Here is a 72,089-nt window from a genome sequence, read left to right as displayed (position 1 = left end):
AATGGTATTCATCAACTCTCTATATAGGAAGTAAAAAATGTAAAACAAAAAAAAGTGACTAAGTTTTCATTCATAAATTGCTATTTTTTGTCCAATGATTATAATTTTAGAATAATATTTTATTGTATATTACATTTACTCCTTACAAATATAAAGATATTATATAGAAATGTTCAATAGGAGAAATAAAATTTGAAAATTTATGCAACTTTTTTTCACGTGAGCTAGTGTTTTATGTCCAAATTTTAATGGACGGGTCAAGTATAAATGGGGAACTTTTGAAAGAAGTATAAGAATAATTTAAAATATTTTTAAAAAATATACAATTTTATATTTTTTAGAATAGATTTAAATATAATTAAACCATAACTCTAATAATAATCTATCTATTATATTATAAAAGTATAAATGCGCTAAAATATTTCTTTTATTTTATGATTCGAAAAAAACATCCTTAATTATATTGTGTTTTTTTAACTAATATTTTTACATTTGGTATTTTTATCAATGTTTAGAATTACTATAAATGCATTATGTAGTGTATGAACATACTCTATAGATGTGTATGAAATATAAATAAAAAAATCAAAACTTTGAATTTATAAACCTGATTTTTCATTATATAATAATAATCTATCATGGGAATAACATCTAAATTTTTAATTTAGTACGAAACAATATTCAACATACTTAATATTATATTCAATAAATTATACATTGGAGAATCGTAATTTTCTTTTGTAGTGCTATTTTAATTAGATTGCTTTTAGTTAAAATTATTAGATCATTTTTTAACTATCAATTTGTCTATTTCTCTCAAAAAGGACTAAAAAGTCATAGAAATAGAATAGTTATAATATCGCATGCACATGAATTTAATTGCACAATTTTGCCTTTGTTCTTATATATGTTTTATTTCTTCTTATTACATATAAAATAAAATTTGTACAAAATAAAATTTATGTTGATAGACCGATTTAATATTTTAATAACTTTTTTCATACATCTAGTTTTGTCTTTTAGAAAGAAGTTAAGGAATATAAATATATAATGTTCATACTTCAATAATAGTATGTACAAATGTGTTTATATATGATATGTAATCAATATAGATAAAATATGTTAAATTTAGATTAGATGTAATGAAGAGATGTATTTATAAAATTATTTACATAAACTTAGTAAATTTAGAATTGAATTATACAATTCAATGAACTTTTTTAATAACTTTGTTATAAGATTGTTCTAAGTTCAAAGATATTATCAAAATTAAGTAGATAATAAGAATATTAATTTACACACTTATCACTAAAATTAACATAATCATAAGGATATTTTTGTCCAATCATAAAATGAAAGAAGCTTTTTAGCGTACTCATACTTTTATAATAAAATAATTACACTTAGTTCTCCCTAAAAATATAAAATTATATTTTTTTTTCTGAAAAAACACTTTTAAAATTATGCTTATATTTTTCTTTTAGAAAATTTTCATTTACATCTAATCCCCATCCATTTAGATTCAAACATAAATTGTTGACAGCAATAAAAAAATTACCTAAATTTTTAATTTTGTCCTATTTAAAATTTTAATATAATATTTTTGTACTTAGAACGAATAAATATAATATATATAGAGTCAAAATGATGTAGTTATTATAAAACGTTATTCTCGAAGTATAGCCATTGGACAAAAATAGTCGTTTATGAATGAACAAATTAGTCACTATATTTACATTGTTTACTTCCTATAAAGGGAGTGAGATGAGTACCATTAGTGCATATATTTTTTGAAGACTAAATGAAGTACTTGAACAAGATATTTTTAATAAGTAGATGCAATAACAATGTTAACCCCGCTACGTGTATAAGAAGTAAAAAAATACCAAAAGATGACTAATTTTTTCATTATTTTATGCCTTCTTTCTATTCAATGACAACAATTTGAGAGTAATATTTTATTATAATTACACGACTTACATCATATTGACTTTATACATATTGCATTAGCTCACTTACAAGTATAAAATAACAGAGATGTTGTATGAGGGGTAAAATTTAAAATCTATATATATTTTTTTGCTGATGTCAATATTTTTCATTCAAACGCCAATAGTAAAAAATTGAGATTGAAGAAGTAAATGAGGAAAAGGGCTTACATGCATAAAGTACCCGTTGTGTTTAAAAAAGTCTTCTAAAAATCCCCCTCTGTTTTAAATATAGGCAAACAAAAAAGAATACCCTCTCCATTTTTAAATGTAGCTCAATTCCCCCCTTTCCTTTAAACATAACTAACAGTGTTCCAGCTACGACGATTGCTACTGCCACCAGCCCGCTGATGCCAATGCCGGCACCACCGGCTGCTGGTGCTGCTAACACTGCTTCCCCTTTAGGGAAAAATCGAGGTAAAGAAATTGATATCCATAATACCTTTAATGCACTGATGCTCCCTAATGATGACGCAGAGGAAATATCCCGGGTTCCTAACAAATGCAGTCCCTCTAAGAGTAATCCATGTTGAACGCAGCTGTTTGGAACGTCCAGGGCCTGAACAGGAGGGATCATCAACTAGCTGACACCAAATCTAGTTAAGGAGTTCAGGTTGCAATTTATTGGTCTTTTAGAAACGCGAGTACAAACACAAAATGCGGTATGTATTCAACTCGCTACCCTACCTAGATGGAAATGGTTTAGTGATCATGTGAGTGCTGGTAATCGAATTTGGATTGCTTGGGATGATGACACTCTCTATGTAACTATTTTGAACATTGGTGCTCAATTTATTCATTGTCACGTCCATGTACGGAACCTCCATAATACCTATGCCTTTACTATTGCTTATGGTGCCAATTAGGTGGGTGCTCGACGAGAAATTTGGCAGACGCTCAGTCTACTGGCAAGTCAATGTTCTGAGGAGATGTGGATTGTAGGTGGAGACTTTAACACCGTCCAGGACTTCAGTGAAGTTTGTGGTAACTTGGGGGATATTCGCTTAACCAGTGATGAATTTAATGCCTGCATTATGAAAACTAGTTTACTCCCTATGTTGATGCAAGGAGCGTGGTTTACGTGGCACAATCGTAGTATGGACACACGTAGCTTATGAAAACGGCTGGATCGGATGATGATTAATGATCACTACTTATATGTGTCTAGGCCGAATGCTCCTATATGTGTCTGTCTCCCCGTACATCTGATCATTCTCCCCTTGTGCTGAAGGGGGACACACAACATTACTTTAGATGTATATTCCTATTTGATAACTATCTTACCCTCTTACCTTAGTTTCGAACTACTGTGCAGACTGTTTAGAAACACAGTTTCATGGGTATTCCGATGTATTCCATTACCCGTAAGCTTAAAGCTCTTACACACCAGTGTTTCAGAAGCAGCGGAAAAACAAGGGGGATCTATCACAATATGTCCAATGTGCTAAGGAATTTCTTGATACAGCACAACGGCTTCTAAGCCTTGATAGACATAATATTTTACTTCTAAACCTTGAGCATTGTTGTAGGTTGGTCTATGCAAAAGCGGTGAAACTTAAGCAGGTTATGCTACAATGACGGGCTAAGATGCAGTGGATGAAAGGGGGAGACCAGTGTTCTAGGATATTCTTTCGTAAAATTGAACAGAGACGAACTAAATGATAGATTTTTCAGATTGATCACGAGCAAGGAAACACTCACACGGACCTCAAGTTGTACTCCAAGAGTTCATTGCCTTTTATAGCACTCTATTGGGAGGTGAGACGAGCAGGAGGTTCATTGATATTCCATATCTACGCCCCTAGGCTTGCCACATTCTTACTGATGAGGAGGCTTAGGAGATGGTGCTCGCTATCACAGCAGCTAAGGTAAAACTGGCCCTCTTCGACGTTGCCGAGGATAAAGCCGCTGGTCTTGATGGTTACACCTCAGGCTTCTACAAAGCAGCTTGGCCTATTATGGGTGCTGAAGTCACGCATGCAATCATAGACTTCTTCACTACTGGGAGACTATTGAAATAGGTAAAAGCTACACACTTAGCACTTATACCTAAAGTCTATAATCCTACTCGTGTGGCCGATTTTCGTCCTATTGCATGCTGTAATGTTCTTCATAAAAGTCATTACCACGATCATAGTGCAACGTATGAGTTTTGTGTTGGATAAGATTATTAGCCCATCCCAAATGGCTTTTGTTCCAGGTCACTCTATTAGTGACAATATTCTTCTGGCTCAGGAATTATTTTAAGGCTATAATCAGCAGCGGCTACCACCTCGATGTGCTCTCAAGGTGGATATCCGTAAGGCATATGATACAATTAATGGGGATATCTTTCTTGTAACACTTCAATTGTTTGGATTTTTGAATAAGTTCATAAGCTCGATTGAAGAGTGTGTTACTACACCTTTGTTCTTTATTGGGATAAATGAAACTCCTCATGGATTCTTTGTTGGACCCAGGGGCCTTCGGCAGGGTGATCGAATGTCACCATATTTATTTTTCCTGATTGTCGAAGTTTTGAACCTCATCTTGCAGCAATTGATAGATCAGGACATGAACTTTGCATTTCACTGGAAGTGTGCACCACTTCGCCTAGTTCAGCTTGGATTTGCGGATGGCTTACTATTGGTTTCATGAGTGGAGGTGGATTCTGTTCACTTACTCAAATGAGGACTTGATTATTTTGGAGATATGTCTGGCCTTGGGGTCAGTCCTTGGAAGAGTCACCTGATCCTTTCACATGCAGGCCATGGAATCAGGGATCAACTATAAGATGTACTTCACTTTCCCGAGGGCTTTTTACTGCTTAAATACTTGGGGCTACCACTTATTTCATCTCGCCTTACTTATGCTGATTGTAAGCCGCTCCTTACAAAGTTGAATCACTATATTAGGGGTTGGGGAGAGCATCTCCTTGTCCTATGCTGGGCGTCTTCGGATCATTAAATCCATACTCACAACACTCAGTGTATATTGGGCTTCTATTTTTCTCTTACCGAAAGGTGTTATAAGAGAAGTGGAGAAGAGACTACGGGCATTCTTAAGGCAGGGTACATGTGAACGGGGATATGCTAAGGTAGCTTGGGAGCATGTTTGTCGACCCATTGATGAAAGAGGTTAGGGGCTTCAGAATATTCTTGCAATTAACCGTGCACTCATGGGTCTCAAACTTTGAAAAGTTATATGTGGTGATCGATTATCTATATGGGTAGACATGATATTCCATACACATTTACGAGATATGACGGTATGGATGACTCCCGAACGAAGCGGTTCTTGAGGATGGCGTAAACTTCTTTGTGTACGCCCCCTACTTCAACCTTTTGTTGAGTAGCGAATTGGGGATGGGACTACCTTCTTATTATGGCATAACCCTTGGCATGAATTAGGACCACTTATCTAGCAATTTCCACATGGCCATTACCACATGGGTACTCAATTGACAAATACAGTTGCTGCTGTAATTTAGGATGGGCAATGGAAATGGCCCCATATTACGGATATTCATTGCCCACAGATCCTCCATACCCTCCCACATATCCATGGAGGCATTGATTGTATTTCTTAGCTATCACTGATTGGGCCTTTAACATCGGCTACGCTACTCTAGGTTTTCAAAAATGCGGGTACCAAGGTAGGTTGGTCTTCACTACTCTTGGGCCCCTTCAAGATTCCGCGCCATACGTTTATCCTCTTGCTTGCCATCCTTGGAAAGCTTTCTATAGTTGACAAGCCTTGGCTATCTCATTTGGGTACCATTAGCGTCTTGTGTAATGAAGGGGCTACTAAAACACACAATCACCTCTTCTTTCATTGCCCCTACTCAAGATACTGCTTAAGGGTGATCCGAGACACCCTACGTTTTGACTGGCCTCACCATGACTGGACTACTGTGTTCTATGGGCAGCAAAAAGGTGGCGAGGAAAGCATTGTATCTTGGCTTCTTAACGTGCACTAATGGGTTGTCTTGTATACCACATATGGCGCGAGCGCAATCTTCGACGATTTGATGGAGGAATACACGGGGCACCTTCCGTAGGGAAACTTATTATTGAAGATGTCCAACAACAGATACTTAGTGTTGATCTACCTCCTTCTATTAGTTCAAGCACTTTTTCGTTTATGGCGGATCCCTTGGCCTGTCAAGGTGACTGCCTAACCTTTCATGTTGTATTGTACTAATGTACTCCATTGGCCTGTCGAGGTGACTGCCTAACCTTTCATGTTGTATTGTACTAATGTACTCCATTGGCCTGTCGAGGTGATTGCCTAACCTTTCATGTTGTATTGTACTAATGTACTACCATTTATTTAATGAAATTTATATTTATCAAAAAAAAAGCGTCACTCATCCAATGAATGCATTACTAAGTGCAAGTCTCAGTAGGACTCTCGATGCCTAGTCTCGAGGTTCTCGACTTGGAACAATTCAGACCAACCCTCATAAGTTGGTTTCACAACAGGCATCCAATGCGCAGCCCCACCACATGGGTCATTAAGTGGTCTGTGGGCATCTATTGTGACGTCAAAGTAGTGCTTGACATAGTTTGGTAAGCATAACATATACATGTGTCAAAGATGAATACTTATCATATTCGTCCAAACAACATTGCTTAAGGAAAGATTTTTTGAATAGTTCTCAAAACCGACAATGGCTTTTGGTCACCTATTCCAACAATCTTCCACTTGACCTTAAAGCAAATTATTCAAATTTTCAAATTAATCTGATTATAAGAAATCTGCGATACAGGCTTGGTCTTATGGCTCTACTTTCGTTTCTGTCGATGTCCTGCAGTCCAACCGCATGTTACATCTTCCTATCATCGTTCCAATCAGATTATGGTGTTTAAGATTTTTTCTTGGACCTGTGATGAGTTCTCGGGCCTTTTACCTTGTTCCATAGCCCAGTTGTCATCCTCCAAGGTGACTATTGGCGCGGCAATGCTAGGTATCACACCCAACAATCAGGTGTTATGTTTCGATTCTAACTGTTTTTTAATATAACTTTTAAAGTATGCCATACATTCAATTTTTCATGATAAGGTTCCTTGTGGTATTGCACTTGGAACCTTTCCAATATTACCACATCATCATTAAACCTCGAATGTATGTTCACTTTTTAGATTATATATTATTCATATGATGCTGGAAGCTACTATCGCTATAGCCTTTCAGAATCAACAGTCCATTAATGTTGAATCCTTATTTAAGTATTAAAAATACCCCTACAACAACTGTCTGTTGCCTCATCGGTGCACACTCGATATCCGTTGTTATGCTAAAAAAGCATAAGCAACATTGGGTTTAGTGCACCAAACAACATTCTCTGCTGCTTACAGCAAAGACACATGGGATGTCAAACATCTAAGCTACTCATGACTGAATCTTGGATAGCTTTTCCCTAGATAGGACTTTAATTCCTATTATGGAGAATTTTATTAATAGTGTTCGTGTTTTAGACTTCCAAGTCGTCTTTCTATCATTCCAAATGATTAAGGCGTTCTAGTATCCAAAACACTTGGAACACAATTGAGCTCCCACTGACCTTCCACCTTGTTCTTGACCAAGTTATGTACCTCATGAGCTTGTTAAAATAAGTATGTAGGACATTCAAACCTAGTTTGAACTCCATAGTAGATTCTATGGCTCCAAGCTGTTTATCCGAACGGATGTCCTATATCGCTTCTCCTTGTCCGATTTCAGAAACTCGTACCTTTCAGGTAACTAGAGTATTCTGATCGTCCTTTGGAGAACTCAGATATGGTCAGTTAAGTTTCAATTATAAGTGATGTTTGCATTATTCCATAACAAACTTGTATAAATCAAACTCTGAGTCTAATTTTCCTCCGACTAGTCCTTTGACATATGCAGGACCATTCCTCATACCCAAAACTTTTGTTGGACACAGGTTTGTCAATCTATATCAAATATGGTGGTCGGATTATGATTTTAAGAAAATACCATGTTTTACAACTTGACGGTTTTTCGGAAGTCCACATCCAGACGGGCCAACTAATTCAGTGAAGTACCGATTTGAACCATGTCTAATCAAGATTCGATTTTTTCCTTACCAGAGATAGTGAATTTCACTGAATGAGAGTTCCATTCTAATTTTGAATGTTCAAGAAATCCCACTAAATATGCACCATCTCGATCCCATTGAAGGATTTGTCTCCGTAACCAGTTTGATTCTGCACCTCAAGTCTAATTTCTCCAAACTTTTCAGAAGTTCTTAGATTTGTGAACCCTCTACTGGTATTTGTGTATTTAGTAACTTACAGATGTCTATTTTGGATTCAATCTAATAGATCATTTACGAGCATTCTTTGTCCCACAATGTACTTCATGGCTCTCTTCCTTCTCACTAATGATTCATAAGTTAGTAAATTCAAATCATCTATTGCTAGACTCTTAGAATCTACCAACATACTCATCCTAACTTGAGTGGATATGGCCTAACTCATGTATGTCATTCTCTGTAAGTTATGTTCTTGACCATCCCTTTTAGTCATTTCTTTTGAGCATGCATAATCTAATTATGTAGTACAACAATTTAATAACTCACCAAACTCAAAAGCATCTTTTCTTGATCAAGTTTGTAGTCTAATTTGTCCAATAATTGACTAACGACTTGATCATGCTGGGTTACATATCCATATACTATTTAAACATGAATGCTATTAGCTAAGTTTGTTTAGTCTTATTGCCTTTCCAATAAATGCCTAGCCATTCCTTAGTTTTAAGACTACTAGTCTTAGCGTTCTATTCCTTTTTATTTCTGCAAACCATTTGCAGAAATGCATTTCGAGAGCAAGTGTCCAACCCTTGCATATGAATAGTAATCATGTTTGCTCAACAAATGCCATGGATTGGGTGAAAGGGAATTCACGATACTCCCTTTTGAAATGTCCTTTGGCAATTTTATGCAAACATTATAAGTAAATTTTGACTGCTGAACCATTATTCTATTTTTCCTTTTACCCTCACCCATCAAGGCAACAGGAGCGCTCAAAGCGCTTGAAGCAGATGACTTTGCTTCATCCTTCCTTCTCATTCGGTGTTCGGCACCCTTGCCTTTCGCTCTTGAGATCGAGCCTCCAAATTCAATACCGATGGAGCAGATTCTTCAATCGTTCCCTCGTATTGGTCCAATCAATTTATGAACTCATGAAATGGTCTTCTCAAGCCCATTTAGAGTTTATGATAAATAGGTCAAAGGAGGGATGAAGGGACTTGAAGGGTTACGTCAATGTACATTTCCTTTAAAGATCAACATTGGGGTTTTAGAGCTTCTCCACAAGGGACTGCATTAGCCCAATGTATGTGTTTAGATGACCTTCAGTCAACTGGGCTTCAAAAAATGCTTCTGTCGCGGCATATCCAATATGCCAGTTCGACGCCGCATAAATGAATTTATGTGGAGTATTTATTGAACCAACAATGTCCAGCCTATCATACCGCTTTTGAATGACATAAGCAGGTATGACACTGTAGACCTTGCGATTGTCCTTCATCCTTAATCACGAACGTAAAATGTTTCTTAAGGAAGGACTCCTGTAGCAACAATCCTCAGATTTTCGCAATCAATTTTAATCGATTCTGTTCCATTAAATAAATCTCAAAATAAAAATAAAATATAAAACGGTATCCTAGACATGCATTATAAACGGAAAGCAAGGGTTAAGATTCTATCCCTACTGGAGAAGTTCGAAGACCTTAAAACTGGACTTGACAATGACACGTATATCGACGTGATCCTTCAGTCACTTCCTCTGTCCTAGGACCCATTTATTATTAACTACTATATGAACGGACTTGAGAAGTTCATTTATGAGTTAATTAATATGTTGGTCTAATACGAGGCGACAACCCTCAACTCTACGCTGGCGGCATTGGTTGGAGAGGCTTCCACCTTCAAAGTGAAAGGCAAGAGGGTCGAACGCTGGAAGAGGAAGAAGGGCAAGGAAAAAGCTGTTGCAGCTACTACTAGCGCTCCGAGCACCCCTATTGCACCCATGGGAATGGACAAAGGGAAAGTCAAGGTTGGCGGCTCTTAGCTCTCGAATGCAAATGATGTCTGCATGGATTGCTAAGGAAAGGGACATTGGAAGAGGGAGTGCCCACAACTCCTCTCCAACCCAAGTATGTTTATGATTGAAGTGAATATCATAACTAATTTTGGTTCTTGAGTATTGGATACTGGTTCTGGAGCTCACATCTGCAATAACTTGCAAGTACTGGAAAGAAGCAGATAGCTAAGTAAGGATGAAATGATTCTAAGGCTAGGCGATGTGAAGGTCGTCGTTGCGGTCTCAACTTAGTTATTAGTGATTATATTCAAATAGAATTAAAAGACTGTTATTATGTACGAAGCATGATCAAGAATATTATTTCCATTCCTATTTTAGAGAATGATGGTCATAATTTGCGATCAATAAAAATGGTTTTTGATTGATGAATGATAATTACTCTCATCTGCTTGATACATTAATCGATGGTCTTTATATTCTCCAATGGTCTAGTTGGATTATGGCTGCCTAACACAAACAAAAACTAGATAATCATGAGAACGCACACTTATGGCACACAAGGCTAAGGCCATATCTCCAAAGATAGGGTGAGGAAGTTGGTAGACTTAAAAAGTCTAGAGGTAGATGATTTGGACAACCTACCAACCGGCGAATCCTGCCTGAAAGGATAAATGATCGAGAAGCCTTTTATTGGACAAAGTGCACTTCCTAACGGTCTTTTGAATTTGATCCATACCGACGTATGTGGACCATCAAATACTCCGACTAGAGGCGATACTCGTACTTCATAACCTTTTACCGATGATCACTCATGGTATGGTTATGTTTACCTAATGAGGTACAAGTATGAGGCCTTTTAAAGGCTCAAGGAGTACAAATATGAAGTCAAGAATCAAACTGGCCGTAAAATTAAAACCCTTCGGCCAGACCGAGGCGGAGAGTATTTAAATGATGAATTCATTGATTACTTAAAAGATAATGGAAGTCTCTCTCAATGGACTCCTTCTGGAACACCATAATTTAATGGCGTGGCTAAAAAGACGAATCGAACCCTACTGGACATGGTTCTATCTATGATGAGTTTTATAGAATTGTTCACTTTCTTATGGGGTCACACTCTTGAGACGGCAGCTAAGTTGCTTAACATGGCGCCATCTAAGACGCTGCCCCAGACTTCATATGAGATTTGGCATGACAAGCCTGCGTCCTACAAGTATTTGAGAGTATGGGATAGTCTTGCATAGGTCAAGAGGCTACTAGGAGACAAACTAGACTCAAGGTCTAGTCCGTGCAGGTTTTTCGGATATCCAAAAGAAACTATGGGATACTACTTCTATGATTTGTCTGAGTAAAAGTTTTTATATCAAGAAACACAGTGTTCTTGAAAAAGAGTTTTCCTACGGATAGCCGATGCGATGAGGTGCTACTTGAGGAATCAAGTGAGACACCTTAACATAATGAAGTAACATCACTTGAGCCTGTAGTTTCCACTGACAGTGTTCCAGTCCTCTGCAAGTCAACTAGAGAATCACGACAGCCTGATAGGAACGGATTCTTGGGACTCACTAGTCAATTGGAAAATAATCCAAAGACATACGAAGAAGCGATGCCGGACATCAATTCGGATAAATGGCTTGAGGCCATGAGAACCGAAATGGGCTCGATGGATTCAAATCAAGTTTGGACCCTCGAAGACCCACCTAAAGGTGTTAAACCTATTGGGTGCAAATAGGTCTACAAACGTAAGCTTGGAGCTGACGGGGAGGTTACAGGCTTTAAGGCTAGGCTCGTGGTAAAAGGATACACTCAACGACCCGGGGTTGATTTTGAGGAAACTTATTCGCCCGTATCCTGGCCAAGTCCATTCGGATTCTACTTGCCATAGCAGCATGGTATGACTATGAAATATAGCAGATGGACATGAAAATAATATTTCTCAACGGTTTCGTTGAGAAAGAGATCTACATGGATCAGCTGGAGGGTTTCACTTACGTTGGAGAAGAACAGAAGGTTTGTAGTCTCCAAAGGTCCATTTATGGCCTCAAACAAGCTTTCTGAAGCTGGAACACGCGCTTTGATGAAGTTATACAGGGTTATAATTTCGCCAAAAATGAATACAATCCTTGTGTACACAAGAAGATCAACGGGAGCGCGGTTGCATACCTTGTGCTTTATGTAGACGACATCTTGCTCATTGGAAATGATGCCAATATGTTGGGCGACATATTAAAGGGTGGTTGTCCACACAATTTTTCATGAAGGATATGGCTGAGGTCTCTTACATCCTTGGTATTAAGATCTATAGGGATAGATCTAACAGGATGTTAGGATTGACCCAATCCTTGTATATTGAGAAAGCATTGAAGAGATCCATTGTAGCACCCCCTATCGCTACTAGGGCTATATCTTCCCAAACGTCATACTCATAGTAACCCTTGTATCTATATATATAAATATGCACATAATCATTTAATCATTATGCACACGTAATCCTAACGTTATAACAGGCATAATCAACCCACAACATTATATATATATATCAAACACAACAAGGTGATCAATCACAAGTAATCCCCACGCTGTTACTTCCTCTTTATACCAATAAAATGTAATTTGTATTTAAACTGCCAATGAAGAGAAAACTACGTACTGGTCCGACCTAACAGAATATAGCGTTGGACCAAGTCTTTAACAAGTAGACACCTCAAGGTCTATTCCTAAAAATAAATATCAGTAGAGGAATGAGCCTACAACTCAATAAGTGAATAACAAGCACTATCTACATATGTAAATTAAATATAGCCCCAAACAAGATCAGTACGCAACATACGTAGAATATAGTCAATTTAATCCCAACATAATCAGCTTTATTACACCACATAGCTAACTCGCAATAAAACAATCAATTAAAGTCCTTCTTTTCCTAGTTTGCTTACCAGAAGGTGATATCGTGTTTTTCCCGTCAACTCAATCTCAGCATTATATAAGTTCGAGTGAATCCCCTAGACAGCCAGCTCATCAATCTCATTTCTTATCATAACTTTTTTAATTCGCATCATATTTCTGTTATTTCGCATCATAGCTCTTTGCATATCATATCTTTTTCATATTGCATCAAAGCTCTTTTCATTTCATTTCTTTCTCATACCTCGTCATAGCTCTTTTCATTTCATTTCGCCTTACAGACTTTTCAACAGCTTTTCAACAACATCAAGGGGTATTCAGATCACAAATATATTCAATTTCCACCACTCCCTTATTTCCACATATGACCATTCTTGTAAGCAACTAATAACGTAAAATCATATATCAATATATTCTCTTTTGCAAACACCCACACACATCATACAACAAATATAATATTGCAATATATTTCTCTCATTTCACATACACTATATCGTTAATCAAATTAAATCATCCACCACTTATATATTTCAGATAAACCAGCTTCAACATGAATCACAAATTTATATAACAGTAATACCACAAATAAAAGAAAGATATATAGATAATACTAATTATTTGTTTACCTCGGCCTTGCAACGCTTTTATCTACTCAATAGGATATGGTTCGGTCCTTTCACTTTAACCTCGTATCCTATAATGAGTTACAACGCATACAATTAATATATCAAGCATATCAATAATTTTTTAAATAGAATATTAAATATTATTCCCACCATTTCTAATAATTCTTTACTATTTTATTTCTACCAAAATCTAAATCTTCGCTCTAGTTCTTCTTAATAACAAGACACTCTAGGTTTCATAAAAATACTTATATTTTGTCATTTAATTCATAGGGATTCATTTAAACAAACCCCATATATATTTATAACTATTATTTTTAATAACATCCCTAAATTAGGTTATCATTAAAAACCTCATTTTTTCACTTTAATAACATAATATTTCTTAAATATAATTTTCAAAATATTTCCATGAATTTTCTATCAATTTCATGCTACTACATAATTTAATTAAACAATAATACATAGAATTATGTGTTTGATTAATAATTTCAATGGAATTTTATAAATTAACTATAGTAATATTTAAATCTAACAAATTTAATAATCTAATTAACCAACAATATCATTTTTATATCGGAATGACATTTAATTCGATACTATTTTAAATAACCATACTTATAAAATATTCCGATTAAATATTTAATAAACAAATTAATTAAATAATATAATTATATAAATTAAAATTACGATTTTTGTACCTCTGTTTGTTATTTTTTCCACCCAGAGAATTGCAATTTTTCACTTGTGTGTTGTGTGCGTTGTGTGCTGTGTATGTGTGCATATAAAGAACAAAGAAAAAAAAGGAAAGAGAGTGAGGCGGTGGGGGTTGATGGCCCCACCTCCCGCTCTCAACTCTCTCTCTAGTCTCTTTATATATATATATATATATATATATATATATATATACATATATTATTTACTAACATATATATAATATTATTTTTACTTTATTTATTTAATTAAATTTTTCTTAAAATACTTATTATGTCTTTCCTAATTTTGTTAATAATATTATTTTCTCTCAAATATTATAATGAACTCCAATTTAATTAATTCAATTTTTATTATACTCCAATTATGACCTATAATTTATTTACTAATCAACAGGTTTCATAAAGATTTACTAATTAATCCTGCAGTTATGTATTATAATTTTTGGGGCGTTATATTCAAGATGGAAAACTCAAAATGAGGAGTCCTTCCCATGAGGCATGGGATTAAGATGTCCACGAAGCAGTCTCCCAAGACTGATGAGGAACTTAAAAGGATGTCGAACATCCCCTATGCTTCAGCTATAGGAAGCATTCAGTATGTTGTCCAATGCACCAGGCCCGATGTCGTGTGCGCTTTGAGCATGACAAGCATAGATCAGGCATGCACCAGGGAGGCGCACTAGAGCGGAGTCAAAATCATACTTAAGTACTTGAAAAGAACTAAAGATATCTCAATCAGGTTTTATATTCAAGCTGCATGGTGGTATGGTTGCTTGGAAAAGTTCCAGTCAGGATACCACAGTGGATTCCACCATGGAAGTTGAATACATGGCAGCTTCAAAAGCAGTTAAGGAAGCGGTTTGGATGAAAAACTACATCGAAGAGTTAGGTGTGGTGCCTAACATTGCTGAGTCCATAGTTATCTTTTGCAATAACAATTGCGCGATAGCATAAGTAAAGGAACCAGGATCTCATCACCGCTCCAAACAGATTCTTAGACACTACCAACTGCTTGGATAGATGGTGAGCAGAGGTGACGTCAGGATGGACCAAGTCAGCTCAGCAGAAAACACAGTCGATCCACTTAATAAGCCGATGTTGCAAATTGCCTATACTCGGCATCTAGATAAGATGGGTTTGAGGTTGATGGGTGATTGACTTTAGGTCAAGTGGGAGATTATTAGAATAGGTGACCTGAAAGCCAATTAGATTGGCATTCTTGTAATCTATTCTGACAATAAACACGATCCTATGTAGTATTATTCAGTGAATAAAATTAGTATTCAACTATTGGCATTTAATTTGTTGTGCTCATATATGTTTGCATTTCTTTTAAACATCACAATAAAACCCTCAAACCACTTTAACAACTGTGTAATAGTTGGACTACGCATTGGATGGCGGTCATTAAACCAACTATCAAGGGTTGGGTCTAAAATATTTAAAGTCGAGGACCTCGAGAATGGGCATCGATTGTCCTATGGAGACTTGCATTAAGAGTCGCATTCATTCGATGACTGTCGTGTTTCATCGGCGATAGACGTGGGACGTCTATGCGATCTCAGTGGGTTCATGGGCTAGATGTTGAATCGACTGAACTGACTTAAAGGGATCGTCATATGGAAGCCATGGAGGCTGGATCGATATGACTTGAATCCCCGACTCCGATAGTATAGGAGTAGTCCTCAGACTTGAGGAATCACAACAGTTACTGTAATTTCACCTAGTCTCTAATGCTATGGATCGTTGCTAAACGGCCACCCATGGTGACGGGCTTTCTTGATCAATGGTTGATTGAGAATTAATAATTAAATTAAATTTAATTAATAATAGTATTTGACACTAGCCCAAGTCTAGCTGAAAGCTGAACCTACAGAGTCACACACAAATAACTAGAAAGGACCAAGAAATTAATTGGGAATCGATTCCATAAGTAAACTTATAAATGAGAGGGATCCATTAGATAGAGGAGCCCAATAATAAATTAATAGGATTAATTTATATTGGGTTTGCCCTTACCCTTATTATTTAATAAGTTGGACTTATTAATTAATAAAGGCTTATTAGGGTCATGTATTTAATTGTATCAAATATATGATGGGCTTAATTAGGTAAATTTTAATTAAATTGGATTTAATTAATATTAATTGGTCCTTGTATTTTATTTTAATAAATCGGCCATTGCACCTTTGGAAAGTGGTATGCTAGTCATCCTTTATTTAGAACAAAGAATTTATTACCTTATGGATTGTAGAATGAACGTAGACAAATTCTAATACATTCATACAAGGTATATATATATATATTAGTTATTTGGAATAACTAATAAAAACATTGCACAAAATGAATAATTTCCTACCCTAGAGCTCCAATTCGGCCACCGCTCCTCAAGCACACTTGGTGTGTTCTTTCTCCCTAATTCTTTTCTAGCAAATCAAATTGAGGGATCCCAAATTCGGTGTGGTCAGAATGTGTCTTTAGAGGGCTTCTACGTTGAAGTCTCTCGTGAACGGATCAAATAAAGGAGGTTCGAAGTAAATCAAGCAAAGATGTAATTCTTGATTTACAATTTTGTACCTCTCGTTTTAATTTCACCATTAGCCCCATTTAGTTTTATTATTATTATTATCAACTACATCGAACGACCAGGAACTCCAAGGGTACACACCCTCTGGAATCATGGTATTATTACGTTTTGATTTTAATTCTTAAATTTTTATATTACGGCTTTCGCTTGCGCGTTCCCGGGCCTCGCATTTTTTGTTGTTTTCAAAAATTGCATAAACGTCCAGCGTCTGTTGCCGATGAAACACGACACTTATCCAATGAATGCAATACTTAGTGCAAGTCTCAGTAGGACTCTCGACACCTAGTCTCGAGGTCCTCGACTTGGAACATTTCGGACAAACCCTCAAAAGTTGGTTTTATAGCCGTCATCCAATCCGCAGCCGAACTATATGGGTTATTAAGTAATGTGTGGGCATCTGTTGTGACGTCAAAGCAGTGCTTGACATAATTTGGTAAGCAGAATAGATACATGTGTCAAAGGCGAATGCTTACCATATCTTTCAGGACAATATTGCTTAAATGGTTCTCAAAATTGCCAATGAAATTGACTTTTGGTCACCTATTCCAACAAACGGGGGTCGTTCGTAGGCTAGACTCACTACATCTTGAAGAATTGGACATGGTCGACTTTTGTGTGGGAGTGAGGGCTTGGGAATAGCAAACACAAGATCGGATTACGCTTTGACTGGGGAATGATGAGTGTCGAAGTCACCAAAAATAATTCCTACAACACTTGTGAAAGTGGGAGTAGGGTCGAATCCACAGGGATTGGCTTTAAGTTGATTTCTTTAAGAGAAATAGAAAATAATGGGGGGAGATTTGATGGTAAAAAGAAATAATCAAAAACTAAATAAATAATTAAAAATACCTGACGAAGATACAAGAGAGAGATTTTCCGGTTAAGGCTAGAATCATGCTTGATTCTTGTGAGTTGATCATTGATGCAAGAATAACACATGTGTAAACAAATAAATCAGTTATAGTGTTGGTACGACCTAACAACCTCACCTTTCCTTACCTTTTCGTCAGCCAAGGTACGACCGTTGGCTAGATCCCTAATTAACAGACAACCCTGGGAACGTCCACAAGATTTAATCTATTAACAGCATTAAGAATTAGAAAGGCCTGATTCTAATCAACAAACTCCTACGAGGACAATTCGTTTAAACTAGATCATGCATTCCCCATAACATAATTAAATACTGTGACATAACTAATCATGCTACGTTGCCACTAAGTATTGAACTAAATAAACAATTACACGGATTTATAAAGTCCAATTAGCTAAGCAAACCTTCTTGATAATGAACAACCGGCCGAATCATTCATAAATCAGACGTTTGTAATTAAAGCACAGAGAATAACATGAATATTTGTTTGACAAGTGTAGAACGCAGATTAAATCTCACAACATAATGGGAATCAAGCAATCACCATACCTTAACCAGAAAATAGGGAATTTAGCCGGACATATTAATGGAAGAACACACTATAAAGTGGAACTCCATTAATTCCGGTAGTAAAATAAAATAAAAGAGAAAGAATGAACAGAGAATTCTATAGAGTTCTAAATAATGACTGAATGTCTTCTAATGAAGAGATCCCGCCTATTTATAATAAAAGTCCCCTACGAATCTAGACGTAGTGGGGGAATAGATACGTGATAAACTCTAAAAAGGTAAATAAATTACAAGAGATAAGCTTTAAAGAATCCTTTCTAAATCTAAACACTTGATTCCTTTATCTCTTGGGGAAATCGCTCGAGCTTATCCTTATCCCGAGTTGACTACTCCATTAAGCTTGGACACGCTTTGTCAATTCTGCAGAAACGTCCTTATAATCTTCCTTTTTGCTGAATATGCAATAAAATCACATAATTATGAATATTTTGGCTTAAAAAGGAAGATTAAATTGCTATAAAGTCATTATAATTGCAGAGTTATCAGGGAACTACTCTGGAAAGAGTTAGGAACAGGAACAAAGAGAAGCGAGAATCACTTAAATGGAGGAATCGATTGGAGGCAAACCGAAGGAAAAGGAAAAGGAAGGTGGGTGCTTGTCGAATTCTCTAAATACACGTCATTTTCAATAAAGATTTTATTCAACACACATCCAAGTGAGAAAATAACAAGATCATCCTCTTGTGTTGGAAGAATTTCTACTTTTTTTTGTTCCCACGGTATGAAAGCAATACTCTAACCACTGAGTTAAGTAGGTCATTTATCATACCAAAGGAACCAAATGGAACCCATCCCGTCGATGGATTACAAATATTATAGTCCTTATAAGCAATAACAATCTAAGCAATACCACTAAAAAATTGAGGATGTACAACGGCTTCTTGATACGAAAGCAAAGGCCTGGCCTACTTCAAGAAGCGGATTTTCCTACTCAGAAAGAAGAATGCATTTCAAAAGAGAAAAGAAAGTGGCCTAGTCCTTTTCTCTTATGGAGAGCGAGGGCGGGTAAGTCTCACAAGAATAAAATTCTCCAACTTATTCTTTTTTCGAAGCAGTAAGTAAAGAATTTCTAGTGGGGCATGACGGGGAACCTGAGGATTATTATTTCTTTAGAATTTCATCATTGACCGGGTGAGGCATTCCATACATCTCTTTTGAAAGGATCTCGTGGTACAGCCTGAGAATGGACTAGTGGAAGAGAAAAAGTAAAACGCGGAATAATGAAAATCAAATGCAAGAATTAAACGAATCCAAGAGGTATACCTTTGGAGTTCCTGGCGTTCGATGCATTATAAAATAAAACATAAATGCAGCTAATGAGAATATCACAAAAAATAAAAAATAAAAGGGTGAAAATGATACCTTCATTTTCTATCGTTTGATTGAAATGTTCTTCACTTCAGGCTCCAACGAGAAACCCTCTAATTCATCCATGCCACAGCGGAGTAGGGATCTCAATGTCCTCTTTGCTAGAAGAGAACAAGAGAAAAAAAAAAACACAACAAATATGTAAAGAGACGCAGGGGGGGGGGGGGGGCAGAGCCATTGGAAGAGGGGGGAATTTTTCCTTTTTCTTTTGTGTTGTGCAATTTTGATTATAATTATTTCCCAAATAATTATATTACACATATATACCTTGTTTGATAATTAAGAATGTAATTAAATACATTTTATTATCTACAAGGTATATTTCTCTTTATTCCAAATAAAGAGTTCCCAAAATGGCTAGAGTTGCACTTTCCATAATTATAATTTGCTAGCCATTTATTTTCTTCCATCGAATTTTTTATGGGCTCAAAATAATGGGCTAGTGTTTAACAATATTATTAATTAAATTTAATTTAATTAATAATTCTTGATTAACCCTCAATCAAGAAAGTCTGTTACCATGAGTGGCCGTCCAGCAACTTTCCATGGCACTAGAGACTAGGTGAATTACCATGTGAACATTTAGGCTTTCGAGTCCATATGAGTACAGTCCTTTCATCTACTGTCTCTCGGGCTTAGTCTAGAGCATGGGATTAGGTGTCTTGTTCCTATCCTGGATTAGGCGCCTATGCTTAATACTTGAGATCGCGTTATGTCAAGTTTTTCAACATAGGAACCTCCTTTTCTTATTCGATCAACGACTATGGCCACAGTTTTATGGAGTGTTAATGCATTAATATTTATTAATTTGATTGAATTTGTAACAACTTATCACAATTTTAACCTAATATCACTTGAACACTCAACTTTTAACAATCCTAGATTTAACACTTTATTGTTTAGACCGGCATGTAATTCCCATCCACAATGCATTAATATTTTTCAATATATTAAAGAAAAAAAAAAGACAAGAAGAGAAAGAGAGAGTTTTAAGATGAAGAAGAAAGAATCTTTCCCACAGATTGAACAGTGTGACATCCCTCCCTCCCCCCCACCCCACCCCACACACACACACACCAAGAAAGAGTGAGAAACACAAAAGGTATTACGATTGAGAAAAAAGAATCTTTTTCACAAATAGAATCTCATATAAAAAAATTAGGTAAGCCAATTTTGATTTTTTTTTTTGTCAAAAAGCTTTATTTAAAATTCAAAGGGAAAACTAAAGGAATTGTCTTTCCACTTTCAAGATTGAGCAATTTTTAGTTTTAAGTCAGTACTTCTTATAAAATTTATATTTAGAATAAAAGATCTAAACAAATGAAGAAGAGTGAAGATTACACACATGTAAATATTTTTTTGAAGAAAAAAAAGAAGAAACAAGACGAAAGATAGAAAGAAAGATCTACTGTACCTGTTGGACTCTTGGAGGCACATGTGGTGGTGGTGGGGATGGGGGTGGGGGTTCCGAAAAATTAAAATTCAACGGCTCAGGAAAGAGCACACCATTAACTCTCCAACATCTATAGAAGTTATCTCTCTCAAGTATTGTCTACAAGGTGAAAAATTAACATTGGTTAGAACATATACAAAACTATAACATAAAATTAAAAGTTGAAAGTAGTTGAATAATTGAGAAGATCTACATTACTTTCTTTGTTTGATCCGTGCTCCATCTTTTCTCCTGTGCAGAAAGAGTTCTTTGGAGGATGTGTGTTAGGGGCAGAGACAGAGAGAGAGAGAGTTGGAGGATGTGGGGGGGGGGAGAGAGAGAGAGTTCTTTGGAGGATGTGTGTGTGTGGGAGAGAGAGAGAGACAGAGAGAATGCAATTGACAACGACAAGAAGGTGAATAAGCAACTGATGAGTAATAAATTATGTATGGGTGTGTGTGTGAGTGTTTTTGTGTAAATTTAAAAGGAGTGAATGTAATAGAGACAATTCTCACAATTTTATTTAATGATATCTACACTCACTTATATAAGATATTTTCCTAACAAAACGACAGGATGATGCCACGTTAATACATACATAGCTCTATCATCACTGTTTATTATCAAACACCAAAGGTAGGAAAAAATTTCTTAAATATAATTTCTTATAGGTCCTTGAATAGATGACAAGAGCGAAATTGCTAATTTACAAAAGATTTAAAACCTAAAAAATAAAAAGAAAAATCAACAACAATAGATATGCACGACTTTAATAGGAAATATAAATATATTTATGACACATGAAATTGTGTCCAAATTTAAAATATTTTTAAATAACATAATTTATCTAAATCATAACCAAAGCTACTCACTAACCATATATAATGAATTTACCCAATAAATAGTAAGTATAGTAAATCATATATATCATAAAATGACTTTTCCATAATACCCTGCAAATGTGTAGGCAATTTAAGAGATTTTTAGTAACGTCTAATATTGAGATTATTAATGACACATAATTGAAATTAAATTTTAAGTATGTAGACTGTATTTTCTATTTTCTATTTCTGCTATTATGGAGTGGATTCTAAATTAACTGTGATGCTCTTGCTAGTTCAATAAAAAATTCTAAATTTTACGTGTAATTATTCGAATAAAATTCAATTTAATGTAAAAAGTAGTCGATTATTTTTTGTAAGAAAATGCAGCTACAATTTAGTCGCTTATAGAAACAAATAAATGAATTAATTATTAAATGCATATAGATCATTAATTGGCCGTACGGTCATAGATAATTAGTATGCATTTTTGTTATGTACGAGATTCAGTACGAAAATATATTTTGTGATTTTTTACGAATGTATATAATTAATTCGTGACTAGGTATGAGATATTTATAATATCTGCATAAGAATGTGGAGAAATAAAATAAAAGATGATTTTTCTTGAGTCGTCGTATATATATAAAATTTCCAAAACACAACATACGAGCCACAATTTTAAAATTTTAATTAAGTTAATAATTATCAAATAATAAAATAGAAAATTTCTAAATTAAATAAAGTCCTGCTACTGAGACCTAAGTTCCATCATTTAATGTAATCCATTTTGCAAGTTGCATACATCATTTTTGCGCCTAAATCAACTTTCTAAATACAATATCTTGAAATGGATTGCCAGATTAGATGTTTTTAATTATATACTCTATATGTACTCAAATATTTTACACATAAATAAATAAATAAATGAAAAAATAAAAATATACTATCTAGTATAAGCATAATAATACATGTTATTTATACACACATATAGAGAGAGACAGCCCACGGCCGCGGAATACGGAAGAAATCAAAGCTGTAATTTATTACTATGAAATCTAGATCGTCAAATATATTGAACAAGATTAACGGTTTTTAAATTTACAAAGCACCCATTACGGAAAGGGCAGTTGAGCATCAACATAATTCTAAGACAATCAGAGACCACTTCCAATGGAGATTGAATCAGGCATTCCATAACTCTCTTGCTCCGAGATCAACATGACAGCCATTGAGTTTTCAACATAGAATTACAATATGGAAGAAGGTTGCATGTTATGTTCATGATCAGAGTATTCACCTGCCTTGTCAAATCTGCTCAAAATTTTAGTGATAGTAAGGATGTATATTATGATTTGTAAATGAAATTTTAGAAGTTTGAAGATGCATGAGAGTAAGTGCTCACCAGAGCCTAGTAAATCACACGGTACATGATGAACGTTGCAACGTCGTTCATAGAACGGATGGTTTTGTTGACCTTCTCATGGAAATAAAACTAAGAAGAAAAAAAATTGGTTAGGAAATTAGTGCAAGTAAATTGTATTTCTTGGAACACAAATAATTAGAACTCTTTAAGAAAAAATATATACACTTAAATAAAATAGATAATATTTTAAGAACACAATATTTAGAACATCTAACTTTGACGTCGTTTAAATACTTTATAACTTCACGAAATACTTTTTGAAAATAAATAAAATTTCTCTCTATACACTCATATCATGAATGATGGATTATACGGTGCAGCGTGGCTGAGAGAAGATCATAAATATAATAATTTTATGTCGAAATATATAGCTCGTTACATGATGAAAGCAAACGGTTGGTTACTCTTATAACGTAGAAGTGTTTCCATATTGTTTATAACTATCTACATGTCTATGAAATAGTGTCATGTTGATTTCAATATATCTGTGTCTACTTGACAAAAAGACACGTGTACTTAATTAACTTACATTCTTTCTTTATCCACTAAATCCAGACTACCATAATTATATTAACTAACGTCTATTCTATATCTACTTAAACTAAAATACATGTAGTTAAGAGACATGTATTGTTATATTAACTACCGTATTTTCTGTATCTACTTAACTAAGAGGCAAGTAGTTATATTAACTAGCGTATCTTATGTATCTATTTAACTAACAGACACTTAGTTAAGAGACGGGTGCAGTTATATTAATTAATCTGCATCAACTTAACTAAGAACAGGTGCGGTACATTAATTAATATTCTTTTTATATCGACTTAACTAAGAGATGCATGTTGTTATATTAACTAATGTACCTTTTCAGTTTTGGTGGTTCCGGTGCGTTTTCTAACCTCAACTGTCCATCTCCCCTCTAGTCTCTCCGTCATTGACAGCGAATACTTACTTTTCATCTCGGGATAGACTTCCTCCCGTATTGGGAACACCACCCTCTGCCCAAGCTGGATTTCTTTGGCTTCCATTTTTCTTCTGTTCAAACACTCATATGGTAGTAAAACATAGTATGTTGCCTTCCCTGTTGCATTCTTTGATACAAGAAAAGAAGAATATACATAAGAGAGTCATACTAATTTTTGCTATTTCATACATCTCAAATTTGATCTTATGTAGTTTCTTTTTGGTGTAGCAAAAATGTTAGAAGATGAAATCTTATACTTATCCATATTCAAATTAAATATGCAATATAAGTGTATGGTCATTTGTTATACTAGAATTGCTTCTTTTAAGATTTTCTTATAATAGATATAAATAAAGTGTGAATTCTTAAAGAAAAAAATTAAACCAACCTCTAACATCTCCAAAATATATTCCAACTGTTCCTCGCATCTTAAAAGTCGGAGCAAAATTGCTCTGGATTCCACTATCATAGATGCAGTTAGATCCCGTTTCTTCCTTTGTGAAGATCCTGCATTGTTTGAACGTACTTGCTCCTGCAAGATTGAATTTTAATTATTAGTAGATAAGTAAACGATAAACATAAAATAAAAGGGTGAGAATGATTTGTAATTCATGTGCCTTTTTTTTTTTTTTCCCTTTATGGGTAGTTTGCTAGAGGTTATATATATGTATATATTTTTCGTAACTTACAAAATCATAGAAGGTTAAACGATTAGTAGAATAAGCATATTCAGGTATCAGTTGACGACATAACCACTATGTGCATGTACAAAGTGTTCATCCCTTAATTTGGTTTGACTGGCTATAGATTCCCTCTAATTAAGTTCTACTTCAGTATATGTATTTATGTATGTGTTTACTGTAGAGTATCTTTGTCGGCTTGTTGAATTCTATATCAAGAGTTAATTGAAAACAAGCAGTAAATAAACATAATATTTAATTATATCTAATCTTAAAATAAAAAGTATGTAGTAATTTATGTCATCAAATTTATTAATTTGATTGAATTTGTAACAACTTATCACAATTTTAACCTAATATCACTTGAACACTCAACTTTTAATAATCCTAGATTTAACACTTTATTGTTTGGACTGGCATGTAATTCCCATCCACAATGCATTAATATTTTTCAATATATTAAAGAAAAAAAAAGACAAGAAGAGAAAGAGAGAGTTTTAAGATGAAGAAGAAAGAATCTTTCCCACAGATTGAACAGTGTGACATCCCTCCCTCCCCCTCCACCCCACACACACACACCAAGAAAGAGTGAGAAACACAAAAAGTATTACGATTGAGAAAAAAGAATCTTTTTCACAAATAGAATCTCATATAAAAAAATTAGGTAAGCCAATTTTGATTTTTTTTTTTTGTCCAAAAGCTTTATTTCAAATTCAAAGGGAAAGCTAAAAGAATTGTCTTTCCACTTTCAGAGTTGAGAAATTTTTAGTTTTAAGTCAGTACTTCTTATAAATTTATATTTAGAATAAAAGATCTAAACAAATGAAGAAGAGTGAAGATCATACACATGTATATATTTTTTTGAAGAAAAAAAAAAAGAAACAAAACGAAAGATAAAAAGAAAGATCCACTGTACCTGTTGGACGCTTGGAGGCACCTGTGATGGTGGTGGGGATGGGTGTTCCGGAAAATTAAAATTCAACGGCTCAAGAAAGAGCACACCATTAACTCTCCAACATCCATAGAAGTTATCTCTCTCAAGTATTGTCTACAAGGTGAAAAACGAACATTGGTTAGAGCTAATACAAAACTATAACATAAAATTGAAAGTTGAAAGCAGTTGAATAATTGAGAAGATCTACATTACTTTCTTCGTTTGATCCGTGCTCCATCTTTTCTCCTGTGCAGAAAGAGTTCTTTGGAGGATGTGTCTGAGGGGGAGAGAGAGAGAGAGAGAGGGAGTTCTTTGGAGGATGTGTGTGAGGGGGAGAGAGAGAGAGAGGGAGTTCTTTGGAGGATGTGTGTGAGGGGGTTGGGGGGAGAGAGAGAGAGAGAGAGAGAGAGTAGAGAATGCAAGAGAACGACAAGAGGGTGAATAAGCAGCTGACTATGAAAGAAGTGTATGCGCGCGTGTGTGTGCAGTGTTTTCATGTAAATTTAAAAGAAGTGAATGTAATAGAGACAATTCTCACAATTTTATTTAATGATATCTACACTGACTTATACAAGATATTTTTATAACAAAGTGTCAGGATGATGTCACGTTAATACATTGTATTGACATAGCTCTATCATCACTGTTTATTATCAAACACCGAAGGTAGGCAAATATTTCTTGAACATAATTTCTTACAGGTCCTTGAATAGATGACTATAGTGAAATTCCTAATTTACAAAAGATTTAAAGTCTAAAAAATAAATAGAAAAATCAACAACAAATATGGACGACTTTAATAGGAAATATAAATATATTTATGAGACATGAAATTGTGTCCAAATGTTCCAATAATTTGAATAACATAATTTAACTAAATCACAAAAAAATTACTTTTATATAGAAAAAGGGTCCACCATATAATTTTACAGACCAAAGCTACTCACTTACCATATATAATTAATTTACCCAACAAATAGTAAGTATAGTAAATCATGTATATATCATAAAATGACTTTTCCATAATACCCTGCAAATGTGTAGGCAATTTATGAGATTTTTAGTAAGGTCTAATATTGAGATTATTAATGACACATAATTGAAATTAAATTTTAAGTATGTAGACTGTATTTTCTATTTTCTATTTCTGCTATTATGGTGTGGATTCTAAATTAACTGTGATGCTCTTCTAGTTCAATAGAAAGTTCTAAATTTTATGTGTAATTATTCGAATATTAGTATTCGAATAAAATTCAACTTAAAGTAAAAAGTAGTTATCGATTATTTTTGTAAGCAAATGCAATTACAATTTAGTCGCATATATAAACAAATAAATTATTAAAAGCATATAGATAATTAATTGGCCGTACGATCATAGATAATTAATATGAATTTTTGTTTTGCACGAGATTCAGTACGGAAATATATTTTTACTGTGTACGGATATGTGATCTTTATTATGTACAAATGTATATAATTAATTCATGACTTTGTATGAGATATTTGTAATATCTGCATAAGAATGTGGAGAAATTAAATAAATGATGATTTTTCTTGAGTCGTCGTATATATATAGAATTTTTAAGTCGTCGTATATATATAGAATTTTTAAAACACAGCATACGAACCACTAATTTAAATTTTTAATTAAGTTAACAATTAGTGAATAATAAAAATAGAAAATTTCTAAATTAAATAAAATCCTTTTGCTAAGGCCTAAGTTCCACCATTTAATGTAATCCATTTTTCAAGTTGCATACATCATTTTTGCGCCTAAATCAACTTTCTAAATAGAATATCTTGAAATGAATTGCCAGAATATACTCTATGTGTACACAAACATTTTATACATAAATAAAAAATAAATAAACAACTAATTCAATTAATTTTAATAGCTAATTGAAAATTCTAATTAATCCAATTTTAAGTTATCCACCTAGTGGATTGGTCCAAATAAGTGACCCAATTATTTATTCTCTTCAAAAATTAATTTAATCCAATTACATTAATCTGATTCTTCTAGAATTAATTTCAAATTGATTCCATCACATTATAGTGGTAGGGTGTGACTTTTTAGTTTCACCCTCAATTAGACTTGGACATGTATGACCATCATAATTAATTAAATTCAATATAATTAATTATTTTCGATTATCCCATAATTTAAAAATAGCCTGTTACCATGGGTGACCGTCTAGTATTAGTTTATGGCACTGAAGACTAAGTGAATAGCAACGTGAACATTTAGGCTATGAATGCCTATGAGTACGGTCCTACTGTTAACTGTCTTTCGGCCTTAGTCTAGGGCATGAGTTTGGCATCGATTCCCATCATTGACTCGACAACTATTCTTAATACTCGAGAAATTTTTACTCTACTGATTCGATTTAGGAACATATCCCTAATCGATCAATTGCTTTGGCCAAAGATTTTTAGAGTCTAAACCATCTCAGAGCGCATAGGAGATCTCACTGTCACATACTGACAGGGGACAGATCCTCTCTTAGAATCAAACCGTCCTCTCTTCATACTTTGATTGCACTGGATAAGGTTATGATGACCATGCCTCACGACATAGTCATTGCTCACCATATCTAAGATACATACTTTGTATGTACGTGACGCCATAATTCCTCAGGTTTGAGGACTAATCTACTATCGAAATCGGGAATCTCAATCATACCGATCAAGCCTTAAGAGGCTTCCTTATGACGATCCTACGAGTTTGTTCAGTCAGTCAATTACCTTTCCAACTAACCTACTAAAACTGTATAGACGACCTACGTCTCCTGCCAACAAAACATAATTGCAGTACTTAATGCAAGTCTCTACAGGACCCTCAATGCCCTATCTCAAAGTCCTTGACTTGGAACATTTCAGACTGACTCTAAAGTGTTGGTTTCATAGCTGCCAAACTTATGCGCGGCCCAACTCCACGGGTTTAATATTTCGGTTTGTGGGTATTTCGTTCTGGTATTGAGACCCCATTCAATATTAGTGGTAAGTACAACGCAGCATACTGCCATTTGATGAATTCTTACCATATTCATCAATATTATTTCATAAAAATTGGTGAATGGCAAACAACCAATCTAATTAGCTTTTGGTCGCTCATTCCAATAATTTTCTTATTAGGTTTTATTCTTAATGTTTTAAATTACATATTTAGAATTAATGTATTCGAAACTATTTTTGCAAATGTGCTTTTTAGTGAATAACTTTTAAATATAGAAGAAAATTTATATCTCACTTGAAATTTATGTTGATATAATTTGCAATACCATTTTAATTTATTTTTCTAATATAATTGGATAAAGTGATTTTTTATTTTAATATGTTTCTTCAAAAATATAGAAAACTAATTTTTCTGATAATATAAATTAAAATGAATAAATATGCCTCACTAAAATAATGATAACAAGTGATCCCAAATTAAGTTCAGATAACTTTACTGGATTCAGATTTTTATAAAAATATGAGAAGAGAAAAATATATCTCATTTCAAATTTAAGTTGACATTTACAATATTTTTTAAATTTAAGTTTTTGGTGTAATTTGAATAAGAGAACATTTTTTTTTATTTTCGATTTTCTCAAAAAAACATAAAAAATAGTTTTTTTGATAATATAAAATAAATTTAATGATGACTGAAATTAATTTCATGCCAAAAAAAATTTGTCACGTGCAACGCACGGGGCAAATGCTAGTAAATTAAGGATATACATCAGAAACAAGTATATAACGACTCCACAATCCAAATGTACGGCCCAACCCAACCAAATACAAATCGTATCCGCTACTAAGCTGGAAGATGGCAGCCTTTGCCTTCTCCTTGGCTGCAACAGCATCCACTCCCGCACCCACACCCACACCCACAGGAATCAGCTTCGGCAGAGACGAAGTATTCGTTGCAGCAGTGCCATTGAGAGCCACTCCACTACCCCCTGCCAACTTCCTCATCTCCACTGCTTACTCTTTAGATTTCTGGAATTTCCAGCATTTCATGGTCATCATCAAACCCTCTTCTCCACCTCCACGCTCTCAACATCAGGTCACTTTTCTTCATTTACTTTTTCAACCTCAATTTCTTCACCATTATATATATATGTATATTCTTGGTTTATTTGACGATTTTCTTGTCTCTTTTTCCTTCTGTTGTTGTAGGCTTTGGTTTATGATTTCCAGCCTGAGGATCCTCAAAACATATGGGTTGCAGTTGCAGCCTTGTCCGGCAGAAAAGTCCCTGGTTAGACCCTTCTGATTTTTTCCATCTGTTTTTCCTAATCTGGACTACATTAATTACTTTACAAACAGTACAACTCAATTAATTAATTATTAGACTATATATTGCTAAAAATCTGTTCTTGTTCCCATCCTCAAGTGGGAAACATTCCTAAGAGCAAATAGTTCATAGTTAAGCCCATTTCGCTTGACAAGTTCATGTAAAGTTTTATTACATATTTTCTTGTTTTTGGGTGAGATAAGGAGGTAGCATAAACAATCTTCATTTGTTTACCATCAATTCACTACAAAGGGGGTGGGGGGGGGGGGGGAACGGACAAGTTACAATAGCAAAGTTGCGACGGATAAGAATTCTGACAGTTAAGAGGAATTCAGAAAACCCCTCGTCTCAAATTATTTACCAAGGAAAATTCAGGCCATTGCAAATATTTGAGACTGGGATGGTCGTTGCTAATTGGCAATGACATTGCAACAACTACTTTTGGGTTTGTCAACAATTTCGTGACCAAAGGTTTGTGTAGTACCGTCTCAAATTTGCAACAAAAGTTTCAATGAATTTTGGTACTTTGAGTTGTTACAACTAATTTATTTATTATTATAATGTATAGAAGAAAGTTTCTAACGACATACAAAATTTTGCAACAAACATTGCAATGGTTTCACGATGAAGTGTGTGTTGGACTTGACATATGTTTTTTTGTTTTTTATTTAATTGAATTAAATATTTAAATATAAAATGCAGTTATTAAGAGTTTTGAAAAGGTACTTATATTAAAATTTAAATTATGTGAAGATAAATTTATATTAAAAATAATAGTGACAATTTAATTCACAAATAATAAAACATTCCTAATTTAGGCCAGTTTGCTCATGATCATCTATAGGAGACTCATGGATATTGGTGGTTAGATTTACTGTGGGTACTAGTGTATACCATTCAGTTCAGTGGGGCAGTAGGAGGCTCGGTAGGGGCCGGCAACACCATGTTGCAATGGGCACCCAACATCTCGAGCACTTCATCCAACCTGCTGTGGATATTTCACACTTTCGACAACTCTTTTTGCAATTCTTGGACATTTTGTTCCAGGAATTGCATGGGTCTGTTATCTTTCTGCAACGGTGCAGGGAGGTGGTGGACAATTGGTCATACTGGCAAACTAGCCTCTTTGTGTCCACACACTGCTACCACTCATAGAGCCTCCTCGTCAAGTGGTGCATTGCCAACCAATTCAGCTTCGTTTTTGGGGGCTTGACTCACATGATCCTCTTGCAACTTTTGCAAGTTTTTGAAAGTTGTTATTTTTTTGATAAAAAGTTAGATTAATCTAAAGAATGAAAATATAAAATTTGGACTACTTAGTTCATACATTAAATGGTAGATTTAGTAAAATATTACCACTCTCTGCCTTGGGCTCGCTCCAAGTTACATTAGCCTTCTCTTCTAGCAGATTTAGTAGACGTCAGTCAAGGAGGGTGGCCTGGCCAGCTAACCAGTCACCCGTCAATTCAAATAGACTAAGTTGAATAAAACTAATAGAAACATACAACAATTGATTAACTAACTTATATCAAATTAACTAAAGATGTTAAAAATTACCAATTTTTTCTTGTTCTAACATAACCAAGGTTGAGCCACCCAGTACACGGTGCTTGCTAACCTCGAGTCACTGACTTGGTTCACCTTATTTTTTGGTGATCGAGCCTGGAATGCCTAGTTGGCCCACACAATCTGTAGCAATTCCCAGTTCTCGTTTAACATCCAATCTGGCTCAGCTTGTCTCGGCTCTATGGAGGTGTTGACTAAAGTAGCAGGCAGCTTTGGAGCCGAACAACTTCCTCATATCAATGGTGTTGTATAGACCTGCATCTGTAATACTTTTGTAGGGAAGGAAAACAACCAGTTTCAGGATAATACTTACAAGCAAATAAATACTCATTGTAAATAATAAGTAATGAAATAGTTGCCTGGAGCTTGCAGAACCAGAACGCCTCATCCGCCTCTAAGATCCTTTTGTAAGATCGCCATGCCCCCAAGAATGAACCTCCAGTGTCTAGCCAATAGCCTTGAGAAACTGTCCAACCTTCATTTAAAATATTAGAAGAGAATAATTCAATTCAATCCCAACAAATTGATTTGTATATACATACTAAGGCTAGGAAAAAATTACAAGTTATGCCATTGCATTTGGCATCACTAACCATCCATTTGTTGGGGCCGATGGGGGTTGCTATAAAGGGGCTTGGTGAAGGTGATGCAGAGGTAGTAAGTGATGGCGCAGTAGACGGAGTGGGCGTGGGAGTAGCTGTTGATGACGGGAGGGAGGGGCCCCAAGATGATGATGTACCAATATAGACTAGAGGAGGTGGAAGGGGATGAGAAGTGAAACTTCCGGAGCTTCGAAAGCATATACCTGGGGTGGTGCAACATTGCTTTCCCTACCACGATCCCTACCACAACTAGGTGGGGGGGGGGGTCATCTATCCACGCATTATACCATTTCATCAAAGAAAACAAAAATCAACAATGAACTTAAAAGCCTTGCAATGACATCACCATATTGCATTTACGTCAAGTAGTTACCAAGACAGCATACAAGAATTCCAACAACAATCTTAAGCTATATATCAATTTTGCTTGTGCGTCCAGTGTGCCATATATTTGAGGTATGGCAAAGCCTATAAAGCCTTCTTTCTTTGTCCTTCTTGTTTTAAGTATTCATGAATCGCAATGTTTTCCTTGCTTATGCTTTGTAATTCTCCTCACTCAATTCATTTGATCCAAAACGATATTGAGGCTCGAATAAAGATTTTATCTTATATATATGAATATAATTTGAGGTTTTTGCATAAGTACTTTTTCTACTTGTTTGGTTTGGTGCCTAAAAATAATAAATTATAGGAAAACTGACATTTTATCTTAACTTGTTTTTAAGAGATGTATTCAGAAACAATCATTTACTTTAATAATGAGGGATGTATACTTTTATATTTTGATTTTTGACATATCCTAAATCCTCTTCACACATCTTTTTTTGTTCTTCTATTTGTCCCTGCATTAGCCTTATTTTATGGTTGAAATGCGGGGAAAATTGCAATATACCTACCTGTGTTATGGGAAATAGCAAACGGCCCCCTTACGAAAAATAAAATAGCAATTTATCTTTCTGTGTTTTCCAAAATGTAGTAATTTATCCCCCGTGTTTTAAAAAATGAAGAATTTACCTTCCTGCTTAAGAAGGTAAATTGCTTCATTTTTTAAAACACAAGGGGTAAATTGCTATTTATTTTTTGTGGAGGGTAATTTGTGTATTTCCAATATCACATGAGAGTAAATTGCTGTTCACCCCGAAATGCATCATTGGAACTGTTCAACTGTGTCTATCCGTAATGAACTTTGGCAGGAGTTATTCTTGTAAGGAAGCTAAAGAAGCTTCCTACGAGAAAATGTTGGTTTGTTGGTTACTCCAAAGCAAACGCGATAGATGCAGCACTGAAGTTCAACGAAAATTGGGCAACTGATCTCAGGATAGGCCATCATGATTGTCGAGATTATTCTCAAGGTGCGGCTCAATATAATATACTCTCTAGTTTTCCATCTAAAATAACCATTGGTTTTGATCTCAATATGATATATATATTTAGCTCTTTAATTAACATGTCTATACCATTTGATCAACACTTCAAATTCGTCTGCATTTGTGTTGACTTTGTCTACTGTTCTAACTCACTGAAGCAGAAAGCCTCTTATATGTTGGTCAGTCTTGGGAATTCTTTTGACTAGTTTGTCTCCTACTTTGGAAGGGCTCGTGGAATATCTAACAGGCGAAAAAGACGTGTTGGAGCGTCTGAAGGAAGCAATTTAACAAGACAAGATGAAATATGAAATCATCCGGACGCATCATTTCATCAAAGTTGGTACATATCTGTTGAGAATCGCGTTATATTGCATTTTGGCCTTTATGCTTTTTTTAAGTTTGAGCTAGTATTTATACCACATGTGTCGTATTGTTCTTTGTATGTATAATCTCTTACATTAACTGTTAAAGATTTTCATAACTAGAATGCTATTACTTTTATCTGTAATGAAGACGTCTCTCCCTTGATCTTGAACAACAAATCAGAGTAATGGGAGCTTCAGGAGCATCTGATTCACATTGTGGATCTTGTGGTACAACTAATTGAGTTGGGCAATGTTTGCTAGAAATGAGGGCTGGAGTGGAATTGAGAGTAGTTTGGATCACTTCATCCACCTTATTTTTCTGCATCACTATAGATACACAAATGATCAAATCCTCTTATATTGTTTAGATAGTTTTGATAGAACCATTGTTGTATTTCACTTTTCAGCTAAAGCAGAGGAGAGATATCATCCTCGACCCCTCCTCCGCTTCCTGAAAAGTGCAAGAACAGGAAACGTTCTTGCATCAACGTCCACACTGACAGCCTTACTGTTGTCAATGTGCAGCAGATATTCTAGATTGGGGGGGGGGGGGGGGGGGCTCTTTAGATTTCTTCTGGGTTTTGAATTCAATATCTCTCCGCAATAAAATATTGGATTGTCCCCTAAAAGACGGGTCACCAGTGAGTTATGGAGCAGGGGATATTAGACCTAACATAGCAGTTGGTGTATGACTTGAATCTAAGAGACTAGGAGAATTTCCTTTGTGGTATTGGTTATAAGGAAGCCATATTGAGAACATTCACTTTACAACTATACATGTCCCTCATTCAAACCCAACCTGATGAATTCCAGCTACCATTCAAGAACAATGCCTTTCAAATCTTGCCATATCGCACACAAAACCTCCATATCAGAGAGTTAATAAAGCCAATCAATACTTATATTAATAAACATTATATGATCTCTTCATTCTTGGTAGTAGATAGTAGATACTACCAACATAAAACAGCCAAATTGCCAAACCAAACCCAAACTATATACTCTACTAAATCCTATTTCCACGAATATACAAACCCGCAAACTAAGAATTACCAGCCTAAGTTGGATCATCTATCTGTAAAATGAGGAGGACTGCAAGGAGTGAAGTCGGCCAACATCCATCCTCATCAAACATTCCATCGAGCACATTGTGCGCATCCTTTCTTCACATTAAAATGGCGTATCGCAAACTGTCCCGGACCATGAGATGTGTGACCTCCGACGTCTGCGGCAGCTCCGCCGACACCCACAGGCCATCAGGGCCATCTATAGGTGGGTGGGATAAACAAGAAAGCAGCGAGAATGGAGCTATGAGCGAGCAACAGAAGAAAGGAACCCCATCACTCAACCGTGAAGGTGATGTAATTGCGTCCATAGTGGCGGCACTGGCAATATTCTCATCTGCAACGCGAGATGTGTTCTTCTTGATGTTTAGGAAGTTCCTTCTCAAGGCAGCCAGTATTCTCCACATGTTTTCTTGGGGTGAATGAGGAAAGAGCAGTTTCCATATACCGAGTGCTAATGGAGTTGACGAGAATGATGGTGCAAGGATTCATAGTGCTTGTGCTTATCACCAGGAAAAAGGTTTCTCGTTTTTTCTTTTTGCTTTTTTGGTGGGGCCTTTTCATTAATTAAACGCTAGCACGTGTGGCCCATTCAAATTTAATTTAAAAATTAAATTATGTAATTGTTATTTTTTTTAAACTATATATATTAATTAAATAAAAAATGATAAAAAAAAAAATTGTAATTTTAGTCCCACACGATAGGGTGTATTGTATTTTTAGTCCTACAGGTTTATGAGTTTAGCACATGTGGTCCCATCGAATAAAAATTGTGACACATTTAGTCTCATAAAATATAAACAACTGGACTAAATGTGCCATTTATTTTATGAAACTAGATGTGCGCTAGTAAATTATGGGATCAAAAGTGCAACCTATTCTATTTTGTGGGATTAAAAGTATTATTTTTTTGCAAAATTATTAAGAGAAAATTGGGAAAATTATTAAATACATCTAGATTTTATCATTACACCTTTTTGCAATTTGTAAGAATTAATAATTTGTTAATTGCAATTGACCCCCTCTGGAGTCTAGAGTGGCTAGTGGACAAACCAAAAACCTACAAAAAAAAATTTAACATGGACCCTTAAACTTTTAAACAAGATGCTGACTACCTCATTGTCCGAACTTATCAATGGGCGCAGAGTTTGGGGGACAGCCTTATAGAGAGTACACCACTTATTCTATCTCGATTAATAGTATTATTTTTAATTCAATGTAGGGCCACGATGAATCAAATTTGGTGGGGGCGAATAGTAATTTATATATGTAATATTGAAAATGAGTACATTACTTTCTTATAAAAAAAAAATAAAGCAATTTACTCCCTGTATTTTTTAAAGTGGAGATTGCTTCATTTTATAAATCATAGAGGGGTAAATTGTTGTATTTTAAAAAATAAAAGGAGGTAAATTACTATTTATTTATTTATAATGAGGTAATTTATTTATTTGTAATATCACAAGGGGTAGTTTGCATTTTTCCCAATTTGATAGTACAAATGGGAATTTGCATAATAAAAATAACGACATTCATTGCGAAAATAGGATCATGTATACAAAAAATGAAGCGCACAAATATAAAGATGCAATGACAAAGGAGTTTAATTACGGATAAATTTGGTATTTTGCTGGAAGAGATTGTGAGTGTATTAGAAGATAGCTCTAGTGACAATAGTTTTACTATTCAGATCTGACCAACCACCTTCGGAAGATTGTGAAAACTATGATGATTCCCGTTTTTAAATATCGATACTTTAAAATTTTACATTTTTATTTGATGGATATGTATTATATTATCTTTTATTAAATTTACTTTTGATTAAATTTTTTCATATTTGATATTTTTTTATAGATTATTAAGGACAAATCAATTGAATTTTAAATTTAAATATCTGAAACAAAAACTATTGTAAAACTAAAACTATAAATTTTATAGTAAAAATTTGCAACGGGATGTAGCAAAATTTTTTATTTGCCGTTGCAATTTTGCTATGGTTTTTGCAACAAATGTAGTTGCAAACAAAATAAAATTATACAACGAAATCGCCACAAACTTTTCAACGAAAATATTATCGCAATGTCTGTTTGCAAAATATTGTAGTTTTAGTTTTCGCTGCAAAAAATTTACTCGAACTATTTGTTGCGGGAGTTGGTAAGAAAAGTCAACTTTTTTAGCAAAGCAATTTTGTATAGTTTTAGTAGAGCAAAATTCGTGGCTTGTGTTAGGCTAGCTAGGATATGTCTATAGTTTTGTATATTACATACAATTGAATTCAAAATTTAATAACTATTAAGTTTGCCTCCAAGGTAATCTATACACGCACATCCAAATAACCTTCAACCATAATAAAATAAGCACTCCATCATGTTCACATGGTGAGAAGTTTCTACTCCTTCTGAACATGCTCCAACCTCCCTCAAATGGGCTTGGACTTCAAGGATGCATCGGGCTTGATTTAATCAAATTAAATCAAGTCCAACCAAAATACATTGGAAAATAATTAATTGAATTGACTTTAGCCCAACTAAGTCCATAGATTCATTTAATCCAATTAAATAAATCAAAGCCCAAACATTAATTAATTGATCCAATCAATTAATTAAGCCAAACCTAATAAATTAATTCAATTAATTTAAAAGTGTTAAGCCTAAAAATTAATTATTTCATTAATTGATTCTCGAGCCATCTATCAAATGGATTATTAAATAAATGATCCAATCATTTATATATTCTCCTTGATTTAATTTAATCTAATTAAATTAATTCGTTTCTTCGAATTAATCACAAATTAATTCTTCCAATTTCATAGTGATTTGTATTTGACGCTTTAGGTTGACCCTCAGCTAGAGTTGGGCATTGTGTCCAACAAAAATAATTAATTAATCTAATTTATTAATTATTTTTTATTAACCATTAATCGAAAACGCCCATCACTATGGGTGGTCGTCTACCAACGGTCTATGGCACTAGAGACTATGTGATTGTTGGCGTGAACATTTAGGCTCTCGAGTTCCACATAGGTATGTCCTTTCGTTGATAATCTTCCGGCCTTAGTATAGGACATGGAATTGGGTGTCGGTTCTCATCTTGGACCAGGCAATTATGCTGAGTACTTGAGATGCGTTTACTCTATTGATCGACAAAGGAAACCGTTTCCCATTCAACCAATCGCTATAGCCATAGACTTAGATAGTCTAAACCATCTCAAAGTGCATGTGAGATATATCAATCATATACTGATAGGGGATGGATTCTATCTTGGAATCCACCATCCTCACTACATACTCTGACTACACTGGACAACAATTATAACGACCACAGCGAAGACACAGTCATCTCTCGCCAGATCCAAGATATAGCCAGCATATGCACGTGACTGTCATGATTCCTCAAGCCCAAGAACTAATTTTGTATTATTGGAGTCGGGAATTCAAGTCATACCGACCAAGCCTTCAAGGCTTCCATATGATGATTCTCGCGAGTCAGTTTAATCAGTTCACAACCTTGTCAACTAATCTATTAAAATTGCATAGACATCCCATGTCTATCGCCAATGAAAACACGACACTTATCCAATGAATGCAATACTTAGTGCAAGTCTCTATAGGACTCTTGATTCCCAGTCTCAATGTCCTTGACTTGGAACGTTTCAAACCAACCCTCAAAAGTTAGTTTCATAGCTGTTATCCAATGCGTAGCCCAACTACATGGGTTCTTCAATTGGTCTGTGGGCATTTGTTGTGACGTTATACACCGTTCAACGTAAATAGTAAATACAACAAATACATGTGCTACAGATGGATGTTTACTACATTCATCAAGATTATATCACATTCATAAAGATTGCTAAATGGTTCCCAAAATCGCGAATTCAATTGGCTTTTTGATCACCTATTCTAACAATCTCTCACTTGACCTAAAGCCAATCGCCCATATCCCTCAAATCTATCTGAGTGAGCAATATGTGATACCAGCTCGGTCTCACGTGTTTACCATTTTTTTTGCTGAAATGATGCAGTCCAACCGCACGCCACCTCTTCCTACCATCGTTTCAAACTGATAGTGGCGTCTAAGGATATTCCTTGAGTTTATGATGAGATCTCGGCCTTTTTGCTTGTGCCATTGCATAGTTGTTATCCTCCAAATAACTACTGGCTTGGCTGTGCTAGGCTCCACATTCAACCATTGGATGTGATTTTTTATCCAAAACACTTCCTGAGCAACTATTAAAGTCACTATATATTTTACTTCCATGGTGAAAACCATTGTGGCATCCCGCTTGAAACCATTCCAAGCCACCACATCACCGTTAAGTCTGAATGTACATTCAAATTAAGACTAGTCACTATTCATATGTAACTGGAAGCTAGTATTGCCATATACTTCCAGAATCAACTCCCCATTGACTTGCATCAAGAATAGTTCTTTAATATTTATTCAGGTACTAAAGAGTAATCTTGACTACTATTGTAATGTCCGTAGAATTTTTCATGTAATTGGGATACTAATTGGTAACTATTAAAAATTTGGTTTAATTAATAAACAAATTATAGATTGAATTTGGGTTAAAATAAAATTTGAACGGATTAAATTGAAGTTTATTATAATATTTGAAGACAAATTATATTAATTAAGAAATTAGGAAGGATATAATAGTAATAAAAAAAAAAAAGAGATGGTGGGCAGTGGCATGTGCTGCCACCGCCTCACAAATCATTAAATATATATATATATATGTATGTTAATTAAAACAAACTCTCACACACACACCATCATATTCGAAACACACACACAACGACGCACACACACATTTCGGAGGATAGAGGTACGGGTTTTTTATTTTAATTTATATTAATTTATATAATTATATTATTTAATTAGTCTTTTTATTAAATATAGTTTATATCAAGCGATGCACTATTTAATCGGAGTATTTTATGATTTTGACTATCTAAATTAGTGTCGAATTAAATATCACATTTGCTACAAAAATGATATAGTTGGCTAATTAAAATATTAGATATATTAGATTTAATTATTATTATAGCTAATTTACACAATTCCATCGGAATGATTAACCAAATATGTAATTCTATGTATTCTTGCTTAATTAAATTATATAGCAACGATAAATTGGTAGAAATTCATAGAAATATTTCGGAATTATATTTAAAGAATATTATGTTATTAAGAAGAGAACATGATGTTTTAATGATAATCTCATTTACGGATGATATTAAAAACGATAGTTATAAATATATATGGAATTTGATTAAATGAATTCTTATGAATTAGTTGATAAATCAATTATATGATTGAGAAGTTTAGAAAGTGTAGTTATCTAAAATAAAATGGAACAGGGGTTTGGACTTTAATATGAATAGATTATTAAAAGATTGGTGGAAAATGTACGAATGTTATATAATATTTTATTTAGAGTTTATGATATTGTATATATATATATTGATTATATATATAATATTCTATTATAGGACGTGACAACAAAGTAGAGGGTTCAGCAATCCCTCGTGAAATCAAAGCATTTTGGAAATTTAAGGTAAGAATAGCTAATTGGATTTATATATATAGCTATATGTGTAATATTGAATATATTATATGTATAGGTTTCTTGGATGTGTTCGTGAATTTGGCTTTATATTTATATACATGGAATTCGTATATTGATTGTTTATATAATTAGTTGTGGATTCCTATAATATGGGTGAAATTGTTACTATGTGTTATGTGATTATAATGTAGGGACATGTGGGATATGATTATGTGATGATTGTGTATTTGATTGTTGTATGAAATCAAATTGGAAGTTATTATTGAGTAAGTAATTATTATAAAGAACAGAATGATCGTGAATTGAAACAAAATATGGGGCTTACCTAGTTGAGAACACAGTCAATGGTTTATGAAAATATGATTGATGATGATGTGATTGATAATGTGATATGAAAATATATGAATTAAGCTAGGTACCATGGCGCGTAGGGTACTGGGGTATTCCGGGCAGCGGGGAATATCCTGTGCTGTTAGCTACACACTGGGGTCGTGTGGGGGTACCATGTTTGTTGTGATGTCCTGTACTGATATTGCTACACAGCTGAAGTACTAGAGTATGCGGATATCACATACAACGACGATGGCCAGCGAAATCATTGACTGATGTACTCGAACTAGAGTAATTAGGGCCCGTAGTTAATAAACGATAACGTCAAATATTATGTCGTGGATTGATTTACAGTTGTGAGTATGTATTACTGCTTATATCTGATGTTGCTATATGACGAATGACCGTTAGTCTATGTGACTGTTTGTACGTGAATTATTGCCTATATATATATAAACTGATTGGCTATACTTATTGAGTAGGCAGCTCATTCCTTGCCACGTACTTTTCAGGAGATAGGCACATTGACTAGCCACATAGGACTTCGAGCCGTGTCGTAGTCTTTATTAGGTAGGTCAGCCGGGACATTTGAAGTCGGAGTTTTTCGTTGTTGGGTTGTTAAATATTATGGTCTTTTATCGAGATTTGTGTTTTAAATTGTGGTATGATTTTCCTTGAGGTTATGTACATGAGGACATCTAGTGAGGGTAAATATAAACTTTTGGTGGTATCTATTATCTTTCGTGATATATATTATATTGATAAATTAGAATTTATTTTATGGGTTGAAAGGGAATTTCTTATATAAAGAGTTCTAATTAAAGAAAGGATGAAATAGTGATAATTAGATGTAGCGAGTAGGGGGTGCTACAACTATGCAGTGCCTTCTTGATACAGTCCTGATATCCATTGTTATGCTTAAAGCACACACAACATTCGGCCTAGTGCATCGGACCACATACCCATGTTGTCAACGCAAAAGACATAGAGTTGTAAAACATCTTTCTAAGCTCCTCATTAGTCCACGAAGACGAGTTTTGGACAGCTTAACCCTATGATAAGGGAAATAATCCAATTCTTTCATGGAGAATTGCGTGAATAATGTTTGAGCTTTAATGTTTTCAAACATTTTCAGATAATTCAAAATGAGTAAGACATTCACACCTAAAATACTAGGAACACAACTAAGCTTCCACTGACCTTCCAACTCATTCTCGACCTGAGTCATACCCTGTATGACCTTGTTTAAATGAATATTCCAGATACAAGAAGTTTCAGACCTAGTTTGTACTCCATGTCGAATCTCATAGATCCAAGCCATTCATCCAACCCGATGTCCTACATCACTTCTCCTAATGTCATTGAGTCATAATCCAATTGACTGGTATGACTAAGAAACCTGTACCTATTATTAAGTTAGTGGAATAATTCGATTATAAATATTGTTTGCTACATTTGACTGAGGTGTCTCTCCACTTGATTCCTCAAGGTGCTACTCCTCACATCAGTTATCTAATGAAATTCAATTTCCCTTAGGATAACAAATGAACCTTTACAAACCTAATTTGCCTCCCACTAGTCCCTTAATGTATGCAGGATCATCCCATTTACTTATGTACGTTGTGGAAACAGGCTTGCCGTGCGACATGGCCAAGGTAGTTTAGTGAAAGAACAATCAAACCAAATCCAACAAGGTTCGATCTCTCCCTTATCAGAGATACTGTTCAATTGTGGCACTCCAAAGAAGAACTCCAATGAGTGAGAATTCCATTCTCGTCAGATACTTCAAGAACCCCTACTAAATACACACTACCTCATTCCAATCGAAGGATTTAATTTTCCAACCGGTTTGGTTCTCCACTTTAAATCTAATTCTCTGAACAATCTAAAGGTCCTTAGATATGTGAACCCCCTCCGGACTCTACGTATTCAGTGACTCATAGATATCTAATTGGATCCAACCCAATATACCTTTGGCAAGCACACTTTGTCCTACAAAGTGCTTCTCAGTCCTCATCTTGCTCAGGAAGGACTTGCAAGCTTGTAGACTTAACTTGTCTATTTTTAGACTCAGTGAATTCACCAACTTCCTTATCCTAACTAGAGAAATGTGACCTAGCTTAGCATGCCAGATCTGTGAGTTTATCTTGATTATTCATTTTTTACCATTTGTTTTGATCACTCATAATCCAATTACGAGATAGTGTTGAAATAATTACGTAAACAATCTAGGAGACAAGAATACCCATTCTTTGTCAAATAAAATAACCATCATTGTTCAAAATCATGTAATTCAAATTGTCCAACAATGAAAAAACATAATTTGATCATGCTAGGTTACATAATTATATCCTATCAACTTTATCCTAACATGATCACTAATAGCTAAGCCTATCAAGTACTTTAACCACAGTAGCAACAACCCTGCCATTGCTAAGTTTCAGGACCATTTGTCTCAGCCTTCTACTCTTTTTCACCACCTGCAAATCATTCGCATATTTGAACTTTACAGCTGGTATCCAATAATCAAGAAGTATAGCAATAGTCATGTTAAGGCTTAATAACAAATTATACCTTGATTATAGAGGACTTTGGGACACTATCTCTCTTCCATTGCCCCTTTTGAGGGAAATTAATACAAACATCTTTTGAAATCTGTGACTGCCGAACTGCCTTCCTCTTCCCTTTGCACATGCCCAGCTAGGCAATAGGAGCGCTCTGAGCACTTGATGTAGCTGATTCTGTCTTACCCTTCTTCCTCCTCCAACGTCCGGCCTCCTGTCTTTCGCTTCTGAGGTCGAAGCCTCCCTTAACAATACAGATGGCGCAGACTTTTCAATCATGCCTCGTACTGGACCAACATGTTTATCAACTCATGAAAGGTTTTTGTCAAGCCCATTCATGTTATAGTTCATGATAAATAGGCTAAAGGAGGGAAGAAGAGACTGCAGGATCACATCAATGTACGTCTCTTTTTCAAGATCAGCCTTGAGGTCCTTGTGCTTCTCCACAAGGGATAGCATCTAACCCCATGTTCCTGTACAGAAGACCCTTCAATTATCTTGGCACCAAAAAATGTTTGTTACAACATATCTAATATGTCGGTTCCGAACCGCATAAACCTGGCTCATGCGAAGCATTGTCGATTGTACATCGTCATGCCTCTCGTACTATTTCTGGATGTCATTCGTCATTGACGCTAGTACGATACTGCGAACCTTCCAGTTGTCCTCATGCCACTTCTCGAACTTACAACGTTCTTCGCATGTGGACCCTTCCGGGAAGGCCCGAAGAAGAGACTTATCCAGAATATAGATCTGGTTCTCAAAATTTAGGACAATCCTAGGATTTCACAACTAATCATTGTAGTTTGTTCTGTTACATTTATTAGCCTTAAGAATTGCAGTGAGTGGATTCTTAGACATCTACATTAAACGTAAACAGAAATTTAGTAGATTATTGTAATTAAATAACAAATTTAAGACTCGGTCTTCAGTCACTAACTCATCCCACTATTTCTTCAAAAAGCCCATCACTCTCAAGTGGGGTTTCAGAAAATCGTTTACTAGTGGGCTTGGAGTCCACAAACGCAATTTTTCATGCCCGAGTCTTACGATTCACACGAAAAAAGGATTTATGGGAGGTAACCTATACCATTATCATCCAATGAGATCCCCAAGTTATTTTGCCTCGCTTCTTCACATAATCCCTAGGACTCCAAGCGAATCACGCTACTCAGCGTTAGGCCCGACCCATCAACCAAATGGGTATCTCAACTGCCACCCCACACGACTCGTGAGACAGAAAAACAGTTTGAAAGAAATGCAAAATATGTGTAATGAGCACGAAAAATAAAAATCCAATAGCAAATACTCATTTTTTGCACTGAATAATATTACATAGAATTGAGTTATTGTCAAAATGGATTACAAGTATGCCAATCTAATTGGCTTTCAGAGCGCCTATTCTAACACTACTTAACCACACTGGAGTGCAACACTCAATGAGTTTTTTTTTTCCGGCTATCACAATCATCATCATCTCAATCACAATACTTCTTCCTCTACTTTCTTTCACTTTCTTTTCTTTCTTCTTTTTTTCCCGATATCATATAACTCATGTGATATCCCATTCTTACTGATACCACATAGCACACAGCTTGTGTGTATCCTTTCCACACTGGTACTACACAACACACAACTCGTATGGTCTCTCATCATCTCTATTGACCAATGACGACACACAACTCGTCATTAATCATATCATTCTAAGCCATTGCAATATGCTCTCCTGTTAGGGCACAGATGAATGTTTATTACATTCATCAAAAGAACATCACATTCATAAAGATTGCTAAATGCTTCCCAAAACAACCAGTTCAATTGACCTTTTGGCCACCATTTCTAACAATCTCCCACTTGACCTAAAGTCAATCGCCCATATCCCTCAAACCTATTTGATTGAGCAATCTACGATACCTGCTCGGTCTCACGGGTCTACCATATTTTCTACTGAAATGATGGTGGCGTCTAAGAATATTCCTTGAATTTGTGATGAGATCTCAACCCATTTGCTTATGCCATTGCCCAGTTTTTATCCTTCAGGTAACTACTGGCTTGGCTATGCTAGGCTCCACATTCAACCACTGGATGTGGTTTTTCTTCCAAAACACTTCCTTAGTAATTGTTAAAGTCACTATATATTTGAGTTCCATGGTGAAAACCATTGTGCCATCTCACTTGAAACCACACTAAGCCACCACATCACCATTAAGTCTGAATGTACATTCAAATTGAGACTAGTCACCAGTCACATGTAACTGGAAGCTAGTACCACCATAGCTATCCAGAATCAACTCTCCATTGACTTGTATCAACAACACTTCTTTAATCCTTATTCAGGTACTAAAGAGTAATCTTGACTGTTGGAGGCGACAGTTGAGATATTCATTTGGTTGATGGGTCAGGCCTAACACTGAATAGCGTGATTCGCTTGGAGTCCTCGGGATCGCGTGAAGAGGCTGCAATTTCCTTAGGATAATCCACGAACCTGCACAAACTAGACCTTGAGTCCAGTTTGCCTCCCACTAGTCTCTGGACGTATGCAGGGCTATCCCACACTCTCAAGTACTTGTAGGACGCAGGCTTGTCGTGTCATATCTGATATGGGGTCTAGGTCATGGTCTTAGAAGGAGCCATGTTCAACAACTTAGTTTCCGTCTCAGAACATATCCCCAAAAGGATAAGGGTAGTTTGGTAAAACTTATTATGGATCGAACCATGTCCAATAAGGTTCAGTTCCTCTTTTAAGAGACACCGTTAAGTTGTGGCGTTTGAGTAAGAGTCCACCAAGAGAGAATTCTATTCTCTTTTTGGTAATCTAAGAATTCTCCACTTAAATACTCACCACCTTGGTCCGTGCGAAAGGTTTTAATCTTGCGACCTATTTGGTTTTCAACTTCAAGTTTAAACTCTTTAAACCTTCCAGGCCTCAGACTTGTACCTCATTAGGTAAACATAACCATACCCTGAGTGATTATTGATTAAGGTTATGATGTAGGAAAATACACCTCTGGCTTGTGTATTCAGTGGCCCACAGATGTCTGAATGGATCAAAACCAGCAGACCACTGGCATGCTTACTTTGTCCTACAAAAGGCTTCTTTGTCATCTTCCCTTTTGGACAAGACTCGCAGGCTCGTAGGTGATCAAAATCATCTATCTCTAGACTTTTTGAGTCTACCAACCTTTTAATCCTATCTTGAGCTATGTGACCTACCTTGCATGCCAGATTTGTGCGTTTCCATTGCAGGATCCATCCAGATATCGTAGACTCAATGGAAAATTATTGTATACTAACCTTAGTAGGCCAGATATATCATACGTTATGCAATAGCTGAGCCAGTATTTACAAACTCCTTGCCAACTGCATTGGGAAGTTGTTGTTCACTTAGTAAAATACTTGAAGGGCTGTATATCTACAGGTTTGTTTTTTCTTCTAATAACAACTTGAAACTGATAGCTTTCTCTTATGCAGATTGGGGAGGGTTCTTGAAGAATAGAAAATCATTAACAGGCTTTTGCATATTTTTGGGAACAACTCCAATTTCTTGAAAGACCAAGAAACAGACAACGTTTCTAGATCAACTACGGAGGCAGAGTACCGTAGCTTAGCCTCTACAGTGTGTGAGATCATTTAGATTAACTAATTTTTGCAAGAGCTTGAATTGGAGGAGGAGGAACTAATTCCACTATTCTGTGGCAATAAAGCAGCCGTGCAAATAATCGTGAACCCTCTTTTTCATGAGATAACAAAACACCTTGACATAGATTGTCGCATTGTAAGAGATAAATTCAAGGAGGGGTTTGTGCTACCTACTCGCATCAGAGCCACTGATCAGATCGTAGACATATTTACAAAACCGTTATCTGCACCCGCGTCCCTTGCAATGAAATCCAAGTTAAACTTGGTTACTCTCCCCCCAAGTTCAGCTTGAGAGGGGGATGTTGAAATTAAGACATTCTCTCCTTCTCAATGTTCATAAAAGCAAGCTCACTCTGTTGCTGTCACTGTTGTTGCGTTCAAGTTAAAGAAGAAGGAGCTGCTATTTGCTTGAAGACGCGTTCTTGGAAGACGTTATTATTTGTTCTTGATTACGTTCTTTTTTCCTTTCTTTATTTCTTGGGTTGTTAAGTTAGTTATTTTCCTCTGTACTTAGATTATTTAAAGGCTGATTTTCCTTCAGCTCTGTATCTAAACTTTTTCCTTTCTTCTTCTCTGTAATTTCTTTTGGCCTGAGATACAGCAAATGTATTCTTCTATTCTTGGTTAATACAAAAGGTTTCTTGGGTCCTTTGGTGTATTTTGACAACCTTAAATGAGGAAGAGTATTTTATGATGTTCCAAAATTCCAGTTGGTCCATAATGATACTCTTTGTGTTTCTACTTATTTGGGTGGATGGCAAACTACCCAAATTTTCAATGAGATAGATCGGCCACCCGCTAAGAAAAAATAAGATTACTAACAAAAAAATTGGATGACAATTTTAATATTGTCATTAATTACATATATATATATTTAGCGATAAAAATATTTATTGTCACAATAATATATTTTATTATTTTAATAATTATTATTATTTTTCAAAAAGTGTTGGTAGCAAGAATTAGTTGTTAGAAACTGGATCGGGTCAAGATGGACAACAACTGGAATATGAAAGAGATAAAAGACACACAAATTTGTTAATCCAGTTCGGATATAAATCCTACGTCTGGGGGCGATATAAAGCCAGGAGAAAACACTCAAAGAGGAGGAAAATTGAGGAGTACAACACACACACACACACCTGTATGTAAGTCTTCACCACACGTGAAAGACAACACTCACTCTCGTCTCAACTCTTTCTTTTATCTCTCGACTACACAGAACACTTATATGTTTTTCTCACTACTATGCACTACAAAACAATGCCAACAAGAGTATTTATAGCCACAACATGAAGTCATCCTTGACTTCTTCAATATGAAGTCATCATAAAGTCATCCTTGACTTCTTCAACATGACGCCATCACGAAGTCACCCTTGACTTCGTCAACATGAAGTCATTCTTGACTTCTTCAACATGTAAGCAATCTTCACACCTTAACAATCTCCCACTTGAAGATTGATTAGCTTTTCTCCACTTCTTTCTTGGTACCGTCGGGTTTGTCCACTCTAGTCATCAAGGCCAGTCAAAGCCGTACACAGCTTCAACTTCTCCATCGCAACTGCCTTGGTCAGTATGTCCGCAGGGTTCTTTTCTCCTTGGATCTTCTCCAGCTGCAATGCCTTCTTCTCCAGAAGTTGTCGGATAAAATGGTACTTGATCTCGATGTGCTTTGTCCGCGAATGGAACGCGTGATTCTTTACCAGATGGATCGCACTCTGGCTATTGCTATGAAGAACCACATCTGCCTGAGGTTTCCCTAATTCACCTAAGAAGTGTTGCAGCCAAATGAGCTCCTTAGCCGCCTCAGTAACTGCCACGTACTCAGCTCCGTTGTGGATAGTGTGACAATATTCTGCAGCTTTTTTGAGACCCAGGATACGGCTGTACCGTCATATGTGAACACGTACCCCGTAGTGCTCCTCCTTCTGTCATAGTCACTCCCTACAAAGTCAGCATCAACAAACCCAAACAAGGTAAGCTTGCCCTTACCAAACACCAATGCTCGGTCCTTAGTACCCCTCAGGTACCTAAGAATCCACTTCACAGCTTCCCAGTGCATCACTCCTGGGTTGCTGATAAAACGGCTATATACTCCCACTGAATGTGCTATATCCGATCGAGTGCAGATCATAGCATACATCAGGCTCCCAATTGCTGAGGCATACGGTGTGACTCTCATCTTTGCACGTTCGGAGTCAGTCTATGGAGAATCACTGTTGGATAGTTTAAACTGATTTCCCAATGGCATTCCAACCGGTTTTGCATTTTCCATCTTGAATCTGCATAATACCTTCTCAATATAATCAGATTGAGATAGCCACAATTTACCAGCACTTTTGTCTCTTGTGATTTTCATGCCCAATATCTGCCTTGCTTCGCCAAGATCCTTCATGTCAAACCTCCTCGACAACTGATCCTTGAGCCTATTGATCTCCTTAACATTTGATCCTGCTATCAACATGTCATCAACATACAGGAGTAGAATGATAAAAAAGTCATCGAACCTCTTCACGTAGCTGCAATAATCATCATTGCATCTAGAGAAACCTATCTCTAGCATGAAGTTGTCAAACTTCCTGTACCACTGCCGCGGAGCCTGTTTCAATCCATACAGAATTTTCTTCAGGCGACACACCTGCTGATCATCTCCATTAGACCCCTCTGGCTGTACCATGTATATCTCCTCCTCAAGATCCCCGTGTAGGAAGGCTGTCTTCACATCCATCTGTTGTAACTCCAAGTTCTCTGTCGCTACCATGCTCAACACAAGGCGAATAGTAGTTAACTTGACAACAGGTGTAAAAACATCAATAAAGTCAATACCGTATCTTTGTTGGAATCCCTTTACTATGAGTCTTGCCTTGTACTGCTTCTTCCCGTCTGATTCATCCTTAACCCGATAGACCCATCTGTTCTGTAGGGCCTTCTTTCCTTTTGGGAGCTGACAGAATTCCCATGTGTCGTTTTTCTTCAACGAGTTCATCTCGTCGTTCATCACAAGCTCCCACTTGCTCTTGTGGGCATCGTTGACTGCCTCTGCGTAACATTCGGGTTCCCCACAATCAGACAAAAGAAAGTAATAAAGAGAGGGGGAGTACCTATCTGGGGCCCTTCTCAGCATCGGTTCTCGACCCAGTGCCAAGGGTGTGCTGCTTTCAGCAATCTGTTCCTCCGATGCGGGTTCTGGCTCTATCTCCATCTGTTCGGTTTCGTCCGTTTGAACTCCCACTAAATCTGTATCTGCTGGTCTCATGATCCTGGAATTTCAAATGTCGAGATCAACAAATTCCCTTTCCTTCTTGTCATCGTCCGGGCTTACCTTCCTGTCCTTGTACATTAAATCCTCATTGAATATAACATTTCTACTGCGAATTATTTTTCGATTTTGATCATCCCAAAATCTATACCCAAATTCGTCAGTCCCATACCCAATGAATGTACATTTAATCGATTTAGCATCCAGCTTAGTCCGATCATTGTTTAAAATATAGGCTAAACAACCAAAAGTGTGTAAGAAAGAAAGATCCACTTTCTTACCACTCCAGACCTCTTCTGGTATCCTGTTGTTCAGCGGGACAGAAGGCCCTCGATTGATCAATAAAGCAGCCGTGTTGACTGCATCTGCCCAAAACATCTTTGGCAGTCCGCTCTTCAATGCATCTCGCACGCTCATTCAGTCTTCTGTTCATCCTCTCAGCAATGCCATTTTGCTGAGTTGTCCCCGGGATTGTTTTCTGGATTCGGATTCCACGGTCGGCCCAGTAATTCTTGATACCTTCACTGCTATACTCGCCACCATTATCCAATCTGAGACATTTCACTTGTAGACCTGTCTCATTTTCCACTAGTGCCCTCCATCTCCTGAATGTGTCAAAGGCATCAGATTTTTTTTTAAGGAATACACCCATACCTTTCTGGTGGAGTCATCGACGAATGTTATGTAGTACGTTGATCCACCAAGAGATGACACCGGTGCTGGCCCCCACAAATCGGTGTGAACAAGCTCCAGCTTTTCTTTCCTAAGAGTTTTTCCTGTGGTCAAGAAGCTCACCCGCTTCTACTTTCCAAACACGCAGTGTTCACAATGACCCACCTCCACCGATTTTAACTAGGGCAACCGTCCTTTCGACTTCAGCACGTTCATTCATTTCTTGCTCATGTGGCCCAACCGATTGTGCCACAGGTTAGCCTGTGATACAGTTCCTGCAAAGGGGATGTTTGAATTGGATCCTTCCGCCATGTAGAGCATTCCCGACTTTAGTCCTCGTGCCATAGTCATTGCTCCCCGACTGATCTTCCACTTCGCATCTCCAAACGTCGTGTGGAATCCATCATTGTCCAGCTGTCCGACTGAGATCAAGTTACTCTTCAGTTCTGGTATGTGTCTCACATCATGTAGGATCCAGCATGACCCATTCGTTGATTTGATCCGCACATCTCCCTTTCCTACAATCTTGAGGGGTTTGTTATCTGCAAGATAAACTAAGCCAAAATCACCTGAGGTGTATGGCTCCATGATGTCTTTATTGCTACATGAGTGGAATGAGGCCCCTGAATCCACGACCCAATCATCGGAAGAACTGCTCACACTCAACAAGAGTGCATCTGTGATCTCTTCGATCACGGCATTCGCTGTCCGGCCCTCCTTTTCCTTTTCTGGCGCCCGACATTCGCTTTTCATGTGTCCGGGCTTCTCGTAGTTCCAACACACCATCTCCTTCTTGACCTTGTTCTTTCCCCTGGACCTTGATCTTCCACGGTATTTACCCCGTGTGTCAAGTCTCCCTCTGGACTCTGTATGTAGTGCAGAGCCAGATGATCCACCCGTTTGCTTTCTACGGGTTTCCTCGTTCAACATCATGTCCCTGATGTTGTCGAACTTCATCTTCTCCTTCCCAGACGAAGTGCTCACCGAAGTAACAACCACATCCCAACTGTCAGGTAAAGATGAGAGCAAAATTAACGCTTTTACCTCATCGTCAAACACGATATCCACAGACGCCAGTTGTGTCGTGAGTTGGTTGAAGTCATTGAGGTGATCGGCCACCGACTTCCTCTCCTCCATCTGCAACCTGAATAGTTTCTTCATCAACATGACCTTGTTCATTGCTGAGGGTTTCTTGTACATATCGGCAAGAGTCTGCAGGACTTCCTTCGTGCTCTTCGCTCCCTTCATATTATAGGCGACATTCCGAGAGAGCGACATGATTATTGCGCTCATCGCCTTCCGATCGAGCACCTTCCATTCTTCATCACTCGTCTTCTCGGGCTTCTCTGCAAGTGGTCCGTACAGGTCCTTCCCGTACAGGTAGGCCTCCATCTGCATACGCCAAAACCTAAAGTCGGAACCATTGAACCGTTCGACTGGAATCTTTCCCTCCATCTAAACTCGTTGAACCTGGCTCTAATACCAGTTGTTAGAAACTGGACCGGGTCAAGATGGACAACAACTAAAATATGAAAGAGATAAAAGACACACAAATTTATTAACCTAGTTCGGATATAATACGTTTGGGGGCGATATCAAGCCAGGAGAAAACACTCAAAGAGGAGGAAAATTGAGGAGTACAACACTCACAGACACTGTATGTAAGTCTTCACCACACGTGAAAGACAACACTCACTCTCGTCTCAACTCTTTCTTTTATCTCTCGACTACACAAAAAACTTATATATTTTTCTCACTGCTCTGCACTACAAAACAATGCCAACAAGAGTATTTATAGCCACAACATGAAGTCATTCTTGACTTCTTCAACATGTAAGCAATCTTCACACTTTAACATTAGTCACAAAAAAAGTACTCAAAGTTGTCACTAAATAGAATTAGTGACTCATCTATTGTGATGACCTAGTGACAATAAAGAATAGTTATTACTATATTATGCTGTTATTAAGTGGTCACTATAGAAATATCATTAATTGTATTTAGTGAAAACTTTGTACAAGATATTTATCACTAAAATAATTATAAAATGACAACATAAAAATTATTGTCACTTAATATATATTTTTAGTGAAAATTTCAAAATTATTACTTGATATTTTGTCTATAATATTATATTTTCTTGTAGTGACAAACATGAGCGAAACAAAAAATTTGTATCCAATCACAAGAAAGACAAGCTTCTTAGCGTCAAACTAATATGCCAAAACGGGATAAAAAAGATGGTAAAAATAATTATTAAGTAATATCTAAATAATATAATCAGTATATTATACTATTAACCACTGAGAATACTAATAATTAATATATAGATAAAAAAGCCTCTCACCAGATCGCGTGTTTTCATATTCTTCAAGCTTAATTTATTTGCGTCAGTAATCTATTTTAATAAATTAATTACAATCGGAACTTTGTTACATTTATGTATCAGATTTTGCTACAATTTTATGCTAATAATATTATCTTATCAGTGGGGAGAAGCATTAGCTTATTCATTCAAAAGCTATTTATTTTTAATCATTATTTGTGATCAGGGTCGAAATTAGCGATCTCGTGAAACGATCCCAACTCAGACAGCTAACTCTTCCAAGGTCAGATTTTGGGTTCCTTGAGAATAAAACAAGAAAAGTGAGCTCGTCGGGCACGTCCCCAACAATGACCCTCCGACGCTCAAGTTAGGTTGATCGAGAGAAAAGTGTGCGATCACAAGGTTCGATCTCAATTAATGCGTAACAGTTACCTTTAATGACGGTTTTTGGGTCTATATATAGGGCTCAGCAGGGTAGCGTGACCAGCCACGTGGTCTCATCCTACTGACCCGTGTCTATGATCAGACGGCTATAATTGTCCGGGTCTTCAAAGGCAGATGGATCCGGGTCGGGTCATGTTCGACCCGACCGATAGAAAAGGCGCGGATCCTTGCTTAAAAGGCAGAAATGCCCTTAATGAGGGGCTTTTTTGGTATTTCTCTAGTGTCCTCCATTAATCACACATCATTACTCCAACACTTATAGAAAAGTGTGGGTGCCACTTTTGGAGAAGTCTATCGGTCGCGCTCGTTGATCCAACAGCTGCATGTGCACGTGTCTCCATCTCCTGGATCCATCTGCAGCGCGCTTCCCTAGAGGGTTGGGCCTATATATAGCCCCCCCATTCAAACGTTCTTCTCTACCCCACATACAAGCATCTAGCGACCAACACTAATGCTCTCGAGTTCGTATTTGACCTGCTGCTTCCAGAGCCATCCTGCTCTAAGGTACGATGACTTCTAGCTCTTCTTCAAATTCTGGTTCGAGCTCCAGCTCCGGGTCGTCTGCGACCCCCTCTGGGTCTGCACATGGTTCTTTCTCCACTTCTCCTTAGAGGAATAAAAAATGCAAATCCTCCCGAAACCCTACCGTCAATCAGGCTGAGCCTTCTACTTTAGAGAAATTCCAAGATAGGTTCGCTAGGAATCCATGGGAGGGGGTATTTAGCAGTGTTAGGACTCCCATTGAAAAAATTAGGGCAAAATATTTCATTCCCCCTCAGTACGATATCATAATTCCTAGGGCTTTCGATCGAATGCATCATCCTCCCTCTGGTTTTTATGCCTTTTCCATTAAGCATTTCGATGCCGGGTTGAGGTTTCCTTTAGCCACTCCCCTGGCCAGAATTTTGAATAAACTGGAGTTGTGTCCTATGCAGTTCTCTTCTAACTCCATTTCTCACATCGTTCTCTTCATCGTAATAATGTAGTATTTGGGCTTAGAACCCAGTTTTGATAACTTCTGGAGTCTGTATTCTTTCACTACTTCCAAGCGATCTGGCGAGAGGGGTTTTTTCTACCTCTCTGCTAAACCTGACGGTAGATATTTAGACACTTTAAAGTCGAATGTAGGGGCCTGGTTAGATCGTTATATTTTTGTTCGACCTGCTAGGGCTTGGCCTTTCAAAACGTAATGGAGTAAGTATAAACCCGTTCCTAGGATAACTGGAGGGGGGGATGGAGGGCGATCAGATAAATAGCCTATCGGCTTTTAAATACGACCCAAGAAGCTTCTCACTGAGAAGGTTTTACAACTATCTGGGCTCTCTCCAAGCATCCCTCCACATCGAAGAGTCCTTAGGTGATTCTCCTCTTCTTGCCTCATTTATTCCATTGCAGTAGTGTTCGCCTGTACTGACCTTCTTAATTCTGCAGATAGCTTAATCATGAGTTCGCGCAATGCTATGCAGCTGAAGGCGGCCCAAAACAAAGTGAAGAAGGGGAAACAGGTCGTGGGTCCTTCAGATCTCCCTTCGGGTTCGCCTGCCCCTGCCCCTTCACCGGCTCCTGTGCCTGCGAGCTCTGCCGACCAGCGACCCATTCTGGTTGATAGTGAAGAGACTCCTTCCGTCCCTGCAGATCATCACGGTTACAACTCCTCGGAGTTAGAATTGAATTTGGACGAGGTAAGTGGCGACCAAGGGGTCGAGCAACAAAGACGCGATCCCCCCAGCAGGGAGCGATCTAAGAAGAGGAAGCGGTCTTCAACCAAGCAGGGGCCAGGGGACAAGGCCAAAGGGAAAGAACCAGCGGAACCCTCCGACCCTCCCAAGTCCAAGCCGCATCGTTCAAAACTACTAAGCAGGATGACTAAGGAAGCCGTAGAGAAGACTAGTCAGACGAAGACAACAGGGAAGCTCTTAGAGGAGATCAACCGCCTCCCAAGTGGGACAACGTTACCAGCTCAGCGCTGTACGGCGAAGCAGGGGGCGACTCCTTCGACCTCTACAATTCTTTCACCTCGCTTCGCGATCAGAGTTTGCTGGTGATGAACAACCCCATCCGGATCGAGGAGTTCGGAGTCCACGCTCAGCTACAGGTACTCTTATTATGTTGATTGTTTATCTCCCCGTTCTATCTTCTAATTGGCTTCATTCGACCTCGCAGGCCTTAACCTTTTTCTGGAGCCTATCTTTGAAATGCACCAACTACTGAAGAAGTTTCATAATATCTGACCAGAAGGTGCAAAATCTCAAGGCCCAACTGGCAGAGAGAGATAAGGCGGATCTCAGGCATGCGAATGATATGATGGTCCTCGCTGAGAAAATCAAGAGCTTGGAGAGCGAGCTTGATGCCGCGACCAAGGAGAAGGAGATCGCCTCATCCGAGAGGGAGGTTGCCTTGTCTGAAGCAAAGAAGGAAGGGTTCGAGGTTGGTCGGGAGGTCGGCCTCATTGAAGGCCATAAGGGGGGATTAGAGGAAGGCCAAGCTGATCGCATTATTGTTGAAGAGCATCATCAAATCTTGGCCGACTCTAGGATGTCCGCAGTTCGTGATTTTCTGAAGACCGACACTTTCACGACTGCTCTTGAAATCAAATCTGCTGATTCATTCACCAATGGTTACGAGACCTGCTAGGCCCAAATCGAGAAACTTGGTGGATTTCAAGAATCCTTCTATCGCGGTCAACTAGATATCACGCTCGATTGCAACTTCCAGTCCTATCCTGCTGAGCCCGACCTTAAGGATGATGAATTCATAGCTTTGAGGGACGAACTGGAAGCTGAGGCTGATGCATAAGGAGTCCCAGTCTTCTAATTTTTTTGTAATAGGATTTTGATTTTACTCGAACAATCCTGAATTGTAAATCCTAGGGATCAATTTCTGGCATGTAATTTTTTGGAAACTGAACATTAGGGTATGGGTTTTTGATTGCCCCTGTAAACGATATTTCATGAATGGGAAGACATCTTTTGGCAGTTCGCACATTTTGTTTTCTCCCTATCTCTGTTTACTGAATGCTTTCCTTATATTTGGAGTCTTTTGCCAACGTGGGCCAGTAGAATCCTTGTCGCACTATCTTTTGAGCTAGCAACCTCGCACCTGACTGATTACCGCAGCTCCCTTAATGGATTTCACGCATCACGTACAAGGCTCTCTCCTCGTCTCAACACTTCAAGAGGGGCCCATCCACTGTTCGTCTATAGAGCTGACCTGATAGCATGGTGAATCGGGTAGCTCAGAATTTAACTCTTTTTGCAGCAATGGGATCGGCCGGCAGGGTGCCGTCTTCGAGATACTTGATAATTTCATCTTTCCACGACTCAGCTTCAGCGACCGTTTGTACCTCTGTTCTGTTCGCGAGGATCGATCGCTCACGCACCAGGGCTATGATCTTACGATCTCTGATTCCGTCCATTGCGGCTCCAATTTGGACAAGGCGTCTGCCTTGTCGTTTTCTGTTCTAGGGACCTGCAAAACTGAACACTTGTCAAATTTATTCATCAGTCGTTTGACAATTTCTTTGTAAGACGTCATTGTTTTTTCCCTCGTCTCATATGTCCCCTCGATTTGTAAGGCGATCAGTTGGGAATCTGTGAAGACTTCTAGATCTCTGGCTCCGGCATCGTATGCGAGCTCCAGTCCCATTATGAGTGCCTCATATTCTGCCTCGTTGTTGATCACCGGGAAGGACAAGCGAGCTGTGACCTCGATCTCAACTCCCTTGGGCCCCTGAATCAATATTCCTGCTCCTCCATTGTTGGCGTTCGAAGCTCCATCCACATGCAACATCCACTTCGAGACCTGTTCCTCTGCGACCAGGGGTGACTTGGGATCGCTAGATAGCTCCATCACAAAGTCTGCCAACACTTGTGCTTTCTGTGCTGTTTTGGGGGGATAATCTATGTCATATTGCCCCAGTTCTACTGCCCATTTGATCAGCCTACCCGAGGCTTCGGGTCGCGACATTATATGCTTAAGGGGATGATTCGTTAATACTACCACTTTATGCTACTGGAGGTATGGTCGCAATTTTTGAGCAGTGACCACTAATGCGAGCGCCAACTTCTCCATTTCCGTGTATCTTAACTCTGCGCCTTGGAGCATCTTACTCACATAGTAAATTGGGCTCTACCGGCCTCCTTCTTCCCTGACCAGTACTGAACTAACGACGTTCTCCGATACGCTAAGGTACAGGAACAATGCTTCTCCATCTTTCGGATTCACGAGCAAGGGAGGTGTTGTCAGGTATTCTTTCAGTTCCTGCAATGCTTTCTCGCATTCCTCGCTCTTCTTAGGTTTCCACAGGACCTTGAAGAGAGGAAGACTCCTGTCCGCCGATCGCGAGATGAACCTGCTCAGTGAGGCGATCTTCCCTGTTAGCTTCTGCACCTCCTTGATCGTGGTTGGTGATCGCAGGTCTATGATGGCCTGGATCTTCTCCAGGTTAGCTTCGATCCCACGTCCGCTAACCATATAGCCTAAAAATTTTCCTCCTCCTACTCTGAAAGTGCATTTGTCTGGGTTCAGTTTCATTCCATAGGATCTCATGATGCCGAACGCCCGTGCGAGATCTGCGAGGTAATCCTGCGACCTCTTGCTCTTAACGAGCATGTCGTCGACATAAACCTCCATTATTTTTCCGAGCAGGTCGCCAAACATCTTATTCACCAATCGCTGGTATATTGCTCCTACATTCTTCAAACCAAAGGGCATCATATTATAACAATAAATTCCCTTTTCCGTAGTGAAAGAGGTCTTATCTCTGTCTTCTTCCGCCATGTAAATTTGATGATGCCCTTGGTAGGCGTCCATCATCGAAAACATTTCGAACCCAACTGTGGAATCTACCATGACATCGATTCTGGGCAATGGATACGGGTCCTTTGGGCAGGCCTTGTTTAAATCTGTGAAATCCACACACATCTGTCATTTTCCAGAAGATTTGGGAACAAGCACCATGTTAGAAAGCCATACGATATATTGAATTTCTGATACATACTCGGCTTTGAGCAGCTTGTCCACCTCCTTCCGTATGATCTCGTTTTTGTCGCTCCCAAACGATCTCTTTTTCTGCTGTACTGGTCGCATGGTCGGATCTACATTTAGCCTGTGCACAATCACCTCGGGGTTGATTCCTGTGAAATCAGACGGGCTCCATGTGAACACGTCCATGTTCTCCCTCTGGAAACTGATCATGGCCATTTCCTTTTCCTTCATGCCCGCTCCTATTCTGGTCATTTTGTCCGGCTCATCAGGTGTGAGCTACACGACCTTGTACTCATCGCTAGGTTTCAGGTGTTCAGCTTCATAAGGTCGAGGCTCGGCGTCCTCCTTGACCTTCCTCATCGCATGCGACCTCACCGATTCCGTGGCCCGTTGGGAATTTCACTTTCATGTGATAAGTGAGATGACTGCTCTGAACAAATTCAAACCTGGTCTACCTAAAATCATATTGTACGCGAACGGCGTGTCGACCACCAAGAATTTCACCATCGTAGTTTTTCGCTTTGGTTCGTCCCCCATGGACACTGGCAATTCGACCATCCCTAATGACGCCACTTCGCTTCCCCCGAAACCGACTAGTGGGGTTTTCACTGGCTCTAATGGAATATTCTCTAAGCCCATCTTATCGATCACGCTCTTGAAGATGATGTCCGCAGAACTAACACTGTCCACCAGAACTTTGTGAACCGTGAAATTTGCAATGTCCAATTTGATAACCATCGGATCGTTCATCTCCCTACTTTCTTCCGGTCTGTCCGAGCTGTTGAAAGAAATAGCCTCCTCCTCCTCAACCTTCAGCACGAACTCCCTTCCTCTGCTTGAACTTAGGGTCCTAGCACATCTCTTTCTATCTCTATTCGAATTTCCCGAGCTAGAACCCCCTGCTATAGTATAGATCACTCCTTTTGTTGGTGCATGATTTCCGATGGGTTGCACCTGGGTCGACCTCGAGGGTCCCGGATTTCGATCTCGGCTCCTCGACCTACTCCTCCCAATTCCATCTTTCCTGATTTTACAGGTCGGGGGAACTCGATCCCGGAAATATCTCTGTCTCACCAATCTCTCGATTTCATCCTTAAGTTGGAAACATTCCTCTGTATTGTGTCCCCCTCTCCCTGTGGAACCTGCAATATTTGTTAGAAAATTTTTTGGAGGGGGTATACCTAGTATGCCTTGGCCATTTGAGAACATCAGCATTCTTGACCATCATCAAAGCCTTCTCTCGCGACATCGGCAATGGGGTGTAATTGTGGTATTTGGGCGTATACTTTGGCTCTTTAGGCTTATCTTGTTTCGGCTTGCTCCCTCCGCCTTCACTTGTATCGAACGGTCGCCTGTATAACTGCTTGCGTTCCCTTCGCTCATAGTCTTTCATCGCGTTCATCTCCTCCTCGTCTATGTATTTTTGAGCTAAGGCCATCAGCTGTTCAGCATCGCCGGGAGGGTCGCGTGCGAGCGCGGATGCGAAGGGACCTTTTTTCAATTCGTGGATCAGGATACTAACCACCATGTCAATGCGCAAATCCTGAATTTCTATCATCTCATTGTTAAACCTTCCCACGAAACTCTTCAAGGTCTCATCTTCACTTTGTCGTATAGTCAAAAGGTGGGTAACCGACCTCTTTTGCTTCCTCCTGCTCGCAAAATGGAAGGAGAATTTCTGAACAAGCTGCTCGTGCGAGTCGATGCTCCCTCAGGACAAGTTGGTAAACCACTCCTGCGCTTTCCCCGTCAGCGTGGTAGCAAACAACTTGGCCATTATGGGGCCCGGCTGTTCGTACAAGTTCATCACCATATCAAATATGCCACGTGCTCGTAGGGATCCTTCGTTTCATCGTATCTTGGCAAATCTGGCACTCTAAACCCCCGTTCCACCACCTGCACCAGAATGTCATTGTTAAAGGGAGAGTTCTTGTTATGTGCCACTATCTCTCCTCGCTTTTTCAGCTCGTCGATTTGCTTATTCAGGCTTTCTATCTGCTTTCCTACGCTCTCCACTTCTGCTCGCAAAATCATGGGTTCTCTTCTTTTTGAGCGAGCATGACTGCTGGACCCCGCGTCCGATGAGATCGGTTTTCTAGTCCTGCGCTCCGGCTCACCATGCACCCGCGACTCTCTTTGGGGTTCAGTGTTTTCGAACAGCTGCCTTTTTGCAGTTTCTTTGGCCACTGGGGTCGCAGTCCTCCTCTCGTACTCGACAATGGCATTCCTACTAGCTTCGTCTATCATTCTTTGCAGCTCTTCTTTCGTTAATTGAATGGTCGTTCCTCCTTTTCTAGGTGTCTCGTCCTCTCCGGCGTTTCTCCTTGATGAACCTTCCATGGTGGTAATTCTCAGACGTTTCCCACAGACGGCGCCAACTGATCCCGGTCGAAATTAGCGATCTCGTGAAACGATCCCAACTTAGACAGCTAACTCTTTCAAGGTCAGATTTTGGGTTCCCTAAGAATAAAACAAGAACAGCAAGCTCGTTGGGCACGTCCCCGATAATGACCCTCCGACACTCAAGTTGGGTTGATCGAGAGAAAAGTGTGCAATCACAAGGTTCGATCTCAAAAAGCGTAACAGTTACCTTTAATGACGGCGTTTTGGGTCTATATATAGGGCTCAGCAGGGTAGTGCTGACCAGCTACGTGGTCTCATCCTACTGACCCGCGTCTATGATCAAACGGCTATAATTGTCCGGGTTTTCAAAGGCAGATGGATCCGGGTCGGGTCATGTTCGACCCGACCGATAGAAAAGGTGCGAATCCTTGCTTAAATGGCAGAAATGCCCTTAATGAGGGGCTTTTTTGGTATTTCTCTAGTGTCCTCCATTAATCAAACATCAAGTTGCAACAGCTATTTATTTTTAAGGGTAAAGTACACTTTATCCCTAAACTATTCATCATGCAACAACACAAAAATTTTTAATTGAAAAAAATATCTTTTATTTATAATAAAATAAAATATAATTAGTGAGTTAAATAGTTCTAATTTTATTGTTTTACAAACTCAAAGTTAATACACAACGAAAACTCCTGAAAAGATTTTATTAACTTGATAATAAAATTATATTTATTCTTTTAGATAAAAATGAATAATTATATATTGGTTGTCTTAATATTATTTTTGAAAAAAGAATATGATAAATATATTCTTCCATATTTTTCTAAAAATATTTAACTTTTGGTTAAGCATATATATTATTTGTCAATTTCTTTTAAGAAGCATATATAAGTTGATCATTATATTATATTTATTGTGTATCTACTATATATAGATGTATTAATTTATACTCCACTTTTAATTTAAATTCTTCACTTATCAAAAAATAATTTGGTGATGATTTAATGTGCAAAATACTAAAATATATTAAAAATAATCTAATTGTTCAAGGCATGTAGGGCATTTTTGTCCAACTAAAAGGGTAAGTATTACATTTATTAATCAATGGGGTAAATATTACATGACGAATAGTTTAGAGAAACAAAGTGTATTTTACCCTATTTTTAATTATAACAATTTGTTGTGATTAGATGTTATATGTCTTCTAGTGTGTGCATAACACGGGACACACACTATAGATTAATAGTGGTTATAAACAACTGATATTAATAACATAATTTTGATTTACACTAGAAATAAAAAAGAAAAAACTAAACATATATGTGTAAGAAGACATAATTAGTCAAACACAATGAAGAAAGAAATAAGATTGATGGATGTAGCAAGACTGGTTCATAATGCAGCAACCCCACAATAACATTCTCAAAATAACAACACCTATCTCACAATACTAACTGATGGTATATGTTTTGATTGTACGAGAATAATACATTTCATCATCAGTGGCTCCTGTCCTTTTCTCGAATTCTTTTGGCATGTCTGCAATTCGCAGTTCTTTGAGATTTTTGATGAATTCCAATCTAACCGGAATCATCTCCAATTTACTACAGCGAGTAGTAATCTCTAGAGTAGAGAGATTGGGCATTGCTCTTTTCTCAACTTTCCACTCAACTAAATTAGGCAAGCTTTTCAGAATAAGTGTTCTGAGTTGAAGAAATCCAGATGCCCCACAAGCCATCTCTCTGCCCATATATGCATTGTCATACATTCCATCGGGTCTTCCTCAATCCATCGGGCCAATTTTATCAAATTTTGATATAGTTGTTAGGCAAATATAGATGCCTTAAACTCCTCATTTTATGTATGAAGTTAGGTAATTTGATATCAAAACCTACATATAGATTCAATGACTGAGGATAAGGTAGCTTGCACACAGATACTAGCTACTTGTCCACTGAATTGCCCTTGATTAATATGTAAAAATAGTAATATTGGGAAAATTGGTTTAAATTAATTTTTTGATTATTTACATTATTGTATAAAAATATTAATATTGGGAAAATTGGCCTAAATTAAGTTTTTTATTATTTACATTATTATGTAAAAACATTATAGGAATATTGTTGTAATTTATTTTAATTTTTGTGATTATGATAAAAAACTATTAATATTGAGAAAATTGATCTAAATTAATTTTAGGACTATGTACATTATTATGTAACAATGTTAGTATATACTCGGAATATTGTTGTAATTTATTTTTTTATGATTATTTATATTTATTAATGTATTATTGTAGATATTGCATAAATTGTTTCAAAGTTCTTTATTAATGTGATTATTATGTAAAATTTTATTAAATTGCATAAATTACAGAAATTTGTGTAAATTACGCATAAATTGCATAAATTTATGAAATTGCATAAACTACACATAAAAATTATAAATTGCATAAATTACACATAAAAATTAGAAATTGCATAAATTACACATATATTGTTAAAATTAAAGAGAAATTGTAGAAATTACACATAAAAATTATAAATTGAATAAGTTACACATGTACTGCATAAATTACACATAAATTGCATAAATTGCACATAAATTGCACAAATTTACAGAAAATTAGAAAAAATTGAAAAATATTTTCCGAAAATATTTTTTGAGAATATTTTCGAAATTTTTTAAAAAATTATTTCAGAAATTTTTTTCGAAAATTCATGCAGATTTTTTTTAAATACCAAAAATATACAGAAAATTAGACAAAATTTGAAAAAGTATTTCCATAAATTTACAGAAAAATATTAGAAATACAAAAAATTTATAGAAAAATTTTAAAAGATATCAAAGATTACAAAAATTACGAAAATTTAAAAATTATTTACAATTTTTGTCTCAGTCTGGTCCCTCAAGCTATTTTTTGTTGAATACGTGGCTGAATTTTGACTTTTTGGAGGTAAAATTTGGAACCTTGGCTTCAGTTCATACTATGTCATCAAGTTTTTCAAAAATTTCAAAGCTTTCAAAATGGATTAGTGAGACGGTCTATGATTTTGTGGCAAACAATCCACACTTAAAAAGTGGCGACGTTTGGAGATAAAGTTCATATCAATAGCTCCAAGAACTGCAGGAAAAGGGTCTCACACAGCATTTCATTTCATGAAACTGTAAAGGCTACACATGGTAGTTCAGGAGAAGCTCTCCTGTTATTAGCTATTAGTAAAGGCAATATCTCTATCAGAAGAGCTTGGGGATTATATATTTGACTCACTGAGATGGACAAAGTCAAGTATCTATTCAAAATTTTCACAAACAAGGTGACTGGATCATTACTGTTAAACTCCATGGCAGGAACAAGTACTGAGTTTGCAGAAAGCATATTTGAGAAGAACAAGATGTTAATCTGGGAAAATAAGGTACCAGCGACCGAAGTAACGAGGATGAAGACATGCAACATGCTGCAGGTTAGGCAATGGCATAACCATGTGTGCACTGTTGTGAGAAATAAGAGAAACTCCTATTCAAGATAAAAATTTGGGTCACACAAAAGGAACCCAAACCAAATTAGAACAAGTGTAAAAGAAAGAATTTTTATAAAATGAAGTAAAAAACAAAAGATGTAAAAATTCAAGGATAAGACTGTTGGCAGAAAACGACAAGGGCCAACAGTCAGCAAAACAAGAAAACCAGCTAGCAAGCACATGATCGACAAACCATCATGACTACCAGCTGGAAAGGACAAGGGATGACGAACACAATAACATAATTCAAAAAGGACAAAGTGATGATGAACACAATGATGTCCTCAAATATAAGTTTGAAGTTCACGGATAATTATAAATAAGGGGGCACCAAAGCAAAAGGGGATCATTAAAAATTTTCTCCTACTCTTTCAAAGCATAAAGGATTTTAGTTTTCAAATCTTTGTAATTTTGAAATTTCAGGTTTATGGGGATTACCTCAACAAATATAGTCCTCTTAATGAGAGGCTAAGTAGTTGTTTCCTCCAATAGAGGAACAAATATCTATGTAATATTACCTTTATTTCTTCAATAAAGAAAAGGCTTTTGTTCAACCTGTTCACCCAAAATTTTATTAAGTCTCTATTTTGGAGTATCTATACGCCCTAAGGTAGGGAACAAAATAGGGTTGTGCTGCTTGTTGCTGAATAAACCAAGGGCCTGCGCACTATCTGCTGTAGTATTGTAGTCGGAGGAAGTCTATAAAATTGAGGATTTTGGAATACCCGGAGACATAGAGGTTAAAAATAAATAAAATTTATGGAGCCTTAATTTTATTTCGAAAGTATATTGGGTCTGATGAATTGAGTAGTAATGGGAATAGGTCTGTAGGAAAAAAAAAAAAGGAAAAGCTTTTAGGGGCTAAATTGATGCTTTTGAAAAGTTTTAGAGGCAAAAATGAAAATGAGATACCAAAACTGCAAAACTCTAGAAAGTATGGTATCAAGAATGCTATTCTATAAACTGTGGTACCTGACTTGCAATGCTTCCTATATTACGGTACCAAAAATGCAATTTTCTCGAAGTAAATGGACCCAAATAAAAGATGATAAGGTTTATAGCAAAATCCATATAATTTACTACAACCTACACAATCTAAGAATATTTTTGAATAATTGCATCAAAATAATTAACTTAATAATACGAAAACAGACAAAGTTCAAGCAAGAAAATTGAAAAATAGAATCAACAACCTAGTGAAACTATAGATTCATTAAGGACATTTTTTAAAAAAATCTTAATAAATAGCATTTATTATATTCCATATAAAAAATTATTATATTAATTCTTAAACAAATAGTTTTTACTAATTATATTTTTCAAAACAATTCAAAGTTTATAATTTTTAAAACTATCTTTTATAAAATTAATAAAAAAAAGATAGATGTTGACTGTCCACATAGACATGGGTGCAACTATAAAAGTAGGATACGTTCCCTATTACAAAAGGAAATCGAAAATAAAACATAAATTAAGTCACTTAATTTTGATTGGTCCAAAATTTCATGTAAAGTTCATAAAGTAAATACATCAAATTGATAAGAAATATGGTGCAATACATTTGAGAAGACAATGAAAATAGTTAATAATGAATAAGAAAGTTTATATTGAAACTCCTACGATTAGTAGTGGGTAGATTATATATATATATATAAAACTCAATAAACTCATGAAGCCAGACAAGAGGATTTCTCCTCCAACAAAATCAAACTAGCAGATGAATAATGCAACCATGTATTTACATAACAACTTAATAAGTTCTATTGTTAATTAACTTCTGAATTTTCATTGAATATATTTACAATAATTATTAAAATTTCAAATTCATTAAACTTAATGAATAAACTCTTTTTTCATTTATAAACTACTTATTAAATTTTAAAATAATTTATTAATTTATGAGTATTTTATATTTTAGCTTAATTAAACGTCTAAATTTTGTCAAGATTATAAGTATCACGTGCAACGCACGTGATTCCTACTAGTAGTGATAAATAAGGTGAGATCTATAAATCAAAAGAAAAAACCAAAGACACAAATGTAAAAGATTCAAAAGTCATGTATGATTCAAACAGAGATAACAAGAAGCAATTGACAATCAATGGTGGCCAAAGCACATGAACACAATATAAAAGGATGATGAGGAATGTAACTCCTATTGTCTCACCATTGTTAGTCTTAATTATAAATGTCAATGAAAGGTATGTGTTTGATTTTGTGATAATCTTCTCATTCTTCACCATCCACCACTTGTACCCTCTTCATGAACTCTTCTGGTATTAACATAATTCTCAATTCTTTGAGAGTAGATATGAATTTCAATCCATCTGGAATCAACGCCAATTTACTGCATTGTTTAATATAAAGAAAAGATAGATTGAGCACTGCTCCTTTCTCCACTCTCCACTCCACTAAATTCGACAAGCCAAACAAAACAAGGTCTCTGAGTTGAGGAAATCCAGTTGCCCGACAAACCATCTCTCTGCCGACATATGGATTGCGCCACAAGCCAAGAACTCTTAACATGGGAAGCTTCTCTAGTATTTTCATTGGGTCTTTCTCAATTCTTGTACCCACAAGGTGCAATTCTATCACATTTTGATATAGTTGAACTTCATAAGCTGGTAATTTGCTCACTCTACAATGTGCGATTCTCAAGTAATGTAGTGAGTGACACATCACCAACCTTTTGAGAAGAGTTGAGCCATCTTCCGAATCCATATTAACATCCATGTCAATCTTAAGTCGTATGTCGCAAAATTATTCTTGATGATTTAAGATGTGATCAACAATCACTGACAAACTTTCTTCATCACAAATTCTTCCTTCCAATACTTGGAGTTTTGGCAATTTAAGAAGATGAGTGATGTCATCAACCAAACTCTTGAACCCAATTATCATCTCCAACTCATTCAACCCTTCGAATTTCAATTTTTCACCTCCAACCCTCTCATGATCATCTTTCATGAATAGATGATGCCTCAAGCGCCTCATTTTGCATATGCAATTAGGTTATCTCATTGTATTTTTCACATTCAATGTCTGCAAATAAGGTAGCTTGCATATAGATGGTGGCAATTCTTCCACAATGCTATTTTCGAGACTCAATAGCTTCAACAGCTTCATTTTTTTGATTCCTTTCGGAAATTTCAGATTTTGAAATGTATAACCTTCCAACACTACGACTTTAAGAGATTTAAAAATCACAAATTTAATGTAATTGTACGAAACTATATTTCTCCAGTCCGTTTGGAGGAACAGATCTTATGTTCTTATTTTCCCTAATCTTGTAAATAAAATCATTATCCAATCTGTCCATATGGATAGCTAGTCTATTTGTTTTGCGAATTGAAGACTCTTCACTTCCCATCTCTTTATCTATAACATCCAGAAATCCTTCTTTTTTCCTTCTGACAAACACAGATCTCGTATCATATCATGAAGACTTAAACCTATTATATAGCTGCAACTCGTCTATTTCCACTTGAACCATACACCTTTTGCTAGCTCGAACAAATACCGTTCAGCCACATCTCTCAAACTTTCTCCTCTTCCCTTATCTTCTGAAGAAATCATTGCTTCAGCCATCCATAGTAAATATAGTTTTTCTCTATCTATTTCTTGATCCTCTTTAAAACATGCCAAAGACAAAAAACATGGTTTCAGATTGTAAGGGAGCACATTGTAACTCAAATCTAGTATTTGATTTACATTTTTGTCATTCTCCAAACCTTTCCCATGTTGAAGGTACGAATCAAGATTTCTACACACATTTTTCCATTCTAATGATGCCTTTTCACGACAAAGAGTTCCCCCAATAACTGAAATAGGTAATGGTAAATAACCACATCTTTTTACTATTTCCCTTCCATATTCTTCCAACAACTTAATTTCAGTAGTAGGTAGCTCTGCATACACATCAATGGATGTCAGTTAATTCAAAATATTATAAAATTTGAATTTCTTATAAATTTGTATAGTAATTAAAATAAATCAAAACAAGAGAATTTTTCCCTAAACTTACAACAAATACAAAATAGAAATAAAATCTGAAAGCATAAGTTTATATTACTGAATCCATTTCTTTGTATGAAACAAATTCAATGAGTTTCTAAATGTTTTATTTCTTTTATATTGGAAATAAATTTTGTATGAAGTAATAAATTTTAAATTGCAATTCAATAGCATTTTATACATATGAATCAACTTATTTCAAAAGAAAATTCAAACAATCTTTTCATAAGCAAAAATTCAAACAATCTTGTCGTCATGGAAACTATAAAAAAATATTAGACGTAACAAAATAATCTTTTTACTTAATATATACTATTAATGATATTTTTAGTATCATGACTCTTTTTTCTTTTGTCACTAACTAGAGAAAGAAGAATCAAAATCAATAAAATAAAACAAAAAATATTAGAAACTAACCTTGTGAATAGTTGTTTGGGAGTGCTATCTTTTAAAGGGGCTCCCATCCTTCATCTTCATCCAAACACTTCAGATTGTGGACGTATCCTGTGGAAGCAATATTTTGATTTCTGGTTGTGAGCAAAACTTTACTATCTTCCTCTCCAATGGGAAAAGCATGCGTTAAGGAATTTCAGTGATCAACTTCCCAAACGTCATCCAAAACTAGGAGACATTTTCTATCCTTTTATACTTGGTACAACTTTCTGACCAATGTATCTTCGTCTTGCTCCTCACTTTCATTTAGAACAAGTTGCTTTAATAGTTGTTGGAAAATAGTTTTGGGTTGAAATTGTTGGCTTGCACAAACCCAAGCACGATATTTGAAGCATTGCTGCACGGCCTCCCCATTGTAAATTTTAGTAGCAAGAGTGGTCTTTCCCAAGCCTCCCATGTTACATTTGGAAATCACTCCATTTGATTTGTCATCAGTTGTCAGAAGTGATTCTAACTATTTAATATCCTCCTTCGTTCCTACAAAATATTTTTCAACCCCATGCCCATACGTTTTTCTTGACCAATCGTTATCATCTACCAATCTTGTCGAGTTGTCTCCTACACTCATGGACTCCGATTGTTTGGTGAGGTCGGACATACGAGACTTGATATCTTTAACGTCTTCTCCGATTTGGTGCATTCTTAACCACTCGCTCAATATACAAGTGAATTTTTTGAGAACCTTTTTAAGGCATTTTCCTTCTCTTCTGGACACCACTTCAATAGCATATCTTTCTAGTACATTATCAGCTTGAATGGAAAAATCGCGAAGTTCAGCAACCCAATTCTGGACTTTCTGTGAATTGTACAGGTCTTGACTCCTATTAGCATCCTTCAAGAAACAGTGCATGATGTTGAGCTGCCTACGGACTTCCTCAACCTCACCGCCCACACTCGATAGAAACTTTGCTTCCTCAATCAACAGGTCCCGAAGTATTTCAAGAGCTATTGTTGCAACAGAATCAACCATTTTACTCTGTATTTAGGTGATTTTCTGGAGAAATGTGTTGGATCAGTAGCGGCTAATTGCAAAATGGATAGATGTTATAGATCTCTTTAATTCACCAATTGCTTTCATTATATATTGACACAAATTCTACACATGATACAAATTCTTTTCTCTTCTTATCTTTTCTTGCGAATTGGAAGTTTAGATTCTTGCTCCCATAATTCACACTTTCTTGATTCTCGCTTTTAATTTAAGTTAAAGCAAAAGAATCGGCTACTCATAACACAAGTTCAAGAAATCCCTTTAAGATATAATTTAAATTCTACTCCTAGGTATAAATTCTTTTTTCCTCTTTCACTCAAATTTATATTTTTAATAAGTTTGGATTCGGACTTGAGTCTAATAATAATAATTATTGGGTTTGGGTATGTGCCTGAGTAGGGTCTCACCCTATCTATTGACACCCTTAATTCTATCAATGTATCCATATCAAATTAGTGGTCAGTTTACTACAATACTAGTTATTAATGAATTATATATTTAAAATTAATAATTAAAATTTATTAATTATTGATGATTGCAGTGGATGTTCATAAATTAATTCAAAAAATTCTAAGTACTCTTGGTACAAATTCTTGTCTCTTCTATCACACAAATTTCTTTGAGTTGATTCTCCATCTTTATTTACAGGGTGGAATTGTCTTTCATGATACATATATATACTAGCAACTATTACGTAAGGTGCATGTATAGAGACATTACTATAAAATGGAAAGTAAATCCTTAAAATTAAAAATATGAATGTCATGTTAACTAATTATATAGGGGTGGTAACAAGTGAAGCTTGACTCTATAATTTCGAGCTGGAGCTCGAGCCGATGAGCTGATAGAAACAATGGAGAAGAAGGAAGCCAACAATAAGAATTTAACAAATCATATTGCCCCGAATGTGCCCCTGAATCCGATTAAACAAGAATTAGATAAGAATTAAACAAATAAAGAATTCGATTAGTATTAAACAAGAATCCAACAACAAGAATCAAACAAATCAATGTGCGCCTGAATCCGATTAATATGATAATAGAACTTTAATCTTACATATAAACTGCTACAACAGTCATGAACTTTCACAACTTTCACCCTTTCTTCAACTTGTTTTGGTTATAGACTGTGTCTAGGTTCATTCACAATCCATAAGGTAATATATTCTTTATTCCAAATAAAGAATGACAACATAGCACTTTCCAAAAGTGAGAATTGCTAGTCAATTATTTCCTTTCCTAGAATTATACAATGAGTTTAATTAGCGGTGCTTGGCTGATTTTATTGAAATAAAATAGAAGTTCCAACTAATTTTAATTAAATACAATTAAAATAAAATGCACCTAGCTGAGCCCATCATATATTTAATCCAATTAAATACATGAGCGCGATAAGCCTTTATTATTAATTAATAAGTCTAACTTATTAAATAATAAGGGCAAGCCCAAGATTAATTTATCCTTAGGCTCCTCCATCCATTGGATCTCTTTCATTTGTGAGTAAACCAATTACTTATGAAATTAATTCCCAATTAATTCCTCGTCCCTTCTCGGTGATTTGTGTGTAACTCTTTAAGTTCACCTTTCAGCTAGATTTGGGCTAGTGTCAAACACTGTATTATTAATTAAATCTAATTTAATTAATAATTCTTAATCAACCCTTGATCAAAAAAACCGTCACCATGGTTGACCGTCTAACAATGGTCCATGACACTAGAAACTAGGAGAATATCCATGTGAAATTTTAGGCTCTCCAGTCCATATGGGCACGGTCCTTCTGTCTAACATCTCCTGGCCTTAGTTTAGGG

The 72,089-nt window shown here is 36.4% G+C and overlaps 4 protein-coding genes, 1 long non-coding RNA gene and 1 pseudogene across 5 annotated transcripts; 2 read left to right on the top strand and 4 right to left on the bottom strand.

Moving 5' to 3' along the window:
- Positions 1-23,008: 23,008 nt before the first annotated feature.
- On the bottom strand, positions 23,009-26,284 carry LOC148784645 (uncharacterized). The gene is made up of 6 exons (XM_088876666.1): positions 26,131-26,284; positions 25,900-26,031; positions 24,692-24,835; positions 24,203-24,430; positions 23,319-23,408; positions 23,009-23,227 (listed from the first exon to the last, which is right to left on the bottom strand). Exons 3-5 carry the CDS (start codon positions 24,770-24,772, stop codon positions 23,325-23,327), a joined length of 393 nt encoding a protein of 130 aa, XP_088732792.1. The 5' UTR covers positions 24,773-24,835; positions 25,900-26,031; positions 26,131-26,284; the 3' UTR covers positions 23,009-23,227; positions 23,319-23,324.
- Positions 26,285-29,675: 3,391 nt separating this feature from the next.
- LOC105178761 (PTB domain engulfment adapter) lies at positions 29,676-34,242 on the top strand. The gene is made up of 4 exons (XM_011102305.3): positions 29,676-29,968; positions 30,082-30,163; positions 33,561-33,719; positions 33,961-34,242. The coding sequence occupies exons 1-4, from the start codon at positions 29,729-29,731 to the stop codon at positions 34,020-34,022; spliced, it is 543 nt and encodes a 180-aa protein (XP_011100607.1). The 5' UTR covers positions 29,676-29,728; the 3' UTR covers positions 34,023-34,242.
- Positions 34,243-34,978: 736 nt separating this feature from the next.
- LOC105178762 (uncharacterized) lies at positions 34,979-35,661 on the bottom strand. The gene has a single exon (XM_011102307.3). It carries the CDS (start codon positions 35,568-35,570, stop codon positions 35,265-35,267), a length of 306 nt encoding a protein of 101 aa, XP_011100609.1. The 5' UTR covers positions 35,571-35,661; the 3' UTR covers positions 34,979-35,264.
- Positions 35,662-39,924: 4,263 nt separating this feature from the next.
- LOC148784644 (uncharacterized) lies at positions 39,925-47,876 on the top strand. Its single transcript, XR_016063324.1, has 3 exons — positions 39,925-39,991; positions 40,659-40,723; positions 47,101-47,876. It is a non-coding gene; the product is annotated as an uncharacterized LOC148784644 (long non-coding RNA).
- Positions 47,877-59,362: 11,486 nt separating this feature from the next.
- Positions 59,363-61,297, bottom strand: LOC148784643 (uncharacterized). Its single transcript, XM_088876493.1, has 3 exons — positions 60,768-61,297; positions 60,139-60,609; positions 59,363-59,981 (listed from the first exon to the last, which is right to left on the bottom strand). Exons 1-3 carry the CDS (start codon positions 61,295-61,297, stop codon positions 59,363-59,365), a joined length of 1,620 nt encoding a protein of 539 aa, XP_088732619.1.
- A 5,589-nt stretch (positions 61,298-66,886) lies between these two features.
- On the bottom strand, positions 66,887-70,320 carry LOC105178790 (putative disease resistance protein At1g50180; annotated as a pseudogene).
- Between the last annotated feature and the right edge of the window lie 1,769 nt (positions 70,321-72,089).

Source organism: Sesamum indicum, linkage group LG12 (genome assembly GCF_026168435.1).
Source record: "Sesamum indicum cultivar Baizhima isolate 11 linkage group LG12, ASM2616843v1, whole genome shotgun sequence".
NCBI lineage: Eukaryota > Viridiplantae > Streptophyta > Magnoliopsida > Lamiales > Pedaliaceae > Sesamum > Sesamum indicum.
Note: the sequence above shows the minus strand (reverse complement) of the source record. Positions and strands in the feature narration are given on the sequence as shown.

Bases quoted from the DNA above. Each gene is read 5' to 3' on its own strand.
- LOC148784645 (XM_088876666.1), bottom strand. From the start codon at position 24,772: ATGATAGTGGAATCCAGAGCAATTTTGCTCCGACTTTTAAGATGCGAG. The intron at 24,431-24,691 runs GTTGGTTTAATT...CTTGTATCAAAG, and splicing joins ATATTTTGGAGATGTTAGAG to AATGCAACAGGGAAGGCAAC. The intron at 23,409-24,202 runs GTACATTAGTTA...TTTTCTTCTTAG, and splicing joins GAACCACCAAAACTGAAAAG to TTTTATTTCCATGAGAAGGT.
- LOC105178761 (XM_011102305.3), top strand. From the start codon at position 29,729: ATGGCAGCCTTTGCCTTCTCCTTGGCTGCAACAGCATCCACTCCCGCA. The intron at 29,969-30,081 runs GTCACTTTTCTT...CTGTTGTTGTAG, and splicing joins CTCCACGCTCTCAACATCAG to GCTTTGGTTTATGATTTCCA. The intron at 33,720-33,960 runs GTGCGGCTCAAT...CTACTTTGGAAG, and splicing joins TTGTCGAGATTATTCTCAAG to GGCTCGTGGAATATCTAACA.
- LOC105178762 (XM_011102307.3), bottom strand. From the start codon at position 35,570: ATGTGGAGAATACTGGCTGCCTTGAGAAGGAACTTCCTAAACATCAAG.
- LOC148784643 (XM_088876493.1), bottom strand. From the start codon at position 61,297: ATGGAAGGTTCATCAAGGAGAAACGCCGGAGAGGACGAGACACCTAGA. The intron at 60,610-60,767 runs GTGATGAACTTG...TTTTGCGAGCAG, and splicing joins CACGTGGCATATTTGATATG to GAGGAAGCAAAAGAGGTCGG. The intron at 59,982-60,138 runs GTATACCCCCTC...CTGTAAAATCAG, and splicing joins AAATGGCCAAGGCATACTAG to GAAAGATGGAATTGGGAGGA.